The 72,089-nt window shown below is 44.2% G+C and overlaps 1 protein-coding gene across 1 annotated transcript; it reads right to left on the reverse strand.

Moving 5' to 3' along the window:
- Window positions 1-10,627: 10,627 nt before the first annotated feature.
- LOC134573695 (neural cell adhesion molecule L1.1-like) lies at window positions 10,628-53,295 on the reverse strand. The gene is made up of 6 exons (XM_063433478.1): window positions 53,103-53,295; window positions 49,102-49,449; window positions 40,316-40,573; window positions 11,638-11,739; window positions 10,820-10,858; window positions 10,628-10,764 (listed from the first exon to the last, which is right to left on the reverse strand). The coding sequence occupies exons 1-6, from the start codon at window positions 53,143-53,145 to the stop codon at window positions 10,628-10,630; spliced, it is 927 nt and encodes a 308-aa protein (XP_063289548.1). The 5' UTR covers window positions 53,146-53,295.
- Window positions 53,296-72,089: the final 18,794 nt, after the last annotated feature.

Genomic DNA, 72,089 nt, shown 5'->3' on the forward strand with positions numbered 1-72,089 from the left:
GTCCCGCCTAAGGGTTATTAATTACATCTAGGGTCATTGTTTTTCATTGTTTTAGCTGGTATTTTAAAGCAGTGTTCCCCAACCCCCGGGCCGCGGACCGGTACCGGTCCGTGGATCAAACGGTACCGGGCCGCCCAGGGGTGTGCGAGCCTGCCGGCTAATGCAGGGCTGGCATTGCCCAAGTGCCAGCCCTGCAATGTGCCTGCGGACCGGAGGGGAGATCAGAGATCTCCCTCCCCGGTCTGCAGGCACTGTGCTGACAGCCGGCAGGGGAGGGAGAGAGAGAGGACCCAGGAGCTCTTACCTGCAGCTCCTCCGGGTCCTCCTCTCACGAGATTTGGAGCGTTGCCGCGGTAACCACGGCAACGCTCCAAATCTCGCGAGAGTGAACTCTAGCCCTGTAACTGGGCTAGAGTTCACCTCACCACCACCGGACCACCAGGGAATCCCCACCGGACCACCAGGGACTAAGAAATGTTCCCCCTCCTCCCAGTAAAGGTAAGAAGGGAGGGGGGACATCAATATATTATTTTTAATTAAATAAATTTAAAAAGCCTCCCTACCCTCCTTACTCCCCATACACACACTGCCCCATACACACACTGCCCCATACACACACTGCCCCATACACACACTACACACACAGCCCTACACACACTGCCCCACAAACACTGCCCCATACACACACTACACAAACAGCCCCACAAACACTGCCCCATACACACACTACACACACTGCCCCACAAACACTGCCCAATACACACACTACACACACTGCCCCACAAACACTGCCCCATACACACACTACACACACTGCCCCACAAACACTGCCCCATACACACACTACACACACTGCCCCACAAACACTGCCCCACAAACACTGCCCCATACACACACTACACACACAGCCCCACAAACACTGCCCCATACACACACTACACACACTGCCCCACAAACACTGCCCCATACACACACTACACACACTGCCCCCAAACACTGCCCCATACACACACTACACACACTGCCCCGCAAACACTGCCCCCCATACACACACCGCCCCAAACACACACACACTGCAACTCTCACACACACTGCCACCCTCACATACACACTGCACCGCTCACACACACACACACAATTTTGAGTCTATGTCTTTATGTGACTGTGTTTGTGATTTTCTGACTGTATGTGTCTGCGTGTTTTTTTTAATATATGTGACTGTTTTTTTTTTGTCTTATTAAATCAAAACAAGCGGGCCACGGAAAAATTATCAAATGTTTACCGGTCCGCGGCGATAAAAAGGTTGGGGAGCACTGTTTTAAAGTATATATTTTTTAGAAGAACATTTTTTTGTTTCCTCTAATTATTTGTGGAGCGCACATAATATATATATTTTTTCTATTTGCCAAGTCGCTTGCTGGTATGTAGCTCCCCAAATTTATTATGTATTTATTTTTATTTTTTTATTATTGGGGTTCTCTCTAAATACAGCTTACAAAAGCTGCTGATCTTGTTTGCACCCTTTGCAAGCCCTCTCCTTCTAATCCAGCCCAGTCTTTCTGTGGCTGTCCATTCACAGACTTCCCAATGCAGCTCAATGGGAAGTCTTTGCAAGGCAGGTGTTCTGGGTAAATCCTGCCTCTTGAGCTCCATTGAGCTAAACAACCAGGAAGTAACAGGGCTGGTTGTCTGATTGACAGCCAGGAGGGTGTAACAAGGTTAATTCATAAAATGTAAATTTCTATTGAAATCTCCACATTTTCCAAAAAAATAAAATAAAAAGACCACACAACCTGCATACATAGAGCAGTTCAGCAAAACACTATGTGTTTTACACCCCAACATAAGTATATTGTAAAGCACGTGGATCCTTTTCAGATCAATGTTTGTGTGTTTTGTATGTCTTGAGTTAAACAGGAAAACATTTCACCTACTTACAGCTGAAGAAAAAAACAAAAAGGACGGAAATAATTGCACAGGGTATTGACAAAAAAACAAGGACATTCATGTTTACATCTTCACAGTCTTGCCCTGTAAAAAATAACACCAGAATAAATGTGATTACAGGTTACCTAACCAAATTAACATCACTGATATTGTGCATCTTTTCATGTCATAGCCAAGAAGCCTATTTACTAAATAGTGAGCTGGAGTGAGTTAAGGGGTCACATGTCCAACTAATCTACAGACAATCACCTGTCCCAGGATTACATCTTACAAAGGCTACAGAAGCTAAAATGTGTAAACATTTTGTGGTAGACATGTCTGTTTAATTGCTTCCCTATCCATAAAAATGTTATGCCTTGTTTCCACTGAGCGGAACGGTTCGGTACAGTTTGGAAGGGTTAGAATGGTCCAGCCTATTCAGGTGAGAGTTTCCACTGCAAGTCGGACCGCCAGGGGCCATGCAGGGTGTAGACCAAATGCCTAGCGTGTCATTTGTCGTGAGCATTGGCATTTTCCTGTCCGTCAATCAATGGATTGTATAGTGTGACGCCAGTAGCTCCGCCCTAACCATACCGTACCATTTCCTACGGACCTTCATCTGATTGGGACCAAGAATGGTGCGGTTCGGTTCAGTTGTATGAGCCACTTTCATAATGGAAACACTCAAAATAGCCTACCGTACCGAACCGAACCGTTCCGCTCAGTGGAAACGAGGTATTAGATTTCTCAATCAATTTTTTTAATTTTGTCTCTTTGTTAATATTACTAATGACTGGAAATTGAAGGTATCTGCTGCCAAATCTATAAAAAATCTCTTCTACATTATATTTCAGTTTTACACAATTAATTGATCAGGACTTTTAGAAAAATATATAACTTATTAACTGGACCAAACTTACATATATCGATGACGATGTAGGTGATTACAAAGATCGATGCAAAGAACATGTAGATATTCAGAACATGAGGTGATAGTTCTAGAACATGAAGAACTGAGGATGCACAATATTTAAAAAGATTAGAAATGTATAATTATAGCAGAAATGACACAGTTTTTATGGTTTTATTCAAAAGTCATGAAAAACTGGTTGACTTACAGAATCTGTTCTCCGTAAATTTTGAGCAGGAGCAAAAAATCATGAGATAAATTGAGACGAAAATAAACCCTATGACCAAGGGAATCATCGCCACAATCACAGCTTTTGAAATGCCTGCAGAGAGGGTTCAAATGTTAGTAATTAATAAACTCCATCATCAATGCGAGCAACCCAAGACACTCATGGGCACTTACATACAGAATCTCAGCCAATCACAAATTATTTTTATTATTATTTATAAAGAACCAATAGGTGTAGAATGGGTGGACTAACAGACAAGTATTTGTAATAAGACGAGCTAAACAGCACTGTCACCGTTTGGGGACTTTGCTGATTTCACAAACTCCCCCGACAGTGACATCGCTGCTGGGGACCAGGTGGAGGCAAGTAAAGGTGAGTTATATTACCTGAACCTGTCCCTCGTGGGCGCTGCCATTATTATCCGGCATGGCATCACTGCAGTACCCACGCGCATGCCAATTCCCTGCAGCCATCACTGACGATGGCTGCAGGGATTAACACCTTGTGTCAAGAAAAATAAGACAGTATTGAGTTGGAATTTCAGTGAAACTTAAAGGAACACTATAGGGTCAGGAACACAAACATGTATCCCTGACCCTATAGTGTTCAAACCACTATCTAGCCCCACTGGTCCCCCATTTCCCCCTAAATATAGTCAAATCTTATTTTTGTTCCAGTCTACTGCTGCTGGCTCTGCCCCCGATCTGTCTGCTTGGCTGACATCATCAAAAGTGATTCTCTCAGCCACTCACAATGCTTTCACATAGAAAAGCATTTGATTGGCTGAGACTGTCAAGGGGGCAGGTCAGGGGCAGAGCCAGCACAAGTCAACCACAGCCCTGGCCAATGAGCATCTCTATGAGGAAAGTTTAGTGTCTCCATACAGAGGGTGGAGACACTGAATGGCAGTTTGCAGCACTACCCCAAGAAGCACCTCTAGCAATCATCTGTCAAGTGACCAGTGGAGTTATCCCTAGACTGTAATGTAAGCACTGTATTTTCTCTGAAAAGACAGTGTATACTTGTCAGGATCGGGACAGGGATCCAACACGCAGAGTACAAACAGTAGCCAGATACGTATACCGGACCTTAGAATGGCCGGACTAACGTAAGTAGTACAGTATAGAATGGTCAAAGACAAGCCGAGGTCGAGGGTAACAGAAGACAGGTAAGCGAGAGACAAGCCGAATCAAGGGTAACAGAGATAAGCAGAGTAAGGTAAACAAGACGGGTCAAAACCAAAAGGGATAATAGAATACACAAGCACTGAGTGACTAGAACAAGCTAGAACCACGACAGGGCAATGAGCTAATGAAAGAAGCTCTGTTAAATACCCTGTTCAGAGCAGTAACCACGCCCCCAAGGCGTCCTGATTGGTCCTGCAGCCATTGACTGACAGGTTGTTCCGGGGGAGTGTCCTGATGACTACTTCCTGCCTAGATGCTGTAAAAGGCAGTCACTCCCTCGCGGCCGGCCTAGCATGACCGGATAGACCGCGGGGAAGGGAGCCATCAGACCGTCTGGATGGAGGAACAGCTAAGTCTCTACCTCTTTCGGAGGTAGAGACCACAGGTACCCTGACAGTACCCCCCCTCTCAGATACGCCCACCGGGCGGAATGAACCGGGACGAGATGGGAAGCGAGAGTGATACGCCCTGCGGAGACGGGGAGCATGAACATCCTCCTGAGGTACCCAACTCCTCTCCTCAGGACCATATCCCTTCCAATCAACCAGATATTGTACTCTCCCCCGGGAGATTCGAGAATCAATAATAGAGTTAACCTCATACTCCTCCTGACCCTCCACCTGAACGGGGCGAGGAGGGGCTATTGTGGAGGAAAATCTGTTACATATGAGTGGTTTCAGCAATGAAACGTGAAACGAGTTCGGGATGCGTAAGGTATTAGGAAGAGCTAAACGATACGCAACTGGATTGATACGGGTCAGCACCCTGTAGGGTCCAATATAACGAGGAGCGAACTTCATGGAGGGCACTTTTAAACGGATGTTCCTCGTGCTCAGCCATACCCTATCACCTGGAACAAAGACCGGAGCCGCCCTTCTACGTTTATCAGCGTGTTTCTTGACCAACATAGAGTTGTGCACAAGGATTTGTCGAGTTTGATCCCACAACTTCCTCAAATTGGCAACATGAACATCAACCGACGGCACCCACTGGGAAGGGGAATCCGAAGGAAGAATAGACGGATGAAAACCATAATTCATGAAGAAGGGGCTTGAATGAGTAGAATCGCAAACGAGATTGTTGTGTGCAAACTCCGCCCAAGGAATCAAACCGACCCAATCATCCTGGTGTTCAGAAACAAAGCATCGTAAATATTGTTCAATTTTCTGGTTGGTACGTTCAGCAGCTCCGTTAGACTGAGGATGATAGGCAGAAGAAAAGTTTAATTTAATACCAAGTTGAGAGCAGAAGGACCTCCAAAAGCGGGAAACAAATTGGGAGCCTCTGTCCGATACAATTTGAGAGGGTATCCCATGTAGGCGAAAAATCTCCTTAGCGAATATGTCTGCCAATTCGGGAGAAGACGGGAGTTTAGGCAGGGGAATGAAGTGTGCCATCTTAGTAAACCTGTCAACCACGGTGAGGATAACAGTCTGTCTTTTAGAGATAGGTAGATCGACAATAAAGTCCATGGCCAAACAGGACCATGGTTTTTCTGGAACCTCCAAGGGTTGCAGGAATCCACATGGAAGCGTATGGGGTTGTTTGGTTTTAGTACAAACTTCACATGCAGCGATGAACTCCTCAATGTCCCTCCGTAAAGCAGGCCACCAGAAGTCCTTAGAGATCAACGCGTAAGTTTTGCGAATACCAGGATGTCCCGCCATCTTGCTATTATGTAAACACTGTAAAAGTTCCAGTTGAAGAGCAGGAGGAACGAAATGACGGCCCGCAGGAGTCTGTTTAGGTGCTAGATGTTGCAACTTAATGATCTCGGCCAGTAATGGAGAATGAATCCTGAGATTCGTATTAGCAATGATATTGCATTTCGGAACTATAGAAGAAAGAACTGGTTCAGGTACAGTAGAAGGTTCATATTGGCGAGATAATGCATCGGCTTTAGAGTTTTTAGAACCAGGTCTGTAAGTCAGTACATAATTGAAGTGAGTCAGGAATAAGGACCAACGAGCTTGTCTAGAGGATAAGCGCTTAGCCTCCCCAATATAGGACAAGTTTTTGTGGTCCGTCAAAATCGTAATAGGGTGTAGGGTCCCCTCCAACAAATGTCTCCACTCCTTTAAGGCTTTAATGACTGCTAACAGTTCCCTTTCCCCGATGTCATATCTGCTCTCAGGCCCAGAAAATTTCTTAGAGAAGAAACCACAAGGGTGTAACGGTTTATCCACCCCTAACCTTTGAGACAGAACAGCCCCAACTGCTGTCTCAGAGGCATCGACCTCGAGCAAGAAAGGCAGAGTCGTATCAGGATGGACTAGAATGGGAGCCGAGGCAAAAAGTTCCTTGAGAGTCTTGAAAGCACCCAGAGCTTCCTTAGACCAGAACTTAGTATCAGCCCCTTGTTTGGTCATATTGGTAATAGGCGCAATGATAGAGGAGTATCCTTTAATGAAGCGCCTATAGTAGTTGGAAAAACCAATAAACCTTTGGATAGCCTTGAGTCCTTTGGGCAAGGGCCAGTCTAAAATAGATTGAAGTTTTACAGGATCCATTTTAAAACCCTCCCCAGAAATCACGTATCCAAGAAAGTCTACCTGAGACTGATCAAAACTGCACTTCTCCAATTTGCAATATAGACCATGTTGCAGCAGCTTGTGTAATACCTTTCTGACCTGTCTATGGTGAGTCTCAATCTCCTTAGAGTGTATTAGTATGTCGTCCAGGTAAACAATAACACAATCATGCTGAAACTCCCTAAGTACCTCATTAATCAAATCTTGAAATACTGCAGGAGCATTGCATAGTCCAAATGGCATAACAGTGTATTCGTAATGGCCATACCGGGTATTGAATGCCGTCATCCACTCGTGACCTTGCTGGATTCTCACCAAATTGTAAGCCCCTCTGAGATCTAACTTGGTGAAGATTTTGGAGCCCTTAAGACGATCAAATAACTCGGTAATCAGTGGGATAGGATAGGCATTTCTGACAGTTATTTTATTCAAGCCTCGGTAATCGATACAAGGTCTCAGCGTGCCATCCTTCTTCTTAATGAAAAAGAACCCAGCCCCGGCCGGAGAAGAAGACCTCCTGATGAATCCCTTTTCTAAATTCTCCCGAATATACTCCTCTAGAACCGAGTTTTCCTGAACAGACAAAGGATATACATGGCCCCTCGGAGGCATAGTGCCGGGTAGAAGCTTAATCTTACAGTCAAATGACCTGTGTGGAGGCAAAGAATCGGCATTCTTCTTGTCAAACACTGCCCTTAAGTCTAGGTAAAGGTCTGGTATTTGTCTTTCTGTGGACTGAGTAGGATTCTCCGGTATGTTAATATTAGCTAATGGAGAAACCTTGCACAAACACCGATCCTGGCAGCCCTGGCCCCACGAGAGTATCTCTCCTAACTCCCAATCGATAATAGGGTTATGTTTTTTCAACCATGGGTACCCCAGAACTATGGGAACGGAAGGAGACGAAATGAGCAGAAGAGATAAATTCTCCACGTGTAGGATACCCACTTTTAAATTAATGGGTATGGTCTCACGGAAGATAACAGGGTCTAGTAGTGGTCTACCATCTATGGCCTCAACGGCCAAAGGTGTCTCTCTTAGCTGGGATGGGAAATTGTTCTTACTAGCAAAGGCTTGGTCGATAAAATTCTCAGCAGCACCGGAATCTATCAATGCCATAACCCTTACTACTTCCTTCCCCCAAGTTAAGGAAACTGGTAGCAGAAGCCTGTGATCTTTATAATCAGGAGTAGAGGACAAAATAGAAACACCCAAGGCCTGTCCTCTAGAGAGACTTAGGTGCGAGCGTTTCCCGGGCGGTTAGAACAGTTCGAGAGTAAATGACCCTTGGCTCCACAATACATACACAAACCCTCTCTTCTCCTGTGCTGTCTTTCCTCCTCAGAGAGGCGGGTATACCCTATCTGCATAGGTTCAGTAAGCAAAGATATCGTGGAGTCAGGACTTGGAACAGCGGGAGCTAACCTAAAAGAAGGTCTCTGGTTCCCCTCTCGAGTGTTCTGTCTCTCTCTTAGACGTTCATCTATACGAGAGATGAACGAAATTAAATCCTCTAAATTCTCAGGGAGTTCTCTGGTAGCAACCTCATCAAGGATTACATCAGATAGGCCATTCAAAAATACATCCATATACGCCTGCTCATTCCACTTGATTTCTGCCGCCAGAGACCTGAACTCTAGTGCATAATCCACCAGTGTTTGGTTCTCCTGTCTCAGGCGCAACAGTAATCTGGCTGCATTAACCTTTCTACCTGGAGGGTCAAATGTTCTTCGAAAAGCAGCTACAAATGCGTTATAGTTATAAACTAATGGATTATCGTTCTCCCATAGTGGGTTGGCCCATCTCAGAGCTTTCTCAATGAGTAGGGTGATAATAAATCCTACTTTTGCCCTATCTGTAGGATAAGAGCGAGGTTGCAATTCAAAGTGGATACTAATTTGGTTTAAAAAACCACGACACTTCTCAGGAGCCCCACCATAGCGTACTGGGGGGGTAATGTGAGAAGAAGCACCCACTGTGGCTACCTCTAGACCTGAACCGACAGGAGAAACAGGGGTATTACGTATCTCCTCTGGTGGGTTATTGGCACAAGCTAATAGAGCCTGTAGCGCAAGCGCCATCTGATCCATTCTGTGATCCATGGCTTCAAACCTAGGATCAGGAGCAGCCAGCTGACCGTTTGTACTTGCAGGATCCATTGGCCCTGTCGTAATGTCAGGATCGGGACAGGGATCCAACACGCAGAGTACAAACAGTAGCCAGATACGTATACCGGACCTTAGAATGGCCGGACTAACGTAAGTAGTACAGTATAGAATGGTCAAAGACAAGCCGAGGTCGAGGGTAACAGAAGACAGGTAAGCGAGAGACAAGCCGAATCAAGGGTAACAGAGATAAGCAGAGTAAGGTAAACAAGCCGGGTCAAAACCAAAAGGGATAATAGAATACACAAGCACTGAGTGACTAGAACAAGCTAGAACCACGACAGGGCAATGAGCTAATGAAAGAAGCTCTGTTAAATACCCTGTTCAGAGCAGTAACCACGCCCCCAAGGCGTCCTGATTGGTCCTGCAGCCATTGACTGACAGGTTGTTCCGGGGGAGTGTCCTGATGACTACTTCCTGCCTAGATGCTGTAAAAGGCAGTCACTCCCTCGCGGCCGGCCTAGCATGACCGGATAGACCGCGGGGAAGGGAGCCATCAGACCGTCTGGATGGAGGAACAGCTAAGTCTCTACCTCTTTCGGAGGTAGAGACCACAGGTACCCTGACAATACTGCAAAAAGCCTGAAGGGAATAATTATACTCTCCAGAACAAATACAATAAGCTGTAGTTGTTCTGGTGACTATAGTGTCATAATGAGTATTTCATAAAGATTCAGTCTTTACAAAATACAAATTTTTCAGGAGTGAGATGACAGTGTTGGTTTGGTGGTTTTTAGATGACACAGTTGCAGTAGAAGAAGAAAGGTGGGTTCATCTTACTTATGTATTCTCAAAATCCACAACCACTATGTAAAGCAGGTTTGAAAAAAGCAATAAAAGCATATTGCCAAATATTTATGATAAAATGGCAGCATGGCTGAAAACGATTTCAAAAGATGCTTTTCTGGTGTTCAGGAAATTCATTGCAAAATCGTGGACATCTACACTTCTTCTAGTAAGACATAGATCGAGTCATGTGTGAAAATGGTTTTAGGAATGAGTTGTATTATTCAAAGCGGAGACAAGAAAAGGTTTCCGAAAATCGGATCAAACTTTCACTTTCGCATTATCCCTGCGGAAGGTAAAGGGCATGTTTTGGGTGTTCTGGATTTCATCAAATAACTCGAAAAAAGGTTTGCACCATAACAACTACAATAAACTGTAGTGCTTATTGTGCCAGGAATGCCATTGAAATGCACTTGAAATTAAAATCATTAAGGTGTTCAATTTTAATTTGTATGTTAATCTTACCTTCTGTGATCAAGATGATCAACATTGCAAGGACAACAAGAATGTTTATGTCAGTGCTCAGCAAATAGGTGAGAAAACATCCCTTCTTCACTTTGGCACGATGATCTAAATAAAACCATATACCGTTACAGTATAAGCTCTGCAGGGTACGAACCTTGTAGCATATGTATTGTAATACTCTAATGTCAATATATTCGCTGCACTTACTGCCTCTCTACTGCATAACCTGTGTTATATAGAATAGAGTATAGATAGCATAATAATACAGCTGAAATTAAAATAATTGGGGAAATAAATAATATATATATATATATATATACAATGGATTAATGTAGATTTGCATTGATAAGATAAACACACAAGGGGGAGGAGAGGGAGAGTTAAAGGGGCCAGACCCACACAACCATTGTTTGCTTTAGGCTCAAAGGTCAAATTGTTGGGAAGGAGGCCAATAAGTGATCTAATTTCAGTGGCCACTGGTGAAGTTTTTGATGGACTCTATAATTCTGAAACCAGTACACCACCTCTATCTCTGCATACTTCACTGCTGGCCCTATTGGACTATCTACAATTAATTTGAAGATTTTTGTTCAGTTACTGGGGAAAAAACAACAACCTACCTTTTAGGTTTGGGTTGAACTGCCCAGTGGATTGAGTTCCTGAAAGCAACAGAAAAACGAGTTAAGTTTCAGTGAATGAAAAGCCATCTACTCTGTTGGTTAAGAATATGCATAAACAGACTTTTGCTAGCTCCAGTCCCAAGTTCCCTTTACACCCATTAGAAATCCTGTCTCCTTTCCCCCTTACAGCTTCCCATCCAACCATTACACTTCCAGGTCCCTATTCCCCCATTACACATTTTCAGCACCATCCTTGGTGTCCATTTTCACTTTCCATGTCCCAATTCCCAAATCTTCGCTCCCAGATTTCCTTAATCAGTAAGGTCTCTGGTCCAGGGTCCTTCAGAAAGCCACTGCCGACTTTCCCCTACTGTGGCTGAAGGGAAAATTTAAACCACTACGAGGCTAGCTTACTAGTAGGTAGTATTTAATTTTGTTTTGAGTCAGGAGCCTGAGAATTTACCTGCTGCCAATTAATTAACTAGCAAGAATTGAGTGGCTAGAGACTATGAAGGATTCTAAGACTTTAATATCTTCTCTCTACTACCCTTCCAGATACTCTGTGACAGTATTCAATATTAAATGAGACATACACACTGAATGGAGCGTATAGCAACATTAGAACTTAGTTTGTAGAAATATTAGTCCCACAGATCAGGATGTAGGGTTTCCAGAGAGAGTGGGTGGGTTAAAATTCAATTGGTTGAGTTTGGTACTCCAGCATCTTGAAATTTCACCAGTGGCCACTGATAAATATAAGCTATTTCATGTTAACATGATTCATGATATAATGAAAACACATTCATCCAGACATGTACCTCTTGACAAAATGTAAGCTAATACAATGATGAAAAAGGACATAATGTCCTCTGTAACACTGAAGATGGAAAGTCCAAGTACATATGCCTTCAAGTCAGATGCTATAAAAAAAGAAACAGAGATAAATATTTAGTAACCAAACACCAACCAAGCATAATTATTATCACGTTTGTTGTATTATCTGAGTGAAATTCTATTACTCATCATGATGAAGATTATTTGAAGCTATCACTAAAAGGCCTTAAATGTATAGAAACTTTTTTGAAACAGTGGTTGATAGTGTGCAATGTCAGTCAGGGGCAGCAAAAGCCAGTACTTTATTATCATTTATAGAAAAGGGATATTTGATTACATGAATTTACACAAAGAAAATACATTTCCACTTTAAAAAATCAACAGTGGGGGGCGGAGCCAGCAGCCGAACGGAGCGGCCACACTTTCCCGAGCTCCGAGCTTAGGATCTACAATATTGCGGTAAAACGGCAAAAACAGCACCACTACCCGACCTCAAGCGCCACTACCCGACCTAAGGGGGTAATGGGTCGAAAAAACAAGAAGCAAAGAGCGGACAGGGGCCCCTTCTGCCACGATATTGGTGAGATGCTGCGAGGCCCTCTGAGGCCAGCATGGGACAAGATGGCGTCGGGAGACGATGGCTCCTCGTGCTCCTCTGAGGGTCTCTCCTACAACACTGGGGTAGGGACCTTGAGCAGTCAACCAGCAGTGCCAAAAACCAAGCCACCGGCTGCCGGAGACCCAGTCACAGCCGCCCAACTCAAGGATATGCTTTCTGAATTGAGAGCGAACATAGCGGCGGACATGGCCCCTTACAAAGACGCCATAGATGGGGCCGTGCACAAAATAACCCTCCTGGAGGCTAAAACAGACACACAAGACTCAAGGCTCACCGCGGTGGAACATGCACTGGCGGAGCTCCAGCAGAAACAAAGAGCCACAGCTGACAGAACTGAAGCCCTGGAGGAGCGCAGGAGGCGAACCAACCTGAAAGTACGGGGAATCCCAGACTCGGTGAGCCCGACTGACTTACCACACTATATACGACGCCTGCTTAACCTCCTACTGCCGCCGAAACAAGCCAAAGCGGTCAGGATCGAGGGCATGTTCCGACTGCCGAGGCCGACGACTGCACCAGTGGAGGCGACGTCAGACCTGATAATTAGATTTCAAACCTTACAAGACAAGATCTCGATCCGTACAGCAGCCCGCGGGGCACACTCCTCTGTTGTTCGAGGGTTCAACCCTATCACTGTTCCCGGACCTCACCAGAGGCACCATCGCATGGCGCAAGACCCTACAGCCACTACTGCAGAAACTACAGGCAAAGGACATTCCCTACCGTTGGGGGTTCCCGAGAGCCCTGTCCTTTACCCATCAGGGCGCGACATACAAAGCTTCGAATTTCCAAGAGCTGGAACGTCACCTGCAAGGCCTAAACCTGAACGAACCAGCGAAGACAGCCACAATGAGTCTGGCGGGAATGAACCCGTCCACTGTACCGGAGTTCACCCCCCGCACCACGCTACGCAAAACGCATGCCAGGGAAGAAACCTGAAATTTAACGCCTTAGTAGCTGGACTTTCATTCCCATGTCGGGCCCAAAGATGGACTCCACTGCATACTGAACTCAGATTTAAGCTACCGCAAGTTGTTGTTGTTATTATTACCTTTTTTTCTTTTTTACTTTCATTATAGTTTTCCTCCGTTCCTCCACCACAAATAGTTGACCACCTGAGGTCACGCTCCCTTAAGGCGCGTGACAAGGTATATAATACATCCTTAACAACAGGGGTTCACACCGGGGACCATACTACGGACCCCCTAACATGTTTCCTCACTAGCACAACCTTGTGCCCCTAGGGATATCATTAATAGACACCCCGACAGCCCATAACCAAGGCCATACTAGCCTCACTCTACCAACTAGATGAGTATAGGCAGAAAGGGGAATCCCTACAGGCACACAATGCGGGACCATAGCCGCCGCCTCACGCACCCCATGAGACAGTACTACAGCTAGCAATACCCTACAGCCCAGACACTCGCCTAGCGGCAAACATATCAGCCTGACGAGACACTTGGTAGCTCACCCGTACTGCCCAGACTCCAAGCCAGTCTCCCACTACTCGAGCTTGGGTAATAATGGTTAAACAATTATATAATAAACATTAATTTACAACTTTCCGTTCAACTATTAAACGACATGCAACAGTCCTTAGAATAGCTTGGCTAGTATAAGCCTTATTTCAACGCTCAGTGACAACATGTGCACCAGAATGGGCATGTCTTGCAACATTAATTATTATTATTTTCTTATGTTATTCTTCTAATGTCATTGTTTTGTTTTGAATATTTTTATTGGAGTCGCAATTAATTGTGAGCAGGCACATTGCGGATTCACAGAAATAACATTTGTTTGCCTGCGCAGAGGCATAGATAACAAAATAAACAGGCATTGGAGTAAATGTAATGTTTCTAAACTTTGCGAGAGGAAAGATGCCATACGCTTTCAATCGGTATTTTTACGCATTATGCTAGCTGTAAATTCCTCCTAGTCATTCCTGGTCGTATGAGGCTCCTATGGCATATGTTATTAAAGGTATCCTATGGTTGCCTGTGCAGAGGCCTAGAATTCTCAGCCATCATGCATGTTAAACTTATAGTAACTTTGTGGAATTATCTAGGTCTCAGACCGAGCGTGGGAAAGCAGTATACTGGCGCTGTATGTTAACCATTGTAACTATACGTAGGCCATTAGTAGCATTTATCTGGTTAATTACTCAGGCAACAACTAAAAGATGCATGCTTGCAGGATCCAGTAAGCAATTGGTGAGGAGTATAGACTTAGCATTAAGTCCTAGCTGCCTGGTCTGGGTCTTATCAATCTATTTTGCATATTTACAATTCAATCAAACATATTAACTTGTACGTTACGCTAGCTGTTAGTGTGTAAGCTAGTAATAGTAAACTTTAGCCTCTGTCGAAGCGTTTTAGCATTTCTAAGCAAAACAATTTATGCAATTTCTACTGGTAACTAGGCATTCATTTCCTGTATCAGTATGCGTATCTAGAGGTTGCGTCTAGCACGCATATTGTTAACGATATGGGCAGTAGTAAATCAGTTACATCTAGCCCGTGTTGGCTTATGTGTTCGTCCTTCATATGCTGCAGCAGGCAGGCAATACTGTAAGTGACATATTGTATGCAGCATTGGTATCCTAGCTGCATGCCTAGAAACTGTGTAAAATAAGAAGCAAATGGTCTACATCAATAGGCAGTCATGTCTAAGTCGGTATATATCAACATTATTGACTAGAAGAACATAGCAGGACATTCGATTCAAACTTAGTAAATCATAGCTGTCAGCATTATGACCTTGTCTCAGTATTTGCGCAATAGGCGCGCAGTGAAATAAATGCACATATATTAAAAACTTATATCTTATGTTTAAGGGCTTATGCGAAAGGAGACATTAACGTGGTTAGCTCTAGCATAACGGATTCAACATTTTAACACCTATGTCCCTTCTGACTCAATATTGCTCAAAAGCATGCGCGTGCTATATGTTAAGCTTAGTATGCTTTAAATAAAACTAAAATAAAAGGCTGGCAGGTAGAAACCTGCAATAATGCCATAGCCCCAAGTTAAGGTATTTGTTACGCGATCAATTAAAGCAGGGAAAGACTAAAATTGCATAAAGAATGGTTCCTCAAACGAATTATCGTGTATCAGTCCCTTTATCCTTATCTGTCCTCCGTTGTTTTATTCCTTCTTTGCTTGGGACAGTGCTCAGACGAAGCAAATAATAGTAATTAAGTCTCTCCGCTGGAGGTGGCATATCAGTGCCTGGCAAGATAAGGTGCAACTGTGCAGGCTGCTCCCTACTGTAGCCTCGTACTGGAGCTGTATGGCAGTCTGAGGGGGACCTCGCATGGCACAGCTTCGGTGCAGTCCTCTGGTCGCCAAGCTTCCGCCCGTCACACCCACGCTGGCTCCCGCCCACCGGCCGGGTCCTCCGCGGCACTGTGGGCACTCAGGGGCTAAGATTATCCACGAGACCCCACCACAAAGTCCGTGGCCCTCCCGCCCCCTGCACCTCCCCAGTATCACATTGTTCCCCAGGGAGCGAGCACCCCCGTGTCTCTCCCAGTGTCGGCCTCACACTTAATGCTGGTACACTACTCCCCTGGCCACCGGTACGCCGGCAGAGCAGCGCACTCCCGCCTCACAGGGCTCACGACAGTGGGGACAGGGTTCTCCGGGGACCTCCCATACCCGTAGACCGGGGTACTCACTGCTTCGGGCGGGGCATCCCACGACTCTTGGTGGGTCGTTTTGTCAGACGTTGAGCCATTTGGGATCCTTATGTCGCTGTCCTTCTGCTGGCTTGCTGTGTCTTCCACAGCCTTTGCCAGTGTAGGCGGCCAGTGCGCGCTCCACACGGGATCCCCCGTCGTGTCGCGGGTCGCCGCCATGCTGCCGGGATAACCCCCGCCGGCCGGGGGGGGGCAGCGCCGTGCCCCGGGCCTGGAGTGAGCCCCTACCTGGGGGTTTCGCTGTGTAGTTTCTCCCGATCGGGTGTCACGGGGGTTGCGCCTCTTTACAGCTCCTTGCCGCGTGTTGCAGCCCTGGAAGTCTGGTGCTCTGCCGTGTAGGCCGCGCACGGCCTCTGTTGCCGGCCCGGCTTGCGATACGGTTAACGTCTGAGGCTGTGATGTGCCGGGGTGGCTCCCTGTGCATTGCTGTCGAGATGTCCGACTTTTAAACAGCCAGGAGTGGTTTCTTATGCCTTTTGGCTCGGGTTAATGCTGGAGCCCGTGTCCATGGCGTCCAGCCGGCCCGGCGGCCCGGCCCCGCCCCTAATGTCATTGTTTTGCATCACTCATGAACCTGCTGCATGTTCACGCAACCTAGATATTCCTGACCAGCAGGATAGAAAACTGCATGTTTAGCCTGTGACATTACAACTACACCAATAAGGGTTTGGCTAGAATAACACTGTTAAGCATCAATAGTTATTTATTTACTTTTTTTTTTTTTTTTTTTTTCATATTCACTTGCATTCCTCATTCTGCCATTCGGGCTGCATAGCACAGCCAAAACATTCATTTATTTACCGAATCTACTTAACGGATACGCTTCAAGTCTGATGACCCTTATGATTGAAGCACCGGCCTAGTCTTTTCAAGCAGACTTGTTTGTCCCAGCACTTAAAACACTGCAGTAGTATACAGCAAAGCCACCTAATTTACATATACTAACTTACTTTGCAGTAACACTTCACCATTGTTAAGCCTGTTATGTTGATCCTGCTTATATTTTATATCTTAACCCCTTGAGGACGCAGGACGGTTCAGGACCGTCATCGGCATTTTTGCGTTGCCGACCGACGACGGTCCTGAACCGTCCTAAATTTAAAATGTACTTACCCGATCGCCGTCGTTCCCCCGGCGGCGATCGGCGGTGCTCCCGGTGTGGGGAGACTGCCTGCAGCCCAGACAGTCTCCCCATGGCGGTTTAGGACCCCTGGGGCCATGTGATCGCCCAACAGGGCGACCACATGGTCACAATAGGTGTCCTAGTCTCTGCCTGCAGGGGGACTGTCTGTGCTGACAGGCAGTCTCCCTGCCAGTGTAAAATCATAAAAAAAATTAAAGTGAAAGGTAATAAAAAAAAAATATTATTATATATGTGTATATATATATGATATATAGACATATATTATACCTATATAATATATGTCTATATATCATATATATAATGTCATGCTAAGTGTATTTTTATATTAATATGTACATATATTAATATAAAAATACACTTATAATTAATTTGCACACGTATATATATAATATATATAATAACTATATATATTGTATATATATATTATTATAAAATACGAATAATAAATAATTTAAATTAAATTAAAAAAATTAAAAATAATAATAAAAAATTGAAAAAAAATTATATATCTATACGAAATTTTATTCTAACTGTATTTTGATATTAATATATATATATTTATATCAAAATACACTTAGAATGAAATTGTATATATATCTATGTATATTTAAATAAATAAAAAGAATGCGAACTATTCATATGTCGATATACAAAATTACATAAATAATTATATAAATATACACGTAGACTTCAAATATATAAATATGCATATATATTTAAATTCTACGTGCGTATTTAGGTAATATTTTTACATAATTAAGTTATTTTATTGATTGCAATTTAAGGGACCTGCCTGCCAACCCAGGCCGAAAGACCAGAGAATTTAATTTGCTATCACTGTATTTTACCCTGTAACGTTCTACGACACCCTAAAACATGTACATGGGGGGTACTGTTTTACTCGGGAGACTTCGCTGAACACAAATATTAGTGATTCAAAACAGTAAAACATATCACAGCGATGATATTGTCAGTGAAAGTGACTTTTTTTGCATTTTTCACACACAAACAGCACTTTTACTGATGATATAATTGTTGTGATACATTTTCCAGTTTTGAAACACTAATATTTGTGTTCAGCAAAGTCTCCTGAGTAGAACAGGACCCCCCATGTACAGGTTTTATAGCCTTTTTGAAAGTTACAGGGTCAAATATATAGGTCAAATATTTTTACATTGAAAATGGCCAGGTTGGTTACGTTGCCTTTGAGAGCGTATGGTAGCCCAGGAATGAGAATTACCCCCATGATGGCATACCATTTGCAAAAGAAGACAACCCAAGGTATTGCAAATGGGGTAAGTCCAGTCGGTTTTAGTAACCACTTAGTCACAAACACTGGCCAAAATTAGCGTTCAATTTAGTTTTTTACACACAAACAAATATGAACGCTAACTTTGGCCAGTGTTTGCGACTAAGTGGCTACTAAAAAAGTCTGGACATACCCCATATTGAATACCCTGGGTTGTCTACTTTTAAAAAAATATGTACATGTGGGGTGTTATTTAGCAATTTATGACAGATAACAGTGTTACAATGTCACTATTGATACATTTTAAAAATGTATGTTTTGAAACCGCAATATCCTACTTGTACTTATAGCCCTATAACATGCAAAAAAAAAGCAAAAAGCATGTAAACACTGGGTATTTTTGAACTCAGGACAACATTTTGAATCTATTTAGCAGTTTTTTTCATTCGCTTTTGTAGATGAGTAAAAGATTTTTCACATAAAATTCAAAAAACGTGTATTTTTTTCAATTTTTCATCATATTTTTTCATTTTTTTTAAATTAAATTAGATGAGATTATATAAATAATGGTATGTAAAGAAAGCCCCTTTTGTCCTGAAAAAAACAATATATAATTTGTATGGGAACAGTAAATGAGAGAGCGGAAAATTACAGCTAAACACAAACACCACAAAAGTGTCAAAAAGATGCCTGGTCGCAAATGTACAACATCGCAAAAAAAGTCCAGTCCTTAAGGGGTTAAAAAATGTGCACAAACTCTTGCCAATGTTAAGCCTGTATGTATACAAGTTCGCTGTTGTGGCGTTTGATACTGTCATGTACCTATCTGCACAACAAACATAAAGAATATAAAAAAAAAAAAAAAATCAACAGTGCCTCTTCACCTGAAAAATTACCTCAAATTGTTGATTGGCACCCCCAACTCTCCCCAAGAGATGGGTTGATATTGATAACGACATCATGCTACCAGATACTTCCCCAGTGCCCTCCTCTCCTATACTCACTACATTTATGGAACTCAACCTCACTAAAGTGTTTACATTAGACTTCTCTCCACTTATGTCTCTCTACCGAAACACCTTATTCCGACCCAGAATGCAACCACAAGACTTTTATAATTAGGACCATCTGTACATATCACGCGTATCGGATCTGATAACTGATGGTCAATGCCACTCTTACTTGTAAAGGCTTCTTCTTTTTTCTCATTTATCGTTTTTATTGAGCAAAATTCGCAACACATATCACGATAAGCAATTCACATTACATTACATTACATCTGCGCAGACAGTAATTATAGATGTCTTCGAATTTTCACTTGCGCCTGTACAGAAGGCAATGCATTGTTAGGTAGCCATAAATGTGATGCATATAGTATTGACGTTGCTTGTCAAAATTTTCTAACTGGGAAAGGGATGGGGTACAGAAGAGAAAAGGGATGGGGAAAGGGGTTCCCTGGATTCGCTCCACCGATTACTAACATTAACAGCTCATCAACCTAGCGTTACTTTTCTCTAAACCTTTATTTTCAATGTTTACCATTCACCGTTTTGGTAAAGGCTTCTTCTTAATGCTTGCAATTAAAAAGCTTTGTTCAATAGCCCTTAATAAATTACCCACATGGTAATCAATCAATCACCTACGGGTCTATTTCCCATACTTATCGGGAATAACTGGGCTTTCTCCTAAAAACGCCTTTTCCCTTCATGGTCTGGTGGCAATATACCTGAAAAGTTAATGCCAAACTCTCCATTTGGCATAAAACCCTCTTCAGATTGTACCTTATGCAAGTCACTACATTACTACTGCGGCCAGGCTGGGACATACTACCACCAATGATGGAATTGCCCCGCCTATGACCATACTAGACACAGGTGGCATCATGGCTATCATAAGCCTTAGATAAACCTATCCTCCCTGATCCATAGCCCTTTTTACTCTCTAGGCCGGTTGAAGGCTTACAGAGAAACAAAACCAACCATAAAAGATATAGTGGATGCGCACAAAAGCAATCAAACTATTAATAAAATTTAAATATAAACATAGCACAAAAACTGAATAAAATTAAATATGAGTTAATTTACACAACTGTAATATACTGTTACAACAAAACAGTCAAAAGGCAAATAAAAAGAATTTAACAACTGTGCTCACACAGTTGCTAAAATGTAACAAATTGCTCTGCTACTCATATTTTGTACTTACAGAGAATTGAAAACAAGCTTACTTGCAGCAGTAGCTTTAGCAGACATAAGCGTTGGACCGGCTTTAAAACCAATTAAAGGAACTATATGGTGTCAGGAATTCGAATATTAATTATTGGTTGGAATATGTTAAAAAAAACACCTAATATTAATATTGACAAGGAAGAACAACTATTCGAGAAAATCTGGGTAACACGTTAATTATTGGAGATTTTAATTAACCGGATATAAATTGGGAAGAAGGGACTGGTAGTTCAGCAAAGGGAATAACGTTTTTGAACCTGATAAAAGTACCAACTAGAAAGGTCGCTTTTCTGGATGTGGTTATAACAAACAATGTTGATCATTTGACCAACATTCAAGTAGGGGAGAACTTCTGAAATAGTTATAAGAAAATGGTGTCTTTTGAAATAAACTCAAAAAAGCAAATGCACATGGGGTATACTAAAACACAATTTAAAAAAATAAAATTTCAGTGAGATAGAGGCAGCATTACAACATATCGACTGGCATAAACTCTTTAGTGAAAAAACACTGAAGATGAATATCTTCAAACAGATATTAAAAAAGGTACACATCTCAGTATGTATCATTGGGTAATAAATATAAAATAAAGAAATTAAAACCATTGCGACTTAGAGGGAAAGTAAACTGAGAAATTAAAAATAAGAAAAGAGCATATGACTAGTGATGCCCCTAACGGTTCGCTGGCGAATAGTTCCTGGCGAACATAGGATGTTCGCGTTCGCCACGGACGGCGAACATATGCGATGTTCGGTCCGCCACCTATTAGGCATCATTGAGTAAACTTTGACCCTGTACCTCACAGTCAGCAGACACATTCCAGCCAATCAGCAGCAGACCCTCCCTCCCAGACCCTCCCACCTCCTAGATAGCATACAATTTAGATTAATTCTGAAGCTGCATTCATTTTTTTGTGTGTTTGTGTTTATTATACATTATCCTCCATTGCCAGTAACCTGTGTTTATTATACATTATCCCCCCATAGCCAGTAACCTGTGTTTATTATACATTATCCTCCCATAGCCAGCAACCTGTGTTTATTATACAGTATCCTCCCCATAGCCAGTAACCTGTGTTTATTATACATTATCCTCCCCATAGCCAGTAACCTGTGTTTATTATACATTATCCTCCCATAGCCAGTAACCTGTGTTTATTATACATTATCCCTCCCATAGCCAGTAACCTGTGTTTATTATACAGTATCCTCCCCATAGCCAGTAACCTGTGTTTATTATACATTATCCCCCAATAGCCAGTAACCTGTGTTTATTATACATTATCCTCCCATAGCCAGTAACCTGTGTTTATTATACCCCTAGTCACCTACTGTCCTCCCCCCCTGGCCCCCACCCCTGAGCGGTGGGTGGGGGCCCTAAATAAAGAGAGGGGGAGGGAACCTACTGTCCTCCCCCCGGCCCCCACCCCTGAGCGTTGGGTGGGGTCCCTAAAAAAAACAATAAGCGGGGGACCTACTGTCCCCCCCCCCCCCGGCCCCCACCCCTGAGCGGCGGATGGGGCCCTAAATTAAACCCCCCCAATCAAGGTGACTAGGGGTCCCAAGCCCCTAGTCACCCCCCCACCCAAATCAAACTAACCCCTACCTACCCCCCTCACCCTAAAAATAGTGAGGGGGTGAATAAAATAACTAACCTGTAAATAAAAATTAAATTTACCATTTGACGTCTTCTTTTTTCTAAAATCTACATTTTTCAGCCCCAAAAAAGGCCAAATAAAAAGCCATCATACCCGTCGAACTTAAAATAAAATAAAAAACCAGAGTGCTCTTTGTCATTTTACACAGCGTGGGAAAGTTATTTGGAACTTTTTAAACCCACCAATCAGAGTGTTCTTAGCCTAATTGCAGGGCGGGGCAAGGCTTTATAAGCCTTCCCCCGCCCTGCATAGCTCAGTCTGCGCGGAGCCCTCCATGGGTGAAGATGGATTATTTATTTGCGCTTGGGTTTTTTCTTTTTCGTCTGGTTTTTGGTTTTTTTGCGCTCGGGTTTTTTCATTTTATTTTAAGTTCGACGGATATGACGGCTTTTTATTTGGCCTTTTTGGGGGCTGAAAAATGAAGATTTTAGAAAAAAGAAGACGTCAAATGGTAAGTTTAATTTTTTTTTACAGGTTAGTTATTTTATTCCCCCTCACTATTTTTAGGGTGAGGGCGGTAGGTAGTGGATAGTTTGATTTGGGTGGGGGGGTGACTAGGGGCTTGGGACCCCTAGTCACCTTGATTGGGGGGGGTTTCATTTAGGGCCCCACCCGCTGCTCAGGGGTGGGGGCGGACAGTAGGTCCCCCCCCTTATTTTTTTTTTAGGGCCCCCATCCACCGCTCAGGGGTGGGGGCTGGGGGGAGGACGGTAGGTCCCCCCCCATTCTTACCTAGGGCCCCCACCCACTGCCCAGGGGTGGGGGCCGGGGGGAGGACAGTAGGTCCCCCCCTCTCTTTATTTAGGGCCCCCACCCACCGCTCAGGGGTGGGGGCCGGGGGGAGGACGGTAGGTCCCCCCCACAATTCTTATCTAGGGCCCCCACCCCACTGCTCAGGGGTGGGGGCCAGGGGGAGGACAGTAGGTCCCCCTCTCTTTATTTAGGGCCCCTATCCACCGCTCAGGGGTGGGGGCCAGCGGAGGAGGACAGTAGGTTCCCCCCCTTATTGTTTTTTTAGGGCCCCCACCCACCGCTCACGGGTGGGGGCCGGGGGGTAGGACGGTAGGTCCCCCCCACCATTCTTATCTAGGGCCCCCACCGCTCAGGGGTGGGGGCCGGGGGGGGAGGACATGCATCAACTATGTAATTTTCCATGGGAGTTTTGCCATGGATCCCCCTCCGGTATGCCACAGTCCAGGTGTTAGTCCCCTTGAAACAACTTTTCCATCACTATTGTGGCCAGAAAGAGGCCCTGTGGGTTTTAAAATTCGCCTGCCTATTGAAGTCTATGGCAGTTCGCAAACATTTGCGGAAGTTCGCGTTCGCCGTTCGCGAACCGAAAATTTTATGTTTGCGACATCACTACATATGACGCATTTAAATCAGACAAATCAGAGGCATCCTATGTAAGATATAAGGAAGCCAATAATGCATGCAAAAAAGCAAATAGTTTGGCTAAACTAAAAAATGAGATGACGATGATATCCAAATAGAGCAAAAACAACCCTAAAAAATGTTTAAGTACATAAATTAAAAACAAAAAATGTACACTGAAAACGGGTGTGTTAGTTAATGAAGTCCAAGCAAAGGCAGAAATTATAAATAACTATTTCTCCTCAGTATATATTAAGTAGGTACATATGGCAAGAGATGACAGAAAGATGAATAAACTAATATAAATTACAATTCAGTCTTCGTTCATTTGTTTTATTACAAGGAGGGAACTGCCTGCTTACTCACTGCCACTTCCTTAACCCAGCCATGCCCCCCAGCATTCTTTGGGGGTCAAATAACCCCCATATAAGTATAAGTGAGTTATAGCGAGTAGGGGGCATGTATACTAAACAGTAGGCAGTCAGTGGCTGCTCACTTTTGTACCACTTTTGTAATAAAGGGGGAGCTAGCACATGTTCCCCATACCAGGTCAGCTATTAAAACAATAAACGGGTGGAGACATAGTGTCCTCTCCCAGCCCCCACCCATGCCCCACGAGTGTTGGCTATTCAACTAAACAGGGGAACCTAAGTGACAAAAGGTTGGGAAAACCTACTGCTTCCCCCTTGGCTCCCACCCATGAGCGGTGGGTGGGGGCCCTAAGTGACAAAGGGAGGTAGGGACCTATTAGTAAATTTGTCTGAAAGACCAATTTTGGTCTTTTAGCTTTTTCGTAGATAGCTTCCTAATACTGTGGGAATTAGGGGGCTATCTATTAAGCGGCTGCAAGATGCAGCTGTTGCACAGATCGGAAATTAATTCCTCGAATGAAATTCTGAACCGAAAAATATGTCAGAATTTTGCCCTAACAGGAAAGGACAAACTGTCCTCATTTTGTTAGGATGAAATTCGGTGAATTCGCCAGTGCCCTAGTCTAAATGGCAGGACGTTTGGACGGTGAATGAAGCAACGTGAGAACATGGAGGGGTGTGAGTATTGTAATAATCTTTCTTTGCATTGAATATCTGGTACACACCACCTTGTATGATGTACACACCACCTTGTATGATATAGACTTGGGTGACAGAGGCTGCCACCAATCGCATCAACTCATTGCTATAATCCACAATATGTTTATGTATAATTATGTGTTTACGTGAATTCTTAAACAGAGGGCTTTTAATCCTCCACAAGTAAAATGTATTTGGGCGGGCTGTTCTATTCAATCATGACCTCGATTTATTATTTTAGGATAAACTTATCAAATTATTTAATATTTTTGTATAAACATTTAACATTATTTAATATTTTGAAACATATTTCAATATTTAGATATTTTTTTAGATGCTGATTTTTTTTATATATTTATTATATAATTATTAATATTTTGGCGAAAAGAAAATCCTTTTAAAAGTTTATCAATGAATATCAAACCATGTATTAGGCATTAAATCGTGCATCAGGCATTTTCAGGGGTATTTATTTTAACAGATGCCAAATAAATATCATCGTAAGACAATTCAGAGCATAAATTATTATTAAGGTTAGTAGACTGCAAATTCTAAGTCCTCTTCTACCCTAAACGTCTCCTAACCCTTAACCATAAACAAGCCTACACAGCTATCCCTCCCCTCAAAGTAGAGCAATAGACAATAATAAGGGTATTTGCTGTGTCACACTACTCTGGGGTAAGTAAGGGACAACAAGGCCCTCTTCACCTGTCAATTTTTTATTTTATATCAGTTACTGGTTATTATAGCCCCACTGTATAATTTTAAATTTCTGCAGAATATGTTGAGTGCTGTATAATGGTAGCAATTTGTGATCTGAAGAAATTGCTGAAAATTCCTCAAGCATTTTAAACAAGCCAGCATATAATAGGCATGTAGACTTTCTCAATTGTGTCCTATAAAAAAACAAAAATCACTTTTTTGCATTTTTCACACACAAACGGTACTTTCACTGACGATATAATTGTTGGGATACGTTTTACTATTTTGAAACACTAATATTTGTGTTTGGCGAAGTCTCCCGAGTATAACAGTAACCCCCATGTACAGGTTTTATGGTGTTTTCAAAAGTTAGAGAGTCAAATATAAGGCTTGCATTTTATGTTTTTCACACTGAAATTTGCCAGATTGGTTATGTTGCCTTTGAGACCGAATAGTAGCCCAGGCATGAGAATTACCTCCATGATTGCATACCATTTGCAAAAAGTAAACAACCCAAGGTATTGCAAATGCGGTATGTCCAGTCTTTTTTAATAGCCACTTGGTCACAAACACTGGCTAAAATTAGCGTTCAATTTAGTTTTTTGCATTTTTCATACACAAACAAACATGAACGCTAACTTTGGCCAGTGTTTGTGATTACGTGGCTACTAGAAAAGACTGGAAAAAGTTTTGTAATACCTTGGGTTGTCTACTTTTGCAAATGGTATGCCATCATGTGGGTAATTTTCGTTCCTGAGCTACCATTTGGTCTCAAAGGCAACATAACCAGTCTGGCACATTTCAATGTGTATAAACGGAAAAATTTAACATGCTATATTTGTCCCTGTAACTTTCCAAAACACCATAAAACCTGTACATTGGGGGTACTGTTTTACTTGTGAGACATCGCTGAAAACAAATATGTGTACTTTATTGCAGTAACAGCTAACATTATTGTGACATTCACAGTTAAAATACCAAGCAAGGGGGCGGAGCCTGGCCGTCGAACTAAGCAGAAGCAGGGGACACGAGCTCCGGCTTCATGGGCAGGAAAAATCGCATAATCGAGGGCTAAATAGCCCAAGGAACCACCAGGGTGCATCGCCCAAGTCTGGGGTGCACCTCTGACCACACAGAGACCCTTTTGGAGCTCGTAGGAGCTAGAAAAACGGAACGGCAAACGCGGCCTACAGAAGCCGGAGCCGGGGAGAGGCGGCCGCTCTCTCTGACACCGGATCCCCTCTGCAACAAAGCAGGTCTCCAACCCCCCCCCCCTTTGGACCGGCGGGGGATATCCCGGTCCTGCTGGCCAGACGACCAGGCAAGCTGACCAATCGAACTTACCGGCCAAGCTGCACGGCCGACACACAGCCAAGATGGCGGCCCAGCAAAGGCCCAAATCGAGCACCACGAGCACCCAACAACCACCGCAGCCTAGGGAGGCTTTTGACCGGCTCTGTATGAGCTTCTGGGTGATACTCCACGAGCGAGGGCTGTCTCATCGTCAGGCAGTGAGAGCAGTGGCATTATGGATCCGTCCAGATGCCCGACGCCGCCACTATGACCCCCTGCCTCAGGCCTCTAGAGCGTCTAGCCGGCTACACAGACGCCAGCAAAAGACAAAGCGCGACCGAAGCACCCCCCAGAAGCCGGAGGGCCACCCACCTCGACAGCAACCACTCGACCCGCAACATCAGCTCCCAGCCCCGGCAGGGTGCACAGTTGCAAGACGGCAAAGGAGGGAGGAGCGCCCGGTACTCTCAAGCAGAGGAGCGCAGCCGGATCACCTTCCCGGGAACGTAATTAAGGCATCCAGAATGGGCATAGGTTGATGCACACTGAGGCAAGAGCACGCCAATTTACCATATATGCTCCTATCTCCATAAAACTACTAGTTCCCGATGATTACCCACTTAGTTTTAACGGCTTTGTGTTAGCCTGAACCTGGCTTGTTAATTTGCATGATACCATTACTTTTGGCTGTTTTCTGACTAGCAAGGCAAAGTTCAATAGCATGCAACTGTTCTTAATGATGCTGACACCAATATATGTTTTGACTAATGAGACCTACTGTTACTATACAAAATGCAGGCCCCTCACGTAAACAGTTAAGCAGAATCACAGTAATCTAAACGCCTAGACATTGAAGCGATGCTACTTAACATTAATTATAAAATATTAATTATAAACTACTGTTAATAAGCGACAACTTAATTCACTATGAGAGGCATAGTTACTCAGCTAGTACTTAACGTGTATTGTTAACTTAAAAAAAAAATGTGTGCGTTTAGCCTGAATGCTGTATAGCAGCCGACGAATATGGGTTTTTAAAAATTGATTGTAACTGCTGCTGTGGCATTGTTGATATGTGACTGTTCCTTCATGCACAACAAAAATAAAGAATTAAAAAAAAAAAAAAAAAATACCAAGCAAAACTAAAAAAAATAATATTTCTTAATTTTTTTAAAAATCTTTTTTCATATTAAAATATGTTTAAAATACAAATATTTGATGTGAAAAGCCCTGTTTCTCCTGAACAAAATGATATATAAGTGTGGGTGCACATAATATAAAAGAGGTAAATTATGCCTGAACAGATACATAGCGCAAATTCAAGGTTTTGTTTAACTTTTTTTTTTAATCACAATTTGTACAATTGGCTCAGTCCTTAATGGGTTAAAAAGCCTGTAGGGGCATGCTATACACCCCAGCACAACTACATTACGCCGTTTTTGTTCTGGTGACAATAATGTCCCTTTAACATGAAGTGACTTTGGTGATTAGACTGCCCCTTTAACCCCTTAAGGACACATGACATGTGTGACATGTCATGATTCCCTTTTATTCCAGAAGTTTGGTCCTTAATGGGTTAAATAGCAACTTATGCCATCTATTTGTTTTTTTGTGAAATTAGAAAGCAAGACAGTTGTTAATCAAAACAGAGATACAGATGAAAGGTTTTGGGAAAATAATTCAGGAAGTTGGAACCCATTACTGTGCAAAACGTGTTTCCTGATAGAAAATGATTATCAGCTATAGCTTCCAATGGACTTTCTAAGGCTAGGCGTCTTTTTTTTTTTTTGGCATTCATCCTCCCATGTCAGGAGAATGCAATTTTAAGAACATGTTCCTATAAATAATTCCGGGAAAACACTAGATAGGGAGAAGAATTTGTCAACCAGACAAAGTGAAGTCAGAGATTCCATAAGCCAAAAGAAAACAAAAAACAAAAAAACATAAAAAAACCTTTCAAGGAAGCACGGAATAATGGTGTCCAAAAAAGCCCTGATCTGCAACTGCTCTCTATACAAACAAGAAACGAGCAAAAGGGGGAGTACCATCAAAGTCACAGAGAATGCCATGATTGCACATAAAAAGGGTTTATGTCTCAAATACAGAATTATAAGACGATAATGAACTATATATACAGAGGAATTTTCCACCTTAGGGGTAGCATGGAATATTAGAAATTGCACAAATTTTAGCCCCTTTTTGCGGACACCTTTATAAAAAGAAAGGAAATGGCTTTGGCATGTCGTAGTGACTCGTGCAGGCTAAAAAGCCATATCAGAAAACGAAGTATGTAACATCACAGTATGCGTTTATGTTTAATATAAACGCATCCCTGCAATTCTCCTTAAATTCTGCATAAACACTTTGTAATTCCCTCTGGCTAGTCCTCAGAGTCTCATCCTATTTGTGAGTGCTGTGGAAGATTTGTCAATTCTTTTGTGGGCATTTGTCAAGAATGTTGTGTGCCAATACAACTTCCCCAATACCTTCCTCAACACGATGTGAGTGTATTTGTCCAGTGCTGGTGCCACCATTAAGCAAACTAGGCATTCGCCTAGGGCGTCGGCCTGCTGGGTGCGCCCACCGGGATGTTTCCTGGTGGGCTCCCCCTGCCTGGGGCTGCAGCGCTGGGCGAGCGGCTCTTGAGCCACCCCCAGTGCAGGGCCGATCCTCAAGGCACCCGAAGGTGGGGGCGCCGAGAGGAGCCGTCACAGGGGGGCCAAGAGGTGGCCATCTCAGGGCTCCCTGATGCAGAGCTAGGTAAGGCAGAGCAGGCACCTGCTTACCTTGATGACAGGTGCCTGCTCTGCCACTAAATGCTGGTGACCGGAGGAGAGGGGATAGAGCTGTTTTTGCAGCCTCTCACTTCTCCCTTGCGCGACCTCTGTGATGCCAGGAGTCGACATATGACTTCATTCTGGCCCCTGTATACTAAACAGCAGGCGGGAGGAGTGGGGAGCTGTCCCACACTGGACCCCAGGGAGGTGAGTGTTTGACTGTCAGTGAGTGAGTGAGTGAGTGTGTGTGTGTGTGTGTGTGTGTGTGTCTGTCTGTCTGTCTGTTAGTGAGTGAGTGTCTGCCTGTGTGTGTGTCTGTCTGTCTGTCAGTGAGTGTCTGCCTGTGTGTGTGTGTCTGTCAGTGAGTGAGTGTTTGCAGGGGCGGGCTGAGCCGGGGGCAGGGAGGCAATTGCCCCCCAGGCCGCCCCAAATCATTTTAAGACCGGCCACGGTGGGCCGGTCCTAATGCTGCAGCCGCCTGAGCGCTCTGTTAAGAGCCTCAGGCGGCTGCAGCACAGATTCTCCCCTCCCCTGTAGCGTGGCCGAGCTCCTCTCTGGTCCGCGGTGCCCGGCCGGAGTGAAAGGAAGGTGCACACTGAGTGTGCACCTTCCTATCACTCCGGCCGGGCACCGCGGACCGGAGAGGAGCTCGGCCACGCTACAGGAGAGGGGAGGTGAGGGGGGGGGGAGTAAGAAGAACGGGGGGATTAAGAAGAAGGGGGGATGAAGAAGAAGGGGGGGATTAAGAAGAAGGGGGAGGGGTGGGGGGTTTAAGAAGAATGGGGAAGGGGTGGGGAATTAAGAAGAAGGGGAGGGGTGGGGGGATTAAGAAAAAGGAGGGGTGGGGGAATTAAGAAGAAGGGGAGGGGTGGGGGATTAAGAAGAAGGGGAGAGAGGGGGGATTAACAAGAATGGGGGAGGGATGGGGGGATTAAGAAGAACAGGGAGGGTGGGGGGATTAAGAAGAACATGGAGGGTGGGGGGATTAAGAAGAACAGGGGGGATGGGGAGATTAAGAAGAACAGGGGGAGTGGGGAGATTAAGAAGAACAATGGGGTTGGGGGGATTAAGAAGAACAGGGAGGGGGATTAAGAAGAACACAGAGGGTAAGAAGAACACAGAGAGGAGGGGGGAGAGTAAGAAGAACACAGGGAGGAGGGGGGAGAAGGGGAGATGAGGAGAACACAGGGAGGGGGAGGTGAGAAGAACACAGGGAGGGTGGGGGAGTGAGAAGAACACAGGGAGGGTGGGGGAGTGAGAAGAACACAGGGAGGGTGGGGGGAGTGAGTAGAACACTGGGAGGAGTGAGAACACATGGGGGAGTGAGGAGAACGGGGGGGGGGAGTGAGGAGAACACATGGAGGGGGGGGGAAGGACACCGGTGGTTTGGGGGGGGGGATGAGAAGAGCACAGGGAGGGTGGGTGGGTGTGAGAAGTGACTGCTGGGGGGGGGGGAGAGGAGAGACCACTAAGGGGCAGGGGAGAGCTCTATAGGACAGGGGGCAGGACAGGGAGCTCTTTCACACTATGCGTGCACACACACACAATGCATCCATATACATATACAGAAACACACAATGCATCCCTACACACACAGAAACACAACATGCTTCCCTTACACACAGAGAAACACACAATGCATCCATTACACACAAATACAATGCATCATTTGCACACATACACAGAAACACACAATGCAAACCCTTACACACACATGCAAACACACAAACTGCTTCTCTTACATATACACAGAAACACAATGCATTTCTTACACACACTCAATGCACACACTTACAGACACACACCTTACATCCCTTATGCATACAAACACAGATTCACACAATACATTCCTTATACACAAACACACACTGCTTCCACTACAAACAAATACACTGCATCATCTACACAAACTGGTATCCCTATACACTACATACCATAAGCACACACATTAGATCCTCTACAATAACACATAACATCCCCTACGCACTCCACTCCCTGTGAGCGAACTCATGGGTGGAACATGTAGGTGGACTTTTAGGTGGGCCTTATGGGCATACTCACCGTCAGGCCCTAGGGCCCAGACCTTGAGCTGTGTAAGGGGCCCCAAATAAATGGAGCTGCTTCCCATTCTACTCGAACTTTGAATTTTGTGACCACAGTTAAAAGCAGCCTCCAGAGATCCTGTTCTACACCAGACCAGTGGAGCCAAACTGCGGCCCATCATCATCCTCATCTGGTTGTAAGTAGGCAATCTAGTATATTATGAGTGACACTAATCTATAATTTACCTCACATTAAAGGGACACTATAGTCCCCAGAACCACTTCAGCTTAATGAAGTGGTTCTGGTGTCTATAGCCGGTCCTTGCAGGCTTTTTTAATGTAAACACACACTGTGTGCAGCATTGGCATTAGTTCATATGGCAGATCATATAGGTGGGGCATTGTGATGTCACATGGGGGGGCGGCAAATTTGTATTTTGCCTAGGGCTGCAAAAATCCTTGCACCGGCTCTGATCCTGGGCAGGTGCACCAGTCTACTGGTGACCCACAGGAGGGGAGTGCACTGATTGCACAGCACTCTCCTCGTGCCCAGATCCGTCTTTACCACAGTGCAAGTGCCCTCTGCCCCTAATTTACAGTGGCTCACACTCACAGTAAGCAGTGCCTGGAGCCCTTTGCAGAGACGGGAACAAAGAGGTTCTGCGGCAGCTGGCCATCCTGCAAGCATTACATTAACCAGCTGTTCCCCATGCAGCCACAGGCGGCGCTGTGCTGGGAGAATGTGATTACTCTTCACTTCCTCCCAGCCTACAGAGCAGCGCATGGGAGGGAGAGAGGAGGAGGCATGATTTAATCTTACAACAAATCCACTAAGCAAATCTTTATAAATTTGGGGGGGATCCGCTCTGTTTCCACAGTTTATTGGTGTTTACTCTGATGTCTGTATTAATATTGAGGGATTTCTAAGTAGTAACATCAGTGTGTGTCAGCAGGGCCAGCCATTGGGGTGTGCAAGCTGTGCAATCACGCAGGGTGCCATGACAACAGAGGCACCCGGCGGACAGCACAGCTCACAAGTTGGGGACACCAGCATATTCAATTTAAACGATTCGCTGGTGGTCCAGCAGTAGGTGCAGTCAGATCATATCCTCTCCCTCGTGGTTCCGGCGCTCAGTTAGTGAGTCGGAGCACAGGCTCAGAGATTTTAAGCCTGCGCTCTGACACATTGAAAGTCAGAGCCATGAAGGAGCGGGTATGGCAAAGAGCTACTGATTAGCATAACATCAATATCCGTTATAAAACCAGGAAAAGCTGGGCATGGATGGTGAACTGATTTGGTGGTGCAATGGGCCACTTGACTGGTTTTGCCCCCCCAGGCCTATTGTGCCAGCCCTCCCCTGAGTGTATGTATGTATATATGCTAGTGAGTGTCTGTGTGTGTGTGTGTGGGTGTCTGTCTGTCAGGGAGTGTCTATGTGTGTGTGTGTCAGTGAGTGAGTATATATCTGTCAGTGAGTGTGTGTGTGTGTGTTTGTGTGTGTCAGTAAGTGAGTATGTCTGTCAGTAATTGTCTTTGTGTGTGTTTTTGTCTGTCAGTAAGTGAGTGTGTGTCTGCCAGTGAGTGAGTGACATGAGGGGCGGCAAAATGGATCTTTGCCTAGGGCAGCAAAAATCCTTGCACCGGCTCTGTATCTGTCGTAAAATAATCTAAGGCAGCTTGTAAACTTGTAAGTTTGGAGTTTGTCCATCATCTTATGGACTGTCTTTGCCATTGAAAGGACTGTCTGCTATAGAGAAGGATATTGTGCTATCACTTCTCCCTAAGATGGAGGCTAAAGAACAAGCTTGTTTGAAACCATCGTGGACATGTGGGCTGCTCTTTTTGCCTTTTTCCGTATTGCAGAGGTTGTATAGAAAATAATCTACCACAATTTCCGTATGGTGAATGGATTAGAACTGTTGCAATTTGTAAAAAGAAATAATAATAATAATAATAATAATAATAATTGTAAAAAAAATCTGCAGCAATTAACAGTTTTTTTGTATTTTTTTATTTCCTGTTTTCCCCCTTCTCAGAATTATTTTGCACCCAGCTTGCACTATGGAGGTCAGAGGCTAGACTGATCACTGCACACAGAATGGTTTGCAAATCTTATAATGTAAAGAACAATCCCCATGCAAGGGGTATGCCCACATGGTCCTTGTTGGAGACTGCAATACAAAGACACTATAAGAATAGTGATTAAATGTACGAAACTCCCATAACAAACATACAATCCCTCCCCTCTGCCTGGGAGATAATTGAGTCAGATACAGTATCAATTCAATTATCTTTAGGCAGAAAATAAATATTTTACAAAACCCCAAAAGTATCCCAAAAACACATGATATCCCTACAATTGTTACATCCCCTAATTGCCCTGATTTGGGTGACCAACATATCCAAAATTAACCCAGATCAGTTCAGGGGTTCAAGAATTCTATCGAAGTCATATTTCGACCGACCACACGCATGGTCCCATGCCCAAAACAGTTCCAGAGAATCAGGCCGTGCAGTCGGTCTACTTCAGGGATTCGAAGTACAGTTCGAAATACCGAACATAGCCGTTCGTGGATAAAGTCAGTGTATGTCTCTTGTTCATGAGATTCTTTTTACCGAACACCGTTCGACTCCCATTTGAATAGCCGAACATCCATGGAAGGTAAAGTTTAGCAGTGTTCGCACCGTCAAGTGTCTGATTTAAGTTCCATGAACTCGACCACCAAACACCGCTAATTGTACTCGCGGCTTAAGATGGCCACCGCCACGTGGTCGAATGGAACTTCGAATGGCTTCGGGAGTTTGAATTGCCACTTCGAACTGCTTCACAAACAGTATTTCTTTACCACAGGGCCCATAGTCACAGGGCGATCCGTCACAAAAGGTAAACTACATATCCCATAAACCTCTGGACAGGGGTTTATCGACTAAGATCAGACCCCACAGACCAGAAAAAAAGAGGTTCCTGACTAGTGAAGCTTCTTTCTGAACAGGGAGAAGTCTGCCAGCAGTTGTGCAATGGCCAGGACTATAAAGATTAAAATATTTGTAGTAGGTGATAGGGGCTATGGTGTGTGTGTGTGTGAGGGATGCATGTATGTGTGTGGTGTGAGGGGTGCAATGTGTGTGGGGTTAAGTGTGTGTGTGAGGGGTGCAGTTTGTAGTGCGTATGTGTGTTTGTGAGGGATTCAATGTGTGTGGGGTTAAGTGTGTGCGTGATGGGTATAGTGTGTGTGTGGGAGCAGTGTGTGTGTATTAAGGGGTACCGCGTGTGCGTATTGAGGGGTACAGTGTGTTGGAGGGAGGCAGTGTGTGTGGGGGCAGTGTGTGTGTATGGGGGCAGTGTGTGTGTGTGTGTGCATGGGGGGCAGTGTGTGTATGCGGGATAATTATTGTGGGTCTGTGGGGTTGGAGGGTAGATCAATCAATATAATTTATTTTTTGTATTTAATTTTTTTTTAATAATTTGATATCCCCCCTCCCTGCTTACCTTTGCCTGGGAGGGGGGTCAATACAAGGCAATTCCTGGGTGGTCGGGTGGGGAAGCCCTGGTGGTGAGAGTGAACTCTAGCAGCCTCAGTAGCTGCTAGAGTTGACTCTCGCAAGATTCGGAGAGTTGGCAAAGCTCCGAGCTTGTGAGAGGAGAACCCAGTGGAGTTGCAGGTTAGAGCTCCCTCAGGCCCTCCCTCCCTCCCTGCTGGCTGTCAGCAAAGTGCTAGCGGGGCGGTGTCACGTATTCATCCGCTTATAAAAATGTGGTTAATGACATTTACTGTCCACACAGGAAAAGTTGTGCCGAGCAGCAACCAAATCCACAGAAGGGTTAATGCTGAGCAGCAATTATGCAAATGGGAACCTGGTAACTGCTTTTGGGGTCAAAGGCCGGTTACAGCCTATCGGATCTAGAGGAGGGGTATTTAGGCCCAGTTCTCATCCTGCTCAGTGCCCTGTCGTGGTTTCCCTTGTGGTTGTCCGAGAGCGCGTTATTGATTCTGGTAATTCTGGTTATATGACTTTGGCATTGTTTTTGACTTCCCTGTTTTCTGGCATCCCTGACTCCTGGCTTTTCCTTATCGTTGTGTCTCTTTCTGTTTCCCTTGACCTCGGCTATTCCTGACTATTCTTTGGTACGTTAGTCCGGCCATTCTAAGGTCCGGTATACGTTACCTATCAGTCCTCTGTGTTACACAATTCTATGTGCTGGATCATTCTGTAATCCTGACAGGCGGAGAGGGAGATCTCTGATCCCCCCTCCGGTCCTGCACAGCCGGCAGGGGAGAGTAAGGCATGGTTCCCGGTGCTATGATCATATGATCATAGCACCGGGGAAATACAGTTTGGGAACCGCTGCTCCATACTATGTTCTCAATTGAAATTAGAATCCACAATTAAGTTAGTATCAATAGAATTTATATCTGCTGATCAAAAGCTTGATTGAGGATATTTAATTCAGGATCCTCATTTTCCTACAGAGCACCGCAATTATGGAATAACCTCAGGGACACCATCAAATCTTCCTTCAATCTAAAATCTTTTAAGAGATCTATGGCAATATACCTCAGCACAGAATGCACCTGTCATGGTTGAATATATTTATTACTTGTTATGTATTAAATTTAGATATGTGTGTGTGTGTGTATGTATATATATATATATATATATATATATATATATATAGTTTGTATATTGTATTTTTGTGATATTGTATCTTATTGTAACGATGCAATGTTTTGTGGACCCAGGACATACTTGAAAACAAGAGAAATCTCAATGTATCCATCCTGGTAAATTATTTTAGAAATAAATACATTTAGAATAGTATTATTGACATGATCAACTTTATACATTGTACCCAAACCGGCTAAAGGCAGACAATCTATAAAATGGCCACAGCAATGGATGATGGAATGTTCAGAAGTCTTACTTTCTCCGAAGTAGGAGAAAGTTATATATTGCAGTTTGAATAATGAAAGCGCATCGCCATAGTACAGCCGCGTCTTTCTATGCAGTACAAATTAGCACAAACAAAATTGTTATGATTTAACAAAAATTCAACAAATTTCATTTTTTTTTTTCTAGATAAATAAGATATCTGGGAAATTTTAAAACTAAATGGACTTACTGTTGTCTTCAATTTTACAGTGAGAATCTTGATTAGATCATGTATGTATTAAGCAATAAAATTTCCTCTCAAAAATTGCTTTAAGAAATCTTGTGTACTTTGGCCAATATCCCAGAACCTCAAAGACATATTTCCAAACAGTGATTATGTGAAACCATAAATAATCTGGAAACCATTCTATAAACAGTGCATGTTTTTTTAATCCCTTCCCGATGTTAGGCTGTTGGATACTGTCCTCCGCAGAGTAGGCTTTAACGCCATTACGAAGGCATGGAATGTCTTGCAGTTTTGGTGAGAGCAGGGTTAAATCCTTGCTCACACTAGGGTGTCTGAGGTATCAATAGATACGCAGGGGTTCCCCTCTGTCAGCTGGGGCCATATTTAGTGGAATAACCCACAAGAATCAACTGCACACCTACGATCTTAAAAAAATAAACTTTAGTTTTAGTGGCAAAAATTAATTTTAGAAATTCCATTTGATATATATATATATATATATACACATATAATCAAAGTTCAGGGGTATTACTGTACGGATAGATACAGAAACAGTCTGTTACAAATTCATCAAGTGCATTTATATAAAAGAAACAAGATATATTATCCGTGTACAAAATCAATATATGAAAAAGTAACTGAAAAGAAAAAAAATAATAAAAAGGGCCAAGATGTGATTTAATAATAACATAATGATATACATGGTATCCTGTCAGGGTCCTCAAGGTCATTTTTTTTCAAATTGTGGTTTGTCTAGATGAGTGTACTTGTGATCTAACCCCGGGACAACATTTTCTTTAAGTCTATCTATTAATTATAATTTCACATGTAGGGGCAGCTGTCAAGTGTATTGATAAAATAATTGGACAGGACTCTGTAAAGATTAATGAATCACCATAGATGCCATTTAATTCAATAATGCACCTTTAACCCCTTAAGAAGGCAGCTTCAGAAGCTGGACATACACTTAAGGACACAAGCAATTCTTGATTTTTTTGCTGTATGTGTTCAACCGCAATCTGCATTTTTCCTTTTGCACCGACACATTGTGGCGGACTGCCTGGCACCCCAACTGGGTGCCTCTGCCAATCGACGCTTCCTAGTGCTCACCGAGTACTTCCAAGCACTCTTTATTGCTGCCAAATGAAAGCTTAATTCTTATTCCACATCCTCCGTCTGGGTGCGGAGCGCAGCAGATACTCCCTCCAGGTCAGAGATCTGCAGGGAGCATACAGATAGATTGGCACCCAGTTAGAGGTGCAGACCAGAATCATAACTCACCAGACCACCAGGAAACCCAGTGAATCAAGGTTATAGACCCCTCCTGCACAAAAGGTAAGCAGGAAAAGGGCCATTGGTAAATTCTAAGAAATTACAATAAAAACAATGAGCAGCACAGTCTATAGTCTTTTAAAACAAAACATTATCATCACTTTCTACCAGATATATGCAGACAGGAGTGGCATTGGCTGTGAGTGATGGGAGTTGTAGCAGGTGGAGGGAGGATCTGTGCACCTCTTTTAGGAATGCTCTAATTACCCCCATGAATTGGAGGGTGGTCTGTTTCAGGAATGCCCTAATTACCTCAATTACCTTAAAGGAGCACGATAGGGTCAGGAACATAAACATGTATTCCTATTCCTATAGGGTTAAAACCACCATCTAGCCCCCCTGGTCCCCTCATAAATATAGTAAAATCCTACTTGTATTCAAGACTGCAGCTGTTTACTTTGTCCCTGTTTCCTTTAGACCTGCCCACTGTCTGCTGACATCATCAGACGTGGTAGCCTGATCCAATCACAATGCTTCCCCATAGGATTGGCTGAGACTGACAAAGAGGCAGATCAGGGGCAGAGCCAGCACAATTCAAACACAGCCCTGGCCAATCAGCATCTCCTCATAGAGATTAATTGAATCAATGAATCTCTATGAGGTAAGTTCAGTGTCTGCATGCAGGGGGAGGAGATACTGAATGTTTGGATGAATTTTAGGCAGCCATGAAGGATCTCCAACAGACATCTGAGGAGTGGCCAGTGAAGTTATCACTAGGCTGTAATGTAAACACTGCATTTTCTCTGAAAAGATCGTGTTTACAGCAAAAAGCCAGAAGGTAATGATTCTACTCACCAGAACAAATTCAATAAGCTGTAGTTGTTCTGGTGACTATAGTGTCCCTTTAATTGCACGAATGTTCTGAAATAGCTTCACTAAAAGCACGAGAATATGTGTTAACTAAAAGCCGGCTGGTTTAGGAGAGACACCCAGCTCTTCCAGAAAATGTACAATCTAGCCAATCTACCATTCAAAAAATGTCCCATTTGCTTTGCAAATGCCCAGATTTTCTCCCCACCCAAACTGTTGATTCTCCGGGGCAGGAGCACCTCTGTTTGCAGATTAAATATCAGCATGTCTGATATTAATAAACTGTGGCTCAGGGCATGTGATATGCAAGATGATATAGGATACCTGGTGTCCTGACATGCAGAAAGGTCAAAATCAGTTTGATTAAATGTCAGAAAATTATTTATTTGTAGGATATGCCTTTACAAATTGTTTTCTTTTGGTTTTACACTATCCAGAAACAACTTTTCCTATATGATTTTTTTTGAAAGCCTAACATATTCTATGATATTTTTTGATATATCATAACGATAAAATGTTTATGAGATTATGAGATGTTCATGAAGACTGTAATTTCATTGAAATGACAGTGCAGTCAAAAGATATCATGAGACAAAACAGGGGCTACTTTGCTAACGGTAGCTGTTGGAATCAGGCATAGTCTCGGGTCATAACGAGATAATATCTATGGAGAGTCCCTCGGGAGTAAAACTTTGATGTGGGCTCCTGTCGGATGAAGCACAAGGAGCTGAAGATTCAGGCACTCGCATGGGCCAACGTGAGATAAGTATAAGTAATCTCTGCTGCACCCCCGGGTGGGTCACCACACACTAAATGGCAACATCATCATCAGAGGTCTTGGCAAAATATGTCACCTACAAGGTGACAGAGTTGCATTACGTTTGAACAATTGAATTAGTGTAATATTCCCATTTACCTCTAGGGGGTCCCACATCAAACCCGATTCAGCCTATACCTACTGTGCTTTTATAAAAGCATGCTAATATGGAGATGTACAGGCAGCAGCACAAGGAATCAAGCAACTCCTAAAAAAAAACGGACAAGCATCATAACCACTATAGCCTGCTGTAGGGGTTATGATGTGAAGAATACTCTGGGGCTGTTCCCCGATAATGGATTGCTCTCTTACCTGGATTTCCGCAGGGCACTGAGGTCCTTGACAGCCTGGTAAAGCCAAATCCCATTGCCATTCATTGGGTGACCACACTCAATCAACCATTGCAACTCTGGTTAGTGACGTCTTAATGATGCTGGCAGAGGTTGAGTTGCACCAGCACCGGAGTGGCAGAATTCTGGCAAATCACTGAATAGGTCATGGTACTTGGAGTAACCCTTTAACTACTAGCCTTGGCGCCTAGACTCTCTCGAACTTTATCAAGACCTTACATATATGATTCCTTATGTGCCTGCCAACTTACTTGCATGATTAGCAATATATTTCCCACTTTTCGTGTAAGATAACTACATGCTATATTTCATTTTTCATGTGTCATCACATAGGCATTGCATTAATAAAAACAGAAATAATGTCTTTGTGAAACTTACAAGGTATCTTGAATTCTGTTCCATTTTCGAAAGATCCAATATGTGTATGCACAATGCAGCTATAATATCCACAGTCTGATCTATCCGCTTTGTTGATACTAAGAAACCTAATGTCTTCATGGCTGCAATCTGATGAAATCGGCATTCCATCTTTCACCCAAGTTATGATTTCATATTCTCCATTGAATGAACACTGAAATTGGGCCGTAGCATTTGAATGTTGAAATGAAGCTGTCACGTGAAGATCAGAAATAGGATCTAATGAAAAAGGAAAGCACAAAACCATATTGGTTAAGGTTACTCGTCTACCACAACAATACGGTCATGTTTACACGTCATTCTTAAATGGTGTGAATATCGAAGTCTCTTTTAAGTAAATCCTAAAAACGTAAAGGGACACTATAGTCACCTGAACAACTTCAGCTTAATGAGGTTGTTCAGGTGAGTGCTACAGCTCCCTGCAGCCTTTTTCTTGTGAGCACTGTATTTTCTTGTGAGCACTGATGGCAGTGGAGGGATGATATGGATGATGGCAGTGGAGGGATGATATGGATGATGGCAGTGGAGGGATGATATGGATGATGGCAGTGGAGGGATGATATGGATGATGGCAGTGGAGGGATGATATGGATGATGGCAGTGGAGGGATGATATGGATGATGGCAGTGGAGGGATGATATGGATGATGGCAGTGGAGGGATGATATGGATGATGGCAGTGGAGGGATGATATGGATGATGGCAGTGGAGGGATGATATGGATGATGGCAGTGGAGGGATGATATGGATGATGGCAGTGGAGGGATGATATGGATGATGGCAGTGGAGGGATGATATGGATGATGGCAGTGGAGGGATGATATGGATGATGGCAGTGGGGGGATGATATGGATGATGGCAGTGGAGGGATGATATGGATGATGGCAGTGGAGGGATGATATGGATGATGGCAGTGGAGGGATGATATGGATGATGGCAGTGGAGGGATGATATGGATGATGGCAGTGGAGGGATGATATGGATGATGGCAGTGGAGGGATGATATGGATGATGGCAGTGGGGGGATGATATGGATGATGGCAGTGGGGGGATGATATGGATGATGGCAGTGGGGGGATGATATGGATGATGGCAGTGGAGGGATGATATGGATGATGGCAGTGGAGGGATGATATGGATGATGGCAGTGGAGGGATGATATGGATGATGGCAGTGGAGGGATGATATGGATGATGGCAGTGGAGGGATGATATGGATGATGGCAGTGGAGGGATGATATGGATGATGGCAGTGGAGGGATGATATGGATGATGGCAGTGGAGGGATGATATGGATGATGGCAGTGGAGGGATGATATGGATGATGGCAGTGGAGGGATGATATGGATGATGGCAGTGGAGGGATGATATGGATGATGGCAGTGGAGGGATGATATGGATGATGGCAGTGGAGGGATGATATGGATGATGGCAGTGGGGGATGATATGGATGATGGCAGTGGAGGGATGATATGGATGATGGCAGTGGAGGGATGATATGGATGATGGCAGTGGGGGGATGATATGGATGATGGCAGTGGGGGGATGATATGGATGATGGCAGTGGAGGGATGATATGGATGATGGCAGTGGAGGGATGATATGGATGATGGCAGTGGAGGGATGATATGGATGATGGCAGTGGAGGGATGATATGGATGATGGCAGTGGGGGGATGATATGGATGATGGCAGTGGGGGGATGATATGGATGATGGCAGTGGAGGGATGATATGGATGATGGCAGTGGAGGGATGATATGGATGATGGCAGTGGAGGGATGATATGGATGATGGCAGTGGAGGGATGATATGGATGATGGCAGTGGAGGGATGATATGGATGATGGCAGTGGAGGGATGATATGGATGATGGCAGTGGAGGGATGATATGGATGATGGCAGTGGGGGATGATATGGATGATGGCAGTGGAGGGATGATATGGATGATGGCAGTGGGGGGATGATATGGATGATGGCAGTGGGGGATGATATGGATGATGGCAGTGGAGGGATGATATGGATGATGGCAGTGGGGGATGATATGGATGATGGCAGTGGAGGGATGATATGGATGATGGCAGTGGGGGGATGATATGGATGATGGCAGTGGAGGGATGATATGGATGATGGCAGTGGAGGGATGATATGGATGATGGCAGTGGGGGATGATATGGATGATGGCAGTGGAGGGATGATATGGATGATGGCAGTGGGGGATGATATGGATGATGGCAGTGGAGGGATGATATGGATGATGGCAGTGGGGGATGATATGGATGATGGCAGTGGGGGGATGATATGGATGATGGCAGTGGGGGGATGATATGGATGATGGCAGTGGGGGATGATATGGATGATGGCAGTGGAGGGATGATATGGATGATGGCAGTGGAGGGATGATATGGATGATGGCAGTGGGGGATGATATGGATGATGGCAGTGGAGGGATGATATGGATGATGGCAGTGGAGGGATGATATGGATGATGGCAGTGGAGGGATAATATGGATGATGGCAGTGGAGGGATGATATGGATGATGGCAGTGGAGGGATGATATGGATGATGGCAGTGGGGGGATGATATGGATGATGGCAGTGGAGGGATGATATGGATGATGGCAGTGGGGGATGATATGGATGATGGCAGTGGAGGGATGATATGGATGATGGCAGTGGGGGATGATATGGATGATGGCAGTGGAGGGATGATATGGATGATGGCAGTGGAGGGATGATATGGATGATGGCAGTGGGGGATGATATGGATGATGGCAGTGGGGGATGATATGGATGATGGCAGTGGGGGATGATATGGATGATGGCAGTGGGGGGATGATATGGATGATGGCAGTGGGGGATGATATGGATGATGGCAGTGGGGGATGATATGGATGATGGCAGTGGAGGGATGATATGGATGATGGCAGTGGAGGGATGATATGGATGATGGCAGTGGAGGGATGATATGGATGATGGCAGTGGGGGATGATATGGATGATGGCAGTGGGGGGATGATATGGATGATGGCAGTGGGGGGATGATATGGATGATGGCAGTGGAGGGATGATATGGATGATGGCAGTGGAGGGATGATATGGATGATGGCAGTGGAGGGATGATATGGATGATGGCAGTGGGGGGATGATATGGATGATGGCAGTGGGGGGATGATATGGATGATGGCAGTGGGGGGATGATATGGATGATGGCAGTGGGGGGATGATATGGATGATGGCAGTGGGGGGATGATATGGATGATGGCAGTGGGGGATGATATGGATGATGGCAGTGGGGGGATGATATGGATGATGGCAGTGGGGGATGATATGGATGATGGCAGTGGAGGGATTATATGGATGATGGCAGTGGGGGGATGATATGGATGATGGCAGTGGAGGGATGATATGGATGATGGCAGTGGAGGGATGATATGGATGATGGCAGTGGGGGATGATATGGATGATGGCAGTGGGGGGATGATATGGATGATGGCAGTGGGGGGATGATATGGATGATGGCAGTGGGGGGATGATATGGATGATGGCAGTGGAGGGATGATATGGATGATGGCAGTGGATGGATGATATGGATGATGGCAGTGGGGGGATGATATGGATGATGGCAGTGGGGGGATGATATGGATGATGGCAGTGGAGGGATGATATAGATGATGGCAATGGAGGGATGATATGGATGATGGCAGTGGGGGGATGATATGGATGATGGCAGTGGAGGGATGATATGGATGATGGCAGTGGGGGGATGATATGGATGATGGCAGTGGGGGATGATATGGATGATGGCAGTGGAGGGATGATATGGATGATGGCAGTGGGGGGATGATATGGATGATGGCAGTGGGGGGATGATATGGATGATGGCAGTGGAGGGATGATATGGACGATGGCAGTGGAGGGATGATATGGACGATGGCAGTGGAGGGATGATATGGATGATGATTATACCATGTATAAAAGAAATGTTTTCCATGCACCCAGCAGCAATGTAATTGAATCCGGTCAAAACAAGTTGGTTAAGCATGTTCCAACAATCGAAATACACAAGCAGATGTTTATTGCATTAAGTGATATTTATTTTTATTTGAGAAATGTCACTGGCATTTAATTTTCACTGGTCATAATTTTCTGATGAATTTATTAAAACCTAGTTCTGTTTGTTGCAAGTGTGCAGACGTTTCAAAACGTGATAGGTAAAATGAGATTAGACTGATATTTAACACTCTAAAAAAAAAAGACCGTAAGGTTTTCTCATAAAGCAGTAAAGTTTAATGATGAATGAATGTGGTTTTTTTTTTATGAAACAACCACAAGTTTTCTGGGAATATGGAGTGGGTTACTCTTTTTTTAAAATTTGACATTTTGCTTTCACTCTTGTCGGAAATCAAGTTCGTGCGATGAATGAAATGCACTTTCGAATGGTGGAATGAAAATAGTAAATGTAAAATAAATGAGAGTAATCAGGTGATGAAACATAAATCATACATAAAAGGAACGAACAACCAGAGTGCCAGGAATATGCTGGCACTGTCCACAGTAGGTCAGTGCCATCTTAACAGCATTATGGGCCCCCGGGCAAAGCAGTGCACAGGGACCCTGCCTACACAACCACTTACAGGAATAAAAATGTAAATTATCGATAAAATCAAGCTTATATTTATTGGTACCTCCAACAAATGCAATACCTACATACATACAATGCAAACACACAGACTGCTGAATACACACACACACAGGCTGCTGTATGCACACAGAGGCTGCAGAATACATACACTGCTGAATACATACACACAGACTTCAAAACACATAAAGACAAAGACTGCTGAATACACACAGATAGACAGCAGTGAGGGGTGCAATGTGCATGTGTGAGAGATGGTGTGTGTGTGTCTGAGGGGTGATGTGTGTATGGGAAGGGTGCAGTGTGTGTGAGAGATCAGTGTGTGTGTGTGAGGGGTGCAGTGTGTGTATTAGGGGTGCTGTATGTGAGGGATGCAGTGTGTGTGTGTGGTGCTGTGTGAATGTGTGAGGGGTGCAGTGTGTGTGTCATGCATGCTGTGTGTTAGGGGTACTGTGTGTATGTGAGGGGTGCAGTGCGTGTGTGGAATCCAGTGTGTGCGCGCGCGTGGGGTGCAGTGTGCGCGAGGGGTGCAGTGCGCACGAGGGGTGCGGTTTGTAAAGGGGTGCGGTTTGTAAAGGGGTGCTGTTTGTAATTGGGTGCTGTGTGTGTAAGGGGTTGCTTGTGTGTATCTGAGGGGTTGAGTGTGTGTGTGTGTGTGAAGGGGTGCGCTGTGTGTGATGGGTGTGCTGTGTGCGTGTCTGAGGGGTGCAGTGTGTGTGTGAGGTGCAGTGTGTGTGACTGTAGCTGTGTATTTGTGAGCGGTGCTGTATGTGTAAAAGGTACTATGTGAGTGGGAGGGTGCATGTGGATTTTTGTTGTTATTTTTATTTAAAATACATTTTAAAAAGCTTCATGTTCCCTCACCCCTCGTCTTACATTTGGTGAAGGAGGGGGGACACTGCCAGCCCTGGTGGTCCGGTGGTTAGTACTATAGAGCCATAGCCTGCAGCTCCTCTGAAGGAGGGGGGACACTGCCAGCCCTGGTGGTCCGGTGGTGAGTACTATAGAGGTATAGCCTGCAGCTCCTCCGGCTGCAGGCTGACTTCACTCTTCCTGCATGAGCAAATTATCTCCCCTGTCGGCCCCGACACATGGGCAACGTTGTGGGGCCTCCATGCTTGTGGGGCTCCTGGACAAGTGCCCAGCATGCCCTGCAGTAGGTAGTCAAACCATTTTGGTGCGGTTTGACCACTCACATGGATCGCCTGCACCATATCGGGTCTTCTCCTGCAGAAGAAGCTTTATATATGTCTCTATATCAGGGGTAGGCAACCTTCAGCACTCTTGATGTTTTGGACTACATTTTCCCTGATGCTTTAACAGTATTAGGGCTGTAATAGCAAGATGGGAGATATAGTCCACAACATATGGAGGGTCGAAGGTTACCTACCCCTGCCCTATAGTATACAGCACTGCTGACACAAAAACTATGCTGAGGATATATGGGGGCGGGGCCTAGCTACCAAAACGAGAGGTCGCACACTGCTGCAGCTCCGGAGCAAAAACGGGAAAAAATCTATATTTTAAGAGCTCCTGCCTACCATACCAAGCACCCGGACAGTGTACCTGCACAGCCGATCACCATGGGCCGCAAGACGAAAAAATCCAAAACGGACCGTCCCAATCTGGGGATGAACATTGGCGACCTGTGGCGCCAAGCACATGGCGCGAGTGGGCCCAAGATTGCCGCGCTGTCGGGCGGCTGTTCCGATTTTTGTCGGACGACATGGCCTCGGAGGGGGAAGAGACTTTCCTAAGCACACCGGCAAAAACCCCGCCGCCAAAACATACAGTACCGGATTCATCTCCGGTCACACTCTCTGCCCTGAAGGGGCTCCTTACAGACCTACAGACCACCCTACAAGCCGACATAGCCACAATAAGAGGAGGTCTGCAGGGCCTGACAGGCCGAATAGTCACACTGGAAACAACTAGTCACCAGGACTCCCTTCGGATACAGGTACTGGAGCAGGCAGTGCAGGACCTACAGCGGCAAAACCAGGCCCATGAACGCCGCTTCGCGGCCCAGGAGGACCAGCGCCGGCGTAACAACTTGAAAATCAGGGGGATACCCGACGCGGTCCCTGAGGAGGAGCTGCCGCACTTAGTAAGGAGAATGATGGGAGACTTGCTGCCACCCAAGCAGGCAAAGGCAACGCCCTTGGAAGGGCTTTTTCATATCCCTAAGCCACCCAAAGCCCCAGCAACAGCATCAAGCAACCTGATTATTCAATTCAGGCACGGAGCAGACAAGACGGCAACCTTGAAGGCAATCAGGGGTAAGGCAAACTACAGCTTTGAAAATATGGCCTTAGAATTCTATAATGACCTATCCGGCAGCACAATGGCGTGGCGGAGGTCGCTCAAACCCCTTACCTCACTCCTCCAACAGCGCAATATAGTATACCGCTGGTGTTTGCCCCGTTTGCTCCAGGTGACACAAGGCAAGATCACCCACCAAATCCATGACCTACAAGACGCAGCCACACTCTTACGAGATTTAGGTCTGCCGCAGGACTGTCTGCTAAAGCCACAACCGCAACCTGCCACCAGGCCCACGCACACCTGGGACCCGAGCACGGTCACCTCGTTCACACCGCGACGACCCGCAACGGAACCACTCTCGGAGATACACCACTCCAGGCACAGCACACCAAATATGTTGCAACAGCGGCATGAAGCCCCGTGAGGCTCTCTGAATGGGACTGATCATGACAGAGCTGATCCCCCATGTTACTTTACAATGCTGTTTAAAGTTATTTGTTCCTTGCCTATTGCAACTCTCTAAGATACACCACACCAAGCACTGCAGCATAATAATTCCCAGTACAAGCGAGGCTCAACCTAACAAACATCTTCCCCACTAGGCCATGGAGCCAAACATCCAGCATTGACCTGGGCAACCGGGTGGCCAGAATAGCGCGGGCACCGAGGATGAAGAATCCTTATTACCAGCCTATACAAACGGGCCTATGTAAACGGAGGCCTAACCTATGGCCTGCGCGTCCTAATACATACAACACGAACTCCCCCTCACGCAAATCTCTAGGCACAGTACACACCCTAGTAACTAGCCTCTATTTACCACACAAGACTCACAGGCTACACAAGAACCCGCTATTTGTGACCCTGAGAGCGCATGACATACTCATTAGAGACCTAACCCTACACTTCACATCTCAAACAAGTATATGAGCACTAGTTTAAAAATGCTACTGGTGCTGTTCCACAATACCATTACCTGTCATTTTTAGGGTGCTCTTAACCCAGCTCACACTTGTACTAAGCCGAGACTGCAACACTTACCACGCTGATGTAATATTTGATATCTGTTGTTTCATACTATCTCACTCTACTTAATCCTACTCTGACACAGAAACTGCTTAGTTAAGCTCGTCAAAACCATACAAAATGTGCAAATTCTTATACCACTATATAACTTTTGTAAATATTGAAATACGCTGTTGTGGCGTCTGTTTAAACTATGTACCCACCCGCGCTACAAAAATAAAGAATTTAAATAAAAAAAAAAAAAAAAAAAAATATGCTGAGAGACCAATGAGTCATGTTCTGCACATCTTTGCTTCTATGGAGTTATCCCGATTCTCCAACTGGAGAAGAACAGACGGTGAAGGCAGTGAGGGAGTATAGATCACCCTGTGCACTAACTGCACCGCTCCCTCCTGCACACTGCACTGATGTTGTTAGCCAGGATCAGGATGTGACATCACCCTACCCTTAGCATCAGTACTGAGCTGCAGGGAGGTGTGCAGTCAGCAGCTCCACTCCAGATCTCCCACAGGCCAAGGATGAAAAGGCTGGGTGGGCTTCATTGTATGAAGAATAAAATAAATCAAAATAATGTATATGTGTGTATGAATGTAAGTGTGTGTAATATTCCTAAGAATAAGAGAAGGGGACGTGGGGCAATAACAAGAAACAAAATTCTACATTGGAGCAGCATTACATTTATGCCCCAAGTAACCAGAGCATGCCTCGGAGTACAGACATTGATCATTTGATTTTTAGGATATATAGCCATTTTAACCCGCTCAGTGCTGGACGTGTGCACCAAACAGCGGTAAAGTTGAAATTATTTGCCTCTACTTACCCAACACGTGCAGATGTGAAGTTGTTGTCATGGGCTCGGAATAAGGTTTTTTCACTGAGCAAAAGTACCTCCCAGAATCCTCTTTGCTCAGGTTTTTTAACTGGATTGTGAAGTTTGAAAAGAGAACTTCAAGACGACCACGGTATTCTGAATACAATAAACCACATCCCGCGCTCGGAACTTTACAAAGTATAATCACACGGTCTTTGGTATCATCTCTTTTTAGGAACCTGCATTCTAGAGTTCCATTTTCAGGGTTAGATCCTTTATAGAATGGAATCCAGGTTTCTCCACCCGTCGCTGCATAAATATTCTTGATATCTGCCATGTTACATAGGACATATGCACCTGAAACAGGAGGGGAAAAAATGGGTAGTAATATTTATTCATAAACTTTTTCAATTCCCTCTTTACTGATGGCTGAAGATGCATCTGAAAAGCCTGAGAAACTAATCTTGTAAAAATGTATTATTTCTTATTTTTGGTTTGCTAGTAGTACTCTGGATCCAGGTAAACAGGGACCCCACCTTCAATCACCAACGCCAAAATGTTAAATTTGTTTTGGAGTACCTGCCACACACCATTTACCTATTGAGAAATGTTATTTATACAACAATGTTTTCTTTGTATGTAACTTCATTATTTGGCAAATGTTTTTTAACGTTTTTATATCGAAAATGTAACATTTTTGTTTACATTAAATAATGTGCCATACATGTATACTGAAACAAAATATAGTTAAATATTACTGTCCCGGACACCCAAAATGCACAATGCTGAGCTCTTTGCAGGTTGCCCTCTGCAGCTCTGTGCATATGCTCATTCCCAGTCAGAGACTGGAAGGGAAATTCTGAGTGGTCGGCTCTCTGCCAGAGGTGAAGATTCCACTGGATCACCAGGAAAACTGTAGCACCTCCAGGGAAAGAAGATAAGAGCCCCTCGCTGCAAAAAGGTAAGTACAAAAATTACAAATAAATAATATTACAGGCATACCCCGCTTTACATACCCACACTTTACGTACACTCGCGAGTACGGACAAACCCGCAAGTGTACGTAAAGGTGCCTCGAGAGTACAGACATTCCCGCGCCACTGTCAGCGAGGGAACAGGAAATGTAAGGTTCTATTCTCGCCCGGAGCAGCGCAGTTCAGTGTCATTGGGGCAAGAACTTTTGACACCTTCTGACATGGCACAGGTTAATCATCTCATTCTGTTTTGTTTTATTGGTTGGGATCTGTAAACCTCAAACATGTTAGGACAAATTTATAATGTCTACTCCTAGCTGAATATATATATAGATTTGTTTTCTGCCCATACATGGTCCATATTCTGCAATCGGTGCCATCCAGTGAAAGGGTTTACCCTGCCATTTTCTATAACTATGACTTAGCTGCATTAGCCACAATTCTGAGGATTAAAAGTTAAACTATGGGGGGCGGGGCCGCACCGCCGAGCTGGACGGTCGCACATAAGTTCAGCTCCTGCAATATACACAAATAAGCTTAAAAATATGGCAATCAACCTAACTACTGACCAGCAGCAAGGGTCTTCAGAACCACGAAGTTACCGGATCCTGGGAGAGGCTGGCTCCCGGAGCTACAGTCCCCAGGAGGTGAAGCCTGTGACGAACAAGTTGGGTCCTACGCCGGCGGTGAGAGGGTCAGATGGCCGCTGCCCCACTATCCTGCCTAAAGGTACCAAGCCGGAGATAAAGACCAGGGGGCGGTCCTGACCCTGTTCCCCCCCCTATGGACCGGCAGGGGTGATCCCGGTCCTCACCCAGAGGCTACACATCCAGGGCCCAAAGGCACCACCATCCCGCTCATAGGTCCGAACACAACATCCAAGATGGCGGATGCCATGTGCGCTGGGGCCGGGGAGAGGGAGTGCCCTCGCAGGCAGTAGAGCAACAAAATGGGTCTCTGGACAAGGGCCCAGGGGGCCAGAAGAACTCAAGCTTCTCACACTAGACACCGCAAAACCACAAGTGACTACTTACCAACCCACTACACGGACCACGCCACGGGCGAGCAGCAGAGGAGGCCTGGCCCGAGCCACAAGGGCAGCGGAACTGGCCCCGACCTTCCACCGCCAGAGACCTCACAACAGACCAAGGAACTCCCTCAGCAAGACCGACCACATTTGCAAACCACACACACCTTCTGATCACCGGCGGCCACAACAGCGGTGTCATCCAGCAGCCAACCGTATCACACAGTGCCCAAACACCTGTCCTAACAGGCACTCACCTCGGGAAGTCCAGAAGAGGTACCCATGGCCAGCCGGGGAAGCAGCCCAAAAAACACTGACGAGCAACACAGCAACACTCTTGGAGGGACGCTGCTCGAACCCCCGCACCAGCGGACATTCGTACCTGGCCGCACGGGCCTGCCAAGCCAAAAAGCCCTGGAACGCAAACCAACCCAAGAACTCTAATCCAGCCAGGGTGATATAATGATCATACAAACACCATTTAACACTAGCATGTCTACATCTTGAGTTCTATAGTACAGCATACCGTTAAACTTACTTACTAACAGCCTTAGGAAGCACCTATGTTAATTAGTGTCTCATGCCTAACGTTTAACCTACGTTGTTGGACAAGCCATTAGTAACACGACTTAGTATTGTACTCCTCACTCTTGTATTCAACAATGCTTTATACCATTAACGCAGATATAACTATTTAGCAAGCAATGTAAAGATGGTTAGCTTATCACATAACTAAACAACTGACATGCAACTTTGTACAACGTAATTTCACTACTTATCAAAAATTTGCAAGTTCCACTATATATTTGTTGGCGCTATAAAAATAATAAAATAATAATAATAATATACTCCACTGTACTGAATGTTTGAATAGCATGAGGATTGCCTTGGGGGTACCCCATGCGAGTCTGTTATTCTAAATGCCCTGCAAAAAAACAAAAAGTAAAAAAACTAAAGTTAAACCACAAATGCTTAAAGTGATGAAGAGGTGTTTCTAAACAAAGTGTGCAACTAAGCTGCTAACAAATACAAATTGGCAGTGTATTGGCAGAAAATGGCCCAGTGGGGAGGTTTATTTTACTTTTCCTCCCAGTTTAAGGTTGTCAGATGAGTAAAACATTAAAGATAAATGGTACAATCTGGAATGAGATTATTTTTTTTTTTACTGTTTGTTTTAACCCAATAAAAGCCCACCGTAAATCCCTAAATAAATCACTGGAAATAAAATCACTGGAAATAAAATCACTGGAAATAAAATTACTGGAAATCTGCAGTTGCAGTATCAGTTATGCCTGTAAATAACTGTTGCAATGCAGTACATGCAATTGGGAAGTGAAAAAAAGGTATTGCTTCACTTTAAGTACATTTTCATTTTACATACATGCTTTGGTCACATTGTGTACTTAAAAGTGGGGTATGCCTGATATAAAAATAAATTAGCAACAATGTGAGGGGAGGACAGCTACGAAAAAAAGAGCCCCCAGATACAGTCTACCCCACACACACTCAAGTTGTCACTTCACTACCCCACCCACACACACTCAGTGACCATGTCATAGTCACCCCACACATACTCAGTCACCATGTTACAGTCACCCCTAAACTAACCCCTCATACACAGTCACCCCTACACTAACTACTCACACATAGTCACCATGTCACAGTCACCCCCACACTAATGCCTCACACATAGTCATAAAGTCCCTCCCTAAGTGTACCCCCTCAAACAGAGTCGTACTGCCAAAGTCAATCTGTCACACTAACTTAGTCACAACCACCCTGCCACAGTCACCCTCATACACACACAAGCACCCATAGGCAGTGGCAAAACCCCACAGACAGTAAACCTCATACTCACACAGACAACGCAGTCCCACCATAAACGCAATGCACACAGCAAAACCAGGCAATCCGCCTCTTTAAATCTGATATCTACGTTTACTGCAGCTTCTAACCACAACAAAAGTTAGACATAAAAAGAAAAAAAGTAAAAAGTAAACGGCACTTACCGACGATGAATACTGTTACAATTTGCAAAGGTTGAAACATCATCTTAGTTTCAAGAAGTCGTGAGTGAAAAAGAAAAACGAACAACGTGAGGAATGTGCATGTGGTTCAAATCCTGCTCTCATTCAATAATAAGGTGGGGCAGTTTTTTTTCTCCAAACTTAGCCAGGATCCTCAGAACGCTTACCGAATGTGAACAGACGATATCACAGGAAGTAACAATTATTCAATGACAGCAGTTCCTCTATACAATTATAAACAAGCATAAACACATTGTGCAATCGCTACTGCTGTTGGAATTCCTCATACTTAGATTTATAGATATTGTGTGTAGATACTATTTAAAGGAACACTACATTGAAAAGTGTATTTCTTTTAACAATAGTTAGTAGAAGGCATGTTTTTGTTGTTTTTTCCTGAAAGTTTTCTTTATGGGTATATGGAAAAAAAAGCTTGCAGCAGCTACAGATCATTTGCCTGCTGCCTTTGCAAGCTCTCCTCTTTTTCTAAAAGGAATACTTAAAGGGAAACTATAGTGCCAGGTAGACAAAGTTGTTTTCCTGGCACTATAGCTACCCTCTCCCATGCTGCAGTCCAGTCAGTACAGTGCTGAGGCTCCCCCGCTTATGTCAGCAGGAATGGGAGACCTAATGCGGATGCGTGGCAATGGCCGCACTCGCATTAGGATTTTACCCATAGGAAGGCATTATACAATGCTTTCCTATGGGCTTTCAGGTGACGCTGGAAGTCACCATGCATTGCGTGAGGATGTCCAGTGTCAGTTTGGTGACCAGAAGTCATCCCGGAAGTCCCTCTAGTGACTGTCTGTGGATTAACTCCACCTCTAGTGGCTGTCTACCATAGGTAATTATTGCAGTTTCTTAAAAAGGGTTAAGGGACCTGGGACACTGCACCTAGACTCCTTCAATTAGCTGAAATTGTCTGGGTGCCTATAGTGTCCCTTTAAGCCAAAACACGGGCATAACGAGGAATCACAGGGCACCAGTGCAAGAATCACAGAAGGGCCGCACTTATCACCTTCCTTGCTGCTCCTAAGTAATACATATGAGTGGACTGTGTGTTGTTACTGAGTGTATGTGCAGGTGTTGGTTGAATGTGATTCTGTGTGGGGCTTGGCTGACTGGGATTGTGTTGGTTGTCTGATTTTGATATTTATATGTGGATTTGACAGAGTGTGATTATGTGTGTCTCGCCCAATGTGACCGTGAGTGGGGTTTGGCTGCGTTTCAGTGTGGAGTGATTGTCCCTGCTTGGGTTTGCTTCCGTAAGCATAGTAATCCCCTGTGCGGACGCTAACATGCTGGCTTCAATACCAGCACACTGGCGCCAGTGCATCTCAGTGCAAGCACCTGCTGGGGGAGATGTACAATAACTGCCTGTCAATCAGTCTATGGCATTTGACCCTGTGTACCACTGGCACACAGGTCTAATGGTGAGAATTGAATTGACAAGGAAAAAAGGGACCATATTTTTAAAGAGCTTGATATTAAAATCTATACTCGTGCTAGCATTTCTACTAGCACAGTGTAGAGATTGAATTTGATGCTCTTTAATATACACATATATCATATATACTTTAATATAACACATTTATTAATAATACATGCACCTGCATACAGTCATGGGAAAAATAAAGTACACCCTCATTGAATTCTGTGGTTTTACATATCAAGACATAATAACAATCACCTGATCCTTAGCAGAACTTAAAATTAGGTAAATACAACTGTAACAAACTCCCCCTTTTTTTTGAGTTTTTGGAGGGGCCTGCTTGCCCGCCTCCTGCCCTGTGATTATGGCCCCTGTAACTTATTGGGGTTTAAGGCACTTGGGACAGAACCCTCTGTCTCTGGATTGCACCTTTTGCCTTAATTGTTTGGATTTGAACATTCCCCTGGGATGTATTGCCATTTAAAAAGTCTATTTGGGCTTATTGGATTTTGAAACACTTTTTCTGCCCCTTTGATTCCATGGGAGAATGTGCCTCTCCCCCTCCTGCTTTTTCCTGTCCCATTGTTCTCCAGCAGGGCATTGTCCCAGGGAAACTGCCAGACCAGTTAAAACTGCCTGCTTTGTCTCTCCTCAATCTCTCATCAGCCCTTGCTATTGTTTAACCCCATGATGATCCAACTGTATTCGTGAGATCTGAGCGCTTTTCGGACATATTGAGCGCTCAGATCCAAGCTATCTGGGGATATGTTGGACATATAGGTTAAACATTGTATTATATGAAAGCCGAGAAAACACTCTGCTGTGGTGTGCAGGTACCAGGAGCTAACCTGTGATTATGGCTGAATGTGATAGAAAGTGCAAATATAAAAAGTGTACTGTGCCTTTAAGAGAACAAAAATGGTGTACGTTGCAAATATAATTGTGGAAATAAAAAGGAAGGAGTAAAAGAGTGTAAAATGATGTTAAAAAACAAAATGAATCGAATTGCAGCAGATAAAAAATAAAATAAAATTGAAAATAAAAATAAAAAATAAAAATAAATAAAAGTAGAATTGGTAAATGGTAAAGTGCAACAGATGATATGTGCAGTGCAAATCTCTCTATCCTTGATCACAAGCAGGGTAGTTGATGTTCGCACCAAATATTATACTTTGTATTTTCCAAAGATGCAATCAAGGTAAAAAATATATAAATATAATGTAGCAATACAGTATAGAAGACTGTTTGCTAAAGTAATACAGGAAATTTATCACTAAAAATAGAAAGCAATGGTACAAACTGGATGTATATTACAAAAAACAGTTTATTGATAAAAAGTTAAAAATATATATATTTTTATCAATAAACTGTTTTTTGTAATATACATCCAGTTTGTACCATGGGGATATGTTGTTGTTTTGGGGTGTTTCTGTGTTTTGGGTAAAACTGTATATTTTCTGCCTGTGATAATTAAGTTAGCCCATTGTGTTCAGTGATTATATCACAGGCAGAGGGGAGGGTTTGTGTGCCTTAGCTGGGAGTGTCTGACTGTACTGTACTGTGTTGATTGGCTGTTGTAACTTTGTGTCCTGTGTACCACAAGGTCCACGTGGGTGTGTATATAAGAAACAATAAAGCCTCAGTTCATTCTGTTCCTGCTTACACGCCAAAACTGTGAGTCGTCCTGTTATTGGAGGGAAGACGAGTTGCTCCTGTGTCTGCTGTTCCAGTTTGCAGGAGATTCAACGGGGAAAGTCCTTGTAAGAACTAGAGATAATTCCCCATTCGGTTCCAGAGTTCCCAGGACTGAGTAGCGTCCAGTGGCTGCAGGTGTCTGGTCGAGTGCTTGGAGCCGTCTGGATGTGCTCGGAGCATCTTTTAACAGAGGTACCCAGTCGGGGTGCCAGGGGATCCGTTACAACAACCCCAGATGATCAACAACACAAGACGTATTACACCATGTCAGGATTTATATAACAAAAATAAAGAAATGAGCAATTATAATAGAGTAGCGATGGTTGTTGCCCATCAAACTGGGAAGGGTAATAATGCCATTTCCAAACAATTTAAAGTCCATCATTCTACAGTGAGAAAGATTATTCAAAAGTGTAAAACATCCAAGACAGCTGTCAATCTTCCCAGGATTGAACGTCCCAACAAATTCACCCAAAGGTCAGACTGTGTAATGCTTAGAGAGATTGCAAAAAATCCAAGAGTTACATCTCAGACTCTACAGGTCTCAGTTAGCAAATTAAATGTTAACGTTCATGACAGTACAATTATAAAAAGAATGAACAAGTATGGTTTGTTTGGAAGGGTTACCAGGAGAAAACCTCTTCTCTCTAAAAAGAACATGGCAGCACAGCTTAGGTTTGCAAAGTTGCATCTGAACAAACCATATGACTCCTAGAACAATGTCCTTTGGACACACAAGACCAACGTGGAGATGTTTGACCATAATTCACAGCGCCACGTTTGACGAAAACCAAACACAGCTTATCAGCACAAACATCTCAGACCAACTCTCAAGCATAGTGGTGGAGGGGTGATGATTTCTGGCTTGTTTTGCAGCCACAGGACCTGGGAACCTTGAAGTCATTGAGTCGACCATGAACTCCTCTGTTAACCAAAGTATTCTAAAGTCAAATGTGAGGCCATCTCTCTGACAGCTAAAGCGTGGCCAAACTTACAACAGAACAATGATCCCAAGCTCACCAGCAAATCTACAACAGAATGGCAGAAAAAGAAAAGAATCAAGATGTTGCAATGGCCCAGTCAAAGTCCAGACCTCAACCTGATTGAAATCATGTGACGGGACCTACAGAGAACAGTGCATAAACAAACGCCAGTAAACCTCGATGAACTAAGGCAATGCTGTTAAGAAGAGTGGGCTAAAATTCCTCCACAATGATGTGAGAGACTGAAAAAGTCATACAGAAAAAGATTAATTTAAGTTATTGCTTCAGTTACAGTTCTACAAGCTATTGAATCATAAGGTGTACTTTGTGTACTTCGACCACATACGAACGCACGCACGCACGAGCACGCATACAGATTTGTAACTCCGCCTCCCTGAAGTCTTCGCTTGCGGTATACCTTGTTACAGAGGAGAAAGAAGCCGGCTTTGAACAGTAGTAACCGGAGAGTTTGTACTGCTACTGAAGCGGGTGTTTTGAAGGAAGCTACTGTAAGGTGATGTACAATCAATCGTAAAAGTGGATCGGCTGCCTCTGTTTTTACTGCCCGGAGACTCGGAGAGGGAATGTTATTTGGAGCTGTTAAAGTTAGAGCAGGCTCATTCTGCTCTGTTTTTGTGAGTGTGCACTGTATCCATTATATTTTGTGTGTTTATATACAGAGTTACACGATCTGCATTTTATTACTCTTTTTACATGTTGGGATACATTGAGATGAACAATATATGAATTTTCAGTGAGTGTTTTTTTGTGAATTTTTATCACAGTTCTGCACATTGCATAAATGACGGAGCTCTATGCACTATAATGAAAATTGTACTTTTGCACAGGATTACACTTGCTGCACTTTAAAATAGGTTTTTGTCTTAAAGATTAACAAGTAATTTAACCCCAACTGATGCAATGAGTAGCTTCTCGTTTCTTAAACAACCATGTTGAAAGACACATCCCGTGATCATGGAAAAGATGTTAGTCTGTTTGAGAAGGGTCAAATCATTGGCATCCATCAAGCAGAGAAAACATCTAAGGAGATTGCAGAAACTACCAAAATTGGGTTAAGAACTGTCCAATGCATTATTAAAAACTGGAAGGATAGTGGAGAACCATCGTCTTCAAGTAAGAAATGTGGTTGGAAAAAAATCCTGATTGATCGTGATCGGCGATCACTTAAACGTTTGGTGAAATCAAATCGGAGAAAAACAACAGTAGAACTCAGGACTATGTTTAATAGTGAAAGTAAGAGCATTTCCACATGCACAATGCAAAGGGAACTCAAGGGATTGGGACTGAACACAGCTGTGTAGCCTTAAAGAAAGCTGTGTAGCTTTAAGAAAACCACTTATCAGTGAGGTTAATCGGGAGAAAAAAAGGCTTCAATTTGCAAGGGAGTATAAAGATTGGACTCTGGAGCAATGGAATTAGTCATGTGGTTTGATGAGTCTAGATTTAACCTGTTTCCGAGTGATGGGTGCATCATGGTAAGAAGAGAGGCAGATGAAGTGATGCACCCATCATGCCTAGTGCCTACTGTACAAGCCTTTTGGGGCAGTGCTATGATCTGGGGTTGCTGCAGTTGGTCAGGTCTAGGTTCAGCAACATTATGTGCCCAAAGAATGAGGTCAGCTGACTTCCTGAATATACTGATTGACCAGGTTGTTCCATCAATAGATTTCTTCTTCCCTGATGTCACGGGCATATTCCAAGATAACAATGCCAGGATTCATCGTGCTCAAATTGTGAAAGAGTGGTTCAGGGAGCATGTGGCATCATTTTCATACATGGATTGGTCACCACAGAGTCCATACCTTAACCCCATTGAGAATCTTTGGGATGTGCTGGAGAAGGCTTTGCGCAGTGGTCCGACTCTCCCATTCTCAATACAATATCTTTTATTCCAGAAGTTTGGTCCTTAAGGGGTTAAAACACGGGTATTCCTAACTATTGCTATAAACAGCTGCTAACACAGTAAAAATAAGTGATGATGGGTTCCAATAATCACAAGATGATGCAACAGAGTCAGTGATATAAAGAAGGTAAAGTGTTCCTGTGGAATATATTACCACTCCTTCACAGGCAGCAAGACCCGTATGGCAATTGGAGGCTTAACCGCTGGATGATATCCTTATGAAGGTGATGATTTAAAAGCTTGTTCTTGTGTCCAGATAGATACTTTTGTAGCAGATGGATCCCTTAAAGCGGCACTGTCATGACGAACTTACCTTTCCCCAATCGATTCCTCTTCTCTCCCTCTCTCAGGATCTGTTCTTCCTTTCTTCCTATCTGCTATAGTTTTCTTTAAAACTTAAGAAAAAGTAGGGACTATTTCTCTTCTGGAGGTTTCCTACGCAGTGACCAGCGGTGACCAGCAGAGGAGCAAAATGTGCTTCGTTTCTGGTGGTCACAGATATTTTCCCATGATCCTTAGCTTTCCTCCCTGTTCCCACGATGCTTCCTGTCACTTAGACAGAACGCCGGCAAAATTGCCGAATTGCGTTCTAACAGTTTCTCCATTCGTGTTAGAACGCAATTCGGGACTTTGTTCGGATCCAAATTTCATGCGAATGAATGAAACTCCGATCCTATTCATTGCTGTGGCTGCATCTTGCAGCCGCTTAGTAGATAACTCCCTAATTCCCACGGTATCAGGGAGCTATCTACTAAAAGGCTGAAAGACCTAAATTGGTCTTTCAGTCAAATTTACTAATACTAAGTAAAGATTACTTAGTATTAGTAAATAATATGCCCCTACTCGATATACCTAGTTAAAAAAAAAAAAAAAAAAAAAAACCCTATTGGGCCCACCGCTACTGTCCTGCCCCCACCCCTGCGCGGTGGGGGCTATAAATCACAATGGGGGGGACCTATTGTCCACCCCCCGCCCCCACCCCTGCACGGCAGGTGGGGTCCCTAAATAAGGATAAGGGGGGGGACCTACTGTCCTCCCCCTGGCCCCCACCCCTGAGCGGTGGGTGGGGCCCTATATAAGAATGGTGGGGGGGACCTACTGTCCTCCCCCCCCGGCCCCCACCCCTGAGTGGTGGGTGGGGGCCCTAAAAACCAATAAGGGGGGACCTACTGTCCCCCCCCCCGAGCAGTGGGTGGGGGCCCTAAAAACAATAAGGGGGGGCCTACTGTCCTCCCCCACGGCCCCCACCCCTGAGCGGTGGGTGGGGGCCCTAAATAAAAGTTCCCCCCAATCAAGGTGACTAGGGGTCCCAAGCCCCTAGTCACCCCCCCCCAAAATAAAACTATCCCCTACCTACCCCCCTCACCCTAAAAATAGTGAGGGGGGAATAAAATAACTAACCTGTAAAGAAAAATTCAACTTACCATTTGACGTCTTCTTTTTTCTAAAATCTTCATTTTTCAGCCCCAACTTTTTGGGGTGGGGGGGTGGGTGACTAGGGGCTTGGGGACCCCTAGTCACCTTTGATTGGGCCCCCACCCGCCGCCCAGGGGTGGGGGCCGGGGGGGGGGGAGAACAGTAGGTTCCCCCCTCATTATTTCTATGGCCCCCACCCAACGCTCACGCCAACAGTAGGTCCCCCCCATTGTGATTTATGGCCCCCACCCAACGCGCAGGGGTGGGGGCCGGGGGGAGGACAGTAGGTCCTCCCCTCTCATCTTTAGGGCCCCCACCCACCGCTCAAGGGTGGGGGCGGGGGGAGGACAGGTGGTCCCCCCCTCCCCATTGTAAGTTATGGCCCCCGCCGGGGGGAGGACAGTATCTTTATGGTCCCACCTGCCGCGCAGGGGTGGGGGCTGGATAGTAGGTTGTTTTTGTTTTTTACAGTGAGCAGCCACAGGCTGCTCACTGTTTAGTGGACATGTCCCTTCTCGCGGTATAGCGAGTAGGGGCATTCAGGAGATTTTAATCTCCGTTATGCTATTATGGGGGTTATATTGACCCCCATAGAGTGAGAGGGGGACCTGGGGGGTTTAATAAGTGGCGGGGAGCACTGCTCCCTGCCGCTTCTATGTTTACATATTACAAGGAGGGAGCTGCGTGCCTGTAGCTCCCTCATAATAAACTAAACGAACAAGCGACACTGATACACCGTGTTAGTTTGTTCGGCTGATTTTTCTATTCATTCATTCGGCTGTCTGATGAATGAATGAAAAGATGAAATTCCCGTTCGCATGTCCAGGTGTTTCACTGGGCATGTGCGTGAATCTCACAGTCTGTCTAGTGTGGGCAGATGACGTGTCCCACAGGGACTTCCTCTACCCACACAAAGATGGTAGATCGGGGCAGAAAATAAAGATTAAAAATAGGTAATATGGGGGGCTTAGGGGCATTTGGGGGTGACTAGGTGGTCAATTGGAGGGGTGTAGTGTGTGTGCGTAATGGTGCTGTGTGTGTGGGTGCTGTGTGTGAGTGATGGGTGCTGTGTTTGCGTGAGGGTGCTATGTGCATGTGAGGGTGCAGTGTGTGTGCTGTGATTGTCAGAGGTGCAGGGTGTGTGAGTGAGGGTGCTGTGAGTGTCAGGGGTGCAGTGTGTGTGTGTGTGAGTGAGGGTGCTGTGAGTGTCAGGGGTGCAGTGGGTGTGTGTGAGTGAGGGTGCTGTGAGTGTCAGGGGTGCAGTGTATGTGAGTGAGGGTGCTGTGAGTGTCAGGGGTGCAGTGTGTGTGAGTGAGGGTGCTGTGAGTGTCAGGGGTGCAGTGTGTGTGTGTGTGTGAGGGTGCTGTGTGTGTGCAAGAGGAGTGCAGTGTAGGTGTCTGTGTGGTTAAGTGGGGCTAGAGTTCACTCTCGCGGGACCCGGAGTGTTGCAATGGCAATGCTCCGAATCTCACAAGAGGATCCCGGCAGAACTGCAAGTTAGAGTTCCTCTGTCTCCCTCCCTCTCTCTCTCTCTCCCCTGCCGGTCGGCCACAATACTCTACATGTGGGCCGGTGAGGGAGATCTTTGATCTCCCCACCGGCCCACTACCGAATGCAGCAGGGCCGGCACTCGCATAGTGCCGGCCCTGCATAGACCGGCAGGGGAGATCCTGTGATCTCCCCTGCCGGCCTCGGCCCATGGCCACCGCGGCCTGCCGGGCATTTGTCCGGTGTGCCCGATGGCCAGTCCGGGCCTGCTCCCAGGACTGGTCCACCACCAGGAATTATTCATTGCCTCCATTGCCGCCAAATGGGCTGCCTAGTGATAATAACGCCCCTCTGGCCGGCACAGCCCTGGTTTCCTCCTTTACTGGAGATGGCTATAGATCACCCACGGCTCCTCCCAGACTCCCAATCTCTCCTATGGGACCCCGACGGGACCCCAACTGATCCTCCAGTTTCTCCTCCGCCTCATGGTGTGGCTAATTTCTGGGGACCCTGGTCAATCGAGGGAGTTTCGCAATCGACTCTCCAACTTCTCGAGGGTGCATGGGCACCCAGCGCGAGACAGTCTTACAAGTCTGCTTGGTGCACATGGGATGGTTGGTGCATGGCACAGGGTGTGGATCCCCTATCAACTCCTGTGACGACTGTCCTCCAATTTTTGACTTCCCTTTATGATAACGGGAAAGCTTGTCGGACGGTAAACCTCTACCACTCAGCTATTACAGCCGGCCACGCCGGCATTGACAATGCCCCGATAGGACGATACCCACTTGTCTGTCGTCTTCTCTCTGGTATTACATTTTCTTACACATAGGCCAGATAACGAGTCTTTTTTCCTAAAACAACTCTCGGCTAAACTGGTTATGCTGTTTTGCTTGATCTCATGCAAAAGAGTATCAGCTATAGCTCTAATATATGTGAGTTTATTACCATCTTTTTATCATTTGTTATATTAGACTGGACATACTACACTAGTTGGTTCTTTATTTGTTTTATCTTTTCATATGAGTGGATCTGCCCAGGCAAGGACAGCGAGGACATTGTTCCTGATCAAGCACCTTATAGACTATCTGATCTTAATAAGATCATTCCAGTTAAGACTCTTTTATTTGGATTATCCTTATATTTTGATCATTGAATGTTATAAGGTCTCTCTGGCGCAGCCCTTATCTCTCTTTTTTATTCTTGATGCCATCACATGCCTGCATTGCTTTAGGGTGTAGTTTAATTAAGGGACCTTATTTGTCAATGTTACACTCAGATTGATAGATTCTTCTTACTACATTAAGTCATTGACTAGTCAGGTGATTAGGCCTCTAAATATGCGGTCAGTCCCTGATTTCAAGATATTACCATATTTTTCTTGACTTCATGACTTTTTTGCAATGCCTCTCTGGATCACATGCCCTGTTCTGGCTCGTTTGGTTTGTTCGGTTTTCCTGCTCCGAGTATGAGTTATTCTTCAGGAATTGCGAATAAACAAAAATGGGATACAGCTGAATGACTAAAAAACAAAAGAATACATTGCACATAGTGAAGTACAATAACAGCAATTGGATTTAGCCCACAATGATTGCACTCACAAAATATTGTAGAATAATTATTGTAGAATAATTATTGTAGAATAATTATTCTACAATATTTTGTGAGTGCAATCATTGTCTAAATCCAATTGCTGTTATTGTACTTCACTATGTGCAATGTATTCTTTTGTTTTTTAGTCATTCAGCTGTATCCCATTTTTGTTTATTCGCATATCTGTATTTGAGGTTCGTTTGGGGGAAACCTCTTGGGAAGCTGTATCCATCTCACACTCAGTTAAGTACTTTTGCATATTTTTTTTTTACCATTGAGTTGGTTAGGTGCATTTGTATTTCTTGTGTGTTTTGTTTCTTTTTTTTCTTTTTTATTCATATTCTTCAGGAATTGCAAGAAGAGGAAATGGTCATCGATGTTCCGCCTACTATAGGATAAGGATGTCACTGATTGGATGGTCATGTTAATATGCGAACATTGTCATTATGATGTTTATACCTGTTTTTTTTTTCAATTGTTTTTTCTTTGCTGCTGAGGGAATTAAAGAAAGAGTGCAGCAAATTAAAGCACTAAATAAAGGTTAGAAATGTGCACCCTCAATAAAAACCAACCCCTTCTTAAATTTCTTAGATATGCATAAATTTATTAGAAACCTTTCATTAAATGTTATTCTTGACTAACCCTATAATAGGCCAAAATATAACAATAATAATAATAGTTTTACCCATACTACCTTAAAAAATAAATTCAACTTTTATCCAATCAAATTAGTGCCCCTATGAACGCTTTCAACCTTGCAGTCATCAGTGAGTTTAAGAAAATACCATCCAAAATACCAAGAAGATTACATAATCTAACGATGCAAGAGAGAAGAGCATTGAAAGAATTGAATGATAATAAAAATATAATAATAAAGCCAGATGTCAAGGGAGGGGGAATAATAATAATGAATTTAACGTATTATGAGTAGGAGTGCAATAGAGTATTACCGGATAAAGCAACGTATCAAGTTTTAAAGAATGATCCAACAGTGGAAACAAAAGAGAGGTTACATAGTTTACTAGACAAAGGCCAACTTTTAGGTATTTTAACAAAAAAATAATACGACTATGTATCTATAACCTATCCTATAAGACCCGTGTTTTACTTTCTCCCAAAAATTCATAAAAGTCCAACTCAAACCCCAGGCAGACCCATCATTTCAGGTATGGACTCCTTGACAGCCAATCTATCACAGTACATAGATGTTCTTTTATAGCCTTATGTCAAAATGCCGGACTCCTACTTAAAAGACAGCACCGAACTTTTAAAATTAATAGAAGGGAAAATATGGAACAAAAACATATGGTTAGTCACATGTGACGTGACATCACTATACACTGTTATTAAACATGAATTGGGCCTAAAAGCAATTAAACATACCGTCTATAATCAAAAGGAGATGAATCTGGAACAAATAGAGTTTTTGGTAGAATGCATCAGTTTTATTCTGTGCAATAATGTTTTCTGGCAAAATAAGGACTTTTTTTTTTTTTTTTTTTTTACAAATTACAGGTACAGCAATGGGGACCAGATTTGCCCCCAGTTATGTCAATATTTTTATGTCCTTCTGGTAACAACTTTACATCCGGAAAGGACATCCCTGGGTGGCGAATCTGGTCATATACAAACGGTTTATTGATGACTGCTTTTTTATCTGGGATGGAGAAGAATCTCAGTTACTCCAATTTTTAAATCATATTAACCACAATATTTTAATTTATCTTTTACATATAAGTATAGCCCTCAAAACATAGATTTTTTTTGATTTAACCTTTTATGTTCACTGTGGCAAACCTAGCCACTTGGGACTGCCTAAGATAGAATGGTTGTGCCTATTTTCTGTTGTGTACTGCGCGCCGGTATAGTGTGGCGTCTCCGGCTATGTTTAATTTATGCTGTACTGTGTATATCTGTTCGAATCCTCCCCATTCGTTAGCATTGCTATTAAAACTGACTAAGTTGTATATTTTGAAGTAGAAAGGTAACGGTTTATGTCCTCGTGGTTTTCATTACTGTATGTTACAGCAGGGGCTGATGGGAGGAGGACCTGGAAACGGTAGTCTCCCTCCAGTCCCCTCAACCAAAACCCCTGCTGCCCATCTTTGGAAACCCCTGTTAAGTGACCTGCTATAAATATCAGTCTTTTTAATAAAGTGACAGTTGAGTGACCTGCTTTAAATATCAATCTTTTTGAATAAAGTGTCAGTTGACTCTCAGACTGTGTTTCGTCTGGTTCTTGGGAGGATTTGGGAATATTGCCTGCTTCCAGCTTTGTACTTGGATTATTGTGTTCTACCAGCGGAGATCCTGGGATTATAATATTGCAGCTCCGCAACATTCACAATGTTCTTAAATCCAAAACCTTTTTTCAAACGGTGGATGTTAACAGCCTTATTTTTAACTCCAGCTGCCACCATCAACCCTGGCTCAACAATGTCCCCTTTGGACAGTTCCAAAGAATAAAGAAAAACTGTACAGATGGGAGGTATGTCACGAACAGATAGAAAAAAAAAATAGAATACAGTTTGAAGAGAAAAAGTATGATAAAGCACTATTATTAAAACAATCAATACAGAAAGTTAACAATATAGATAGGACAAAAATTATTTTTCCAGAACGTCAAAAAACACAAAAAGAGGACACATTTAATTGTCCCTTGATATTTACCTATAGTGCTTAATCATAATTTTTTAACTATCCATAAAAATTGGTACTTACTGTTACAAGGCCCTGTTTTAGGCCAACTACCCTCCAAACCCAAAATTATTATCCGAGGAGCACCTACAATTTAACAGAAATTGGTCTATAGTTTTAAGGCCCCTGACCCATATAAAAAGATGATTTTTAAATCACACCCTATCTAAACACTTTTTAGAATGCCGTGATAGTAATCCTAACACCCTAAAGTATTGTGGCATAAAATTAATTCAATTACCCAGGAGAGGGCGCGACTTAACGAAAATGTTGACCAAACAAGAGACTTTCTGGATTTTTAACCTTAAAACTCTAGTCCAGTTTGTTCTAAATGCAGAACTAGAATTAAGTAACATTGTATGATCTAGTGTTTGTTCTAAATGCAGAACTAGAATTAAGTAACATTGTATGAGTAATTTCAGGTCAGTTATACTTAGATCATTGTTAAAGGGACACTATAGTCACCCAGACCACTTTAGCTCAATAAAGTGGTGTGGGTGACAGGTCCCTCAGGTTTTAACCCTACAGATGCAAACATAGAAGTTTCAGAGTACTGCTATGTTTACATTGCAGGGTTAAGCCAGCCTCTAGTGGCTGTCTTCCGGACAGCCACTAGAGGCGCATCTGCGATGCTGGAGGCATTTAATACCTCCATCACGCAGAGCGTCCATAGGAAAGCATTGAAAAATGCTTTCCTATGGACACTTTGAATGCGTGCGCGGATGCGCATTCGGCTCCGCTGACGTCAGCCGGGGAAGAGAGGTCACCAGCGTTGAGGGAGCCCGGCACTGGAAAAAGGCAAGCTATGGGAGGGGGACCCTGAGGGTGGGGGCATCCTCAGGGCACTATAGTGTCAGGAAAACCGCTTAGTTTTCTTGACACTATAGTGATCCTTTAAGGCAATCCTTTTTTGAAAAAATAAATCAATACTTAATTTTTTTTTTTTTAATATATATTTTATATATACATCATATATTCTTTATTTTACTTTCTATCCTTTTTATAGTTTTAGTTGAGACTTTTTAGTTCTCAATTTACAAAATCTACCTCTTTATGCACTGATCCAAATTCATCATGTGTAAGTAAAATGAATCTGTTTAGTATTATTTTATTTAGAATATGTTAACTTGTTTTAACTATTATTATTATTATTGCCATTTATATAGCGCCAAAAGATTCCGTAGCGCTTTACAATATTATGAGAGGGGATTTAACTATAAATAGGACAATTACAAATAAACTTAGGGGGACAATAGGTTGAAGAGGACCCTGCTCAATCGAGCTTACATTCTATAGGAGGTGGGGTGTAAAACATCACTGATTACATCACCATCTGTGCAATATGGGGATTGAAAGCATGATTATCAAGGGGAACAGACAATATTCTGGAAGCAAAGTGCGAAATAATAATAATAAATAATAATAATAATAATAATAACAAAGTATTTAACCAGTAAAGGTACATTCAGATTACTCTTGGTTTTCATGGTATTTACTCCTTAATTAGCACTAGCACCCAGAGTCATCAATGGCATTATTTATAACAGTTCATGGTTATAAATCCTGTTGATAGATAGATAGATAGATAGCACACACCGACATAGACACACACAGGGCCGATCCAGGGTGGGTGCACCATGCCCAGGCTCCAGGGAGCTGAGGGAGAAGGGGACGTCAATAGAGGTAGGTCTCTAATTAGGCAAGTTGGGCAGCTGCCTAAAGCCTCATGCTGACTGGGGCCTCGCTTTAAGACAGGCTGATCTGTAGGGTCCTCAGTCCGTGACTGAGGTTCCAACACCAAAAGGTGGCCTGGAGGTAGCCATTTATGCCACTGGGTGCAGGTTCCCTCCACTTAGTCTGCCTGGAGACAGAGAGTCTAGCACAGTCTCAGTCTGCAGCTGTACTACCGGGTTTCCCCGAAAATAAGACAGGGTCTTATATAAATTTTTCCCCCGAAAAACGCACTAGGCTTTATTTTTGAGGGGATGTCTTATTTCGGGGAAAACATGCGCTAGAAAGCAGGTCAATGTTCGGGGGAATTCAGAGTGTTCTGAGTTTACAAGACCTCTACCACATGGTCCACAACTCTGCACCTGGCAGAACTAAAGACTGGATAGCAAGGCCACCAGACCACCAGGGAGGGAGACTACTGGACCACCAGAGAATTGCTTATTGTAGAATTTTTATTTTAAAAAAAGGCATTTCATTTTGGGGAGGCTGGTCACTAATACAAAGCCTCCCCACACGCTATTACCTCACACACACACTGTCACCCCCCCCCCCCCCACACACACACACACACACTGGCATCCCCCTGCACACACACTGTCATTACACACACACTGTCACCCCCTACACACACTGTCAAAGCATTCTGATTACAAAAAAATGTGGGGCTTATTGATGATGAGGCGGGGTCATTGCCATGGAAACATGCATGCCTGGACATTTGTATATGGGAGGAGCTAGTAATATGAACAATCCCACCGCTGCCACCAATTGTAGCGGAGCTGCAATACTAAAATCCACGATCTCCGCTGGTACAATAGGTAATCCACAGTCAAGCGCTGAAAAGTAAGGCAATATCCCAAATCCCCCAGTAACCGGACAAACACAGTTCTGGAAGTCAACTGAGGTCTTTATTCACAGCTTCCAGTATTTATGCAAGTCCCCATGCAAGGGGTTTTCTTACTGACATAGCAGGGGTAATACAGTAGGGGACTGTCAGGATCGGGGCAGGGATCCAACACGCAGAGTACAAACAGGTACAGGGTACGTATACCGGACCTTAGAATGGCCGGACTAACGTACAGAGAGTATAGAGAATGGTCAGAGACAAGCCGAGGTCGAGGGAACGAGAGGACAGGTAAGCGAGTAACAAGCCGGGTCAAGGATAACAGAGGTAAACAGAGTAAGTCAAACAAGCCGGGTCGGAATCAAAAGGATAACTGAAAAACACCAGAGCACTGTGTGACTAGACAGGCTAGAACCACGACAGGGCAATGAGCAACAGGGCGAAGTATGTTTAAATACCCTGGCTAGAGAGGATAGACACGCCTCCGACGAGTCCTGATTGGTCTCCAACGGATTGAGTGACAGGTCGTTCCGGATTGGCGTCATGACGTCGGTCTCCGGGCACCATGCTACATAAGGAAGTAACTCCCTCGCGGCCGGCGTTTATGTGACCGGGTCGACCGCGAGGAACAGAGGAAACATGGCGTCCGGACGGATAAACGTCTAAGTCTCTACCTCTCTCGGAGGTAGAGACCTCAGGTACCCTGACAGTAACCCCCCCTCTCAGATACGCCCACCGGGCGGAAGGAACCGGGACGAGATGGGAAGCGGGAGTGATACGCCCTGCGGAGACGAGGAGCATGAACATCCTCTTGAGGTACCCAACTCCTCTCTTCAGGACCATAACCCTTCCAATGGACTAGATATTGAACCTTTCCCCGTGAGATTCGAGAATCAACAATAGAGTTAACCTCATACTCCTCCTGACCCTCCACCTGAACAGAACGAGGAGGGGCTATTGTGGAGGAAAATCTGTTGCATATAAGTGGTTTCAGCAATGAAACATGAAACGAGTTAGGGATGCGTAAGGTAGTAGGAAGAGCTAGACGGTACGCAACTGGATTGATTCGAGTCAGCACCCTGTAAGGACCAATATAACGGGGAGCGAACTTCATGGAGGGCACTTTTAAACGGATGTTCCTTGTGCTCAACCATACCTTATCACCTGGAACAAAGGTCGGAGCCGCCCTTCTACGTTTATCAGCGTGTTTCTTAACCAGCATAGAGTTGTGTATAAGGATTTGTCGAGTTTGGTCCCACAACTTCCTCAAATTGGCCACATGAACATCAACCGACGGCACCCCCTGGGAAGGAGAAGCCGAAGGAAGAATAGACGGATGAAAGCCATAATTTTACCACATGACAGGAGGCTTCATATTTGCATATCTTTCTTTACTGAAAACTCCAGCAGCATAGAAACAGTAACAACCAATCAGAGAAAAGATATGGTGCCCATAAAAGGCCCTGTCTATGACATCACTTCCTCTTTCTTTGCTGCTCCAGCCTCAAACAGGTCAGAGTATTTTACCTCTCTGGTATACTCTTATTTGCTTTACCTTACACTTGTACTACTTACTTTTATCCCTACCAACTACCTAGTCCTCTTATGCCTGTCCCTTACACCTTATTCTCTATTTTCCCCCTTTTGTGTTTTACATTGCTATTGCATGGCGGTCCGCGGGCGTCACGACGGCCCTTGTCGCGCTCGCCTCGCGGACCGGCCCTTCACTTATTCAGGGGGGTGTATGGGGACGGGTGGAGGGAGGCTAGGTCAGTTTCTGTATTTATTGTAATTTTTTCCTTCGTTTTCGCCGCGCGACTGCGATCGTCGCTCTCCTCCACACGCGGGCGGCGGCCATCTTGTATCTCGCGGCTCGCGAGATACCCGACGGCCGCCTTCCCCGGTCGCTCGGCGGATCGGGAATCACCCGATCGCCGGGCTCCCTATATATAATTCAATTCATCATCCTGATTACAGGGTATTTCTAAACGTCTGCCTTATGGTGCAGATGCCCATTAGTTATATCCCTTAGACTTTGAAAGTTGCACTGCTTTCACACGACTATACTAGATTTCTGCCTGGCACAAAGTCCTGCCATGATATTCCTGGATTATATGTAGACAAGCCTGCTATTCTTTAAAGGAGAATGACGGATTTTTCCTGTAAACTAAAATGGATCATACAAGCAAGACATGACATATTGTATGGTAGCTCAGTGGTTACACTGAGAATTTTTCTCCATGAGTTCAACTCCCCTGTACAGCAAGAGTTCAATCTGCTGTGTAATTACACACTGCCTAGAGGGTCATGTGTGCTGATATTCCTTAACGTTTCCCTGTTGCGATTTTTTGCCACAGTGTCTGCCAAACAAATATTTACATGCAGGCATTAAAGCCCTGCAGCTGGATTAACCCCTTCAGGGTTTCCCTTCTCTGGGCACATTCATTTATTGATACAATTGTAATTTTTATTCTCATGGATATATCTCTCATGGTGCCTTACACTGGATGATTATATGTTGAGCACGCACACAATCTATGTATTATTGTAAAGCCATACAATATCACAGTTGCTATAAAAAACATATACTATACCTATAACAAGATCAACTATATCACTGTACCCCACAAAGGGCATTTGTATTACTGTACCCTACAAAGGGCATATTATATTATATTATTGTACCCTGCAGAGGGTCATATTATATTACTGTACCTGACGGTGCAAATTTATGTGGGTGTCCTCTGGGTATTTTTTCATGGCACACCACCTGGGGTGACCCCCCAGATATGCATGCAAGGTCATTCATAGACCATTACATTGATGTGGGTGTCCTCTGGGTATTTTTCATGGCACACCACCTGGGGTGACCCCCCAGATATGCATACAAGGTCATTCATAGACCATTACGTTGATGTGGGTGCCCTCTGGGTATTTTTCATGGCGCACCACCTGGGGTGACCCCCCAGATATGCATGCAAGGTCATTCATAGACCATTACGTTGATGTGGGTGCCCTCTGGGTATTTTTCATGGCACACCACCTGGGGTGAACCCCCAGATATGCATGCAAGGTCATTCATAGACCATTACGTTGATGTGGGTGTCCTCTGGATTACCACGGCACGCCACCCAGGGTGAACCCTGATGGAATGCACAAAGTCCTA

The sequence above is a fragment of the Pelobates fuscus genome, chromosome 9 (assembly GCF_036172605.1).
Source record: "Pelobates fuscus isolate aPelFus1 chromosome 9, aPelFus1.pri, whole genome shotgun sequence".
Taxonomy (NCBI): domain Eukaryota; kingdom Metazoa; phylum Chordata; class Amphibia; order Anura; family Pelobatidae; genus Pelobates; species Pelobates fuscus.

Coding starts and splice junctions, on each gene's coding strand:
- LOC134573695 (XM_063433478.1), bottom strand. CDS start 53,145: ATGATGTTTCAACCTTTGCAAATTGTAACAGTATTCATCGTCG. Junction 10,859..11,637: donor AGCTTACATTTTGTCAAGAG/GTACATGTCTGG, acceptor TGTTGCTTTCAG/GAACTCAATCCACTGGGCAG. Junction 10,765..10,819: donor GTTCAACCCAAACCTAAAAG/GTAGGTTGTTGT, acceptor AATTAATTGTAG/ATAGTCCAATAGGGCCAGCA.